Source organism: Prionailurus viverrinus, chromosome C1, assembly GCF_022837055.1.
Source record: "Prionailurus viverrinus isolate Anna chromosome C1, UM_Priviv_1.0, whole genome shotgun sequence".
In the NCBI taxonomy this organism is placed as follows: Eukaryota; Metazoa; Chordata; class Mammalia; order Carnivora; family Felidae; genus Prionailurus; species Prionailurus viverrinus.
Window position 1 is genome coordinate 197,019,192 of NC_062568.1, and position 70,357 is coordinate 197,089,548.

Below are 70,357 nucleotides of genomic sequence, written 5' to 3' on the forward strand. Positions count from 1 at the left end.
ATCCCAGCACAGGGCCTGGCAGCAACGAGTGATCAGAAAATGCTGAATGGCACAAACTGCAGCGAGGCAAATATGGTGACCCTTCCCAATGACAGAGTGACACGGAAACTGCTTACAACTCGACCATACAAGTGTGCGGCAGAGCGGTTAGGGACGTCCAGCTCGAATCCCAGCTCCACCCCTTACTCGCTGGGCACCCTGCCGTGCCTCAGACTCCCTGTCTTTGTTGTAAAACAAACACAAGGACACGGGGAGGATTAGGTGACTGGGTACAGGTAAGGTGCTCAACAATGGTGTCTGGCTTATAGTAAGTGCTCAGTGAATGTGAGATGTTAATGTCAGCGAGGGATGAAATACGAAGGATGATGCTTCCCTATTTAGTGTCAGTAGGGGCGGCATCTAGTGTTCATTGGACACCTAACGATGTTCCAGAACTTTATGTAATCTTCACAGCAAACTCTGAAATCGGTACTGTTATTACCCCCTTTCCGTATGAGGAGGTTGAGGCTCACGTGCCTCTTAGACGTAAACAGCAGGGTCTGTCTAACACCCTCCCACGCCCTCTTCCCCCATGTCACTATTCCAAGCCCTGCTTCTGGATGAGGCTTGCAAACGCAGAGGAGTTTCCTATTTCCGTTACCGTTACCGCTGTTCCCAGGGATGCTGAGGGAACAGTCTCGAGGGGGGGGGGGGGTGGTACCTGGCCAGGTGCCTGGTGGGGTGGTCGGGCTCGGCTGCCCCAGGATGGTTTACTTAGCCCCCTTGATTCCTGGAGAAGGAGGGTGTGGGCAAAGAGGAACCCAACCACCTGGGGCAGTGGTTGGGGAGGGCAGGGGACACGCTGCCTGTCTTCTCCAGCCTCGTCCTCCTTCCTTCCTGTCCCCTGGGCCTGGCCTCAGTGCCCACCTCCCAGGACAACCAGGAGAAGGGGTCAGAGAACCAGACTTACCTGATTTCTGGCTGGGCCAGAGCAGCTGGGGGAGAAGCCACCTCGATCAGCCTCTCCGGGGTCGGATTCCCAGGGCAGGTGACTCCTCAGCTGAGTCGAGAAGGGTGAGTAGGAGTCAACCCAGAAATGTGGGGGACAAGAAACCTGTCAGGCTCCTCATGGCTGTCGCCAAGACATGGCAAGAGACTCTCAGACCCTCTCCCTCCCCGTGACACATGCACATCCATACACTCGGTGACAAGACCCCCCAGCAGCAGGACCCCTTTGCTTCCTCCCCACACCCAGCCTGATCTCTGTCCCAATAACTTGTTTTGCCCCTTTCTCTCCACTTTCCGTCATTCCCTTTCTCCTGGGAGTCTTGCTTCCTGGGTTTAGACTCCAGCTTCATATCTGCTTGCGTGTGACCTTGAGCACATTATTCAGACTCCCTGATATTGTCCCTCAGTTGTACATGAGGGTAATAATCCTTCCTGTCTGTCGGGGTCATTGAGGGGGTTAAGGGTCATCACCCCATAAAGCACCTACCTCAGTGCCTGTCCCTGAATAGTGGCAGCTCAGCTTAGGATCTTGGCTGTCATTATCCACCATCTTGGCCTTTCTCTGGCCCCATCCTCTGCCCTCTGCAGGTGCCTTGCCTCTCTCCCAGCTCCTTGTCCCCCCTGCTACCTGGACCTCCTTTCTTTTCTTCCCCTCCCTCCTTTCTGAACCCGAGACTCAATATCTGACGGGTTTGGGAAGGAGAAAGGGCAGTCATTTCTCCAAAGAGAAACGCTGCCTGGCTTAGGTTCCCTCGTGGAGAGGGGATGGGACTTCCTCTGCCCAGCCTGAGAACCCAGCATCATTCCGGCAGATCCTGGAGTAACTCTGCCAGCGGAAACGCCCGCCCGCACAAAGACGCACCTTGGTAGGTCAGGCCAGGACCTGAAGCTGTTTTCCCATAAGTAAGGCCGCAAGGGAGGGGACTGACCTTGAGGTCTCTGGATGCCCTCAGTCCACCCTGGGGGCAGACAGGATGTGGAGAGCTTCTCATGAACATGGATGGATTTGAATCCTGGGTCCTCTGCTACTCAGTCACTTTCTCCTCTCTAAGCCCTGGTCTCCTCACTGGTAAACTGAGGCCAGACAATAATCCCTGCCTACTAGCCTCTCAGGGCTGGTGGAAGGAAACTGTTGAGAGAATCGCGCCAAGTTGGGGAATGAGCACCTGCCCATCTGGGCCAGCAGATGGCGCCATTGTAGCGCCAGGGTCTCAGCCCCAGGTCTTCCCTACATTGGTTCCACTTTCCAGGCCCACTTCCTGCCTCTTCTTGGATGGGGACATTTGTTGTATGTGGCCAAACTTGGTCCAGAGTGTTCATTAAAAAACAAAATTTGGGGACCAACTGATTCTACTTCTTTAATAAAGGCAATGTCTCTTTGGGTAACTTGCTTAACCTCTCGGAACCTCAGTTTCCCCAAATAGAAAATATGGATGGCATCTCACTTCTGGGGTTGTCAGGAGGATTGATTCAACCTAGGATGCAGGGGGTCAGTGCTCAATAGCCTGGTTATTCGTCCAACTGGCCTGTGAGCAAGGCACATGTCCTTCTGTTCCCTCACAAGTTGCCCAAATTCAGCCACACCATGTTACCCCCCTCCACACCCACCATCCAGTCCTGTTACCAGACCTTCCCTCCTGTCCTCTGCCTTCCCTCTGGGATGTTCGCCCCCTCCCTGTTTCATGACTTTTTGAGACTTTTTTTTTTCTAATTGCATTTTTGAACTTTATTGAGATCTAATTTATGTCATAAAAATTTACTCAGGTTAAGTGTACAGTTGAATGATTTTCAGCAAATTTACGAAGTTGTGCTCAAGACTCGATTTTCAAAATCCTATATCTCAAATGTGCCTCTCTCCCGAGTCCCAGGCCCTTTATCCGATGCCCCTTGGACATTGCCGCAAAGCTATCCCCCACCTCACTCACTCAATACATCCCGGACCAAACTCATCATTGTCTCCTCTCCCTCTCCCTGCCTTTCCCACCTCCCTCCTTGGCTTCCTCGGTTACCAATTTCATTTTTTCCCCTCTATGTTCTCAGCACTTTGCTCAGAACCTGGCACTTAGTAGGTGCTCAGTAAAAGTTTGCTCTGCGCATGAAAAAATAAACAGCATCATCCTGTTACCCAAGTTTGATTGCTCACCCCTCACACCCCACCTCCCAACCACCCTGTTGACTGTATCTTGGAACTGTCTGGAGTCCACTCCTGCCGCCCAGCGCCCTTCTGCTCCAAGTGTCTCCCCCTCTGGAATCCTCCCCCCCCCCCCATCGGTTCCCCCTGTGTGGTCACACAGAGAGACTTCTCCAAAAAGCACATCTGACCTCATCACCTCTTCCCTAAGAACATGCTACCCATTCCGTCACAGCCGAGTCCAGATCCCCTAACCTGTCACGGGCAGCGCGTCAGTGTTTGGTGAGCCCAACTCTCTAGCCTCAGTCTCATCCCTCCCCCTTCTCTGACTCTCCCAGGCTCTAGTCACCGCAAACCACAAGAGCAGTAATGACACTGTGGTGAGAAGGTGGGACTGGAGTCAGCCTGGCTGGAGTTCACAGGCCAGGGGCGATGCCTCTTTGAGCCTCAGTTTTCTCCTCTGTAAAATGGGCGTTGTAATCGCACCGACGTCCTAGGGTTGTTGTGAGGATTAAAGGAGGCGCTGAAGGTAAAGCACTTGGAATAGGGCCTGGCACAGGCCAGGACTCAACATACCTTAGTTTCATTTCTCTGAGGGCTCCGCAAGCACACGGAAACTCCCAGAGTTCAGCGGCCGAGACTCTTTCCCCTTCGTCTCCACCAGGGGGTGCTGCAACCCATTCCACAGCCCCGGAGAGACGGGCTCCCTCTGGGAGGACTGCCCCAAAGCCCCTCAAGTCAGCTTTGGTCAGACCTTCCTCCCTCACAGAGCTTATCACACAAGGACCCCTTCTGAAGCCACCTCCGTTTGGGCGAATGCAACGCCAGGTCTCCAAAGAGCTCCCAAATCTCCCCCCATCTCCGCATCCCCCTGCCAGCCCCTTCCATCGGCCACATTATGCCCACCCTTCTTCCACTCTGCCCCTTCGGCATTCATTCCAGAATGAACAACCGTTCTCACTGCCCCTCCCCTGCAACCGGTCCCTGTTTCCACCGTCCGGCAGACCCAGCGGGCTCTGCCCCTCCCCCAGCCAGTAAGGGACCCCAACCCTTCTGCCCACTGGGTTCCAGCCACATTGCCTTAGGAGCACTCTTCCCCCTCCGCTCCTCGGGCCCTCTGTCCCCACCCCATCACCCCTTATTAAACAGCTTCAGATCTTGCCCGCCTCAGAGACATCATCCCTGACCCTCCCACCACCATTAAATCAAGATCTCCCATGACATGCCTCCATAGCACTCTGCTTCCTCCTCTTAACCCTTACCACAGTTTGTAATTACATATTTGAGTGCCTGTTGGATGAACATCTGCCTCCCCGCTTCCTTTGGAAGCTTCCTGAGAGCAGAGGCTGTCTTGTTCCATCGTGTCCCTAGTGGCCCCATAAGTACCAGGGGGACGGCTGAATGGAGTTTGCCTGTTTCTTTATGCGTCCCCTCTGGTCCTTTGTCAGGTTCCCGAGGGGGAGGTTGGTCATCCAGGTCTGCATTTCCAGGCAGACCCCTCACTCCCCCTTGGCATCACATGGGTGAATGATTACACCTTCTTCTGGTCTTCCTAAGGTTGGTATTTTAACTACGCTTAAAAAGGCTATGATGCGTTGCAATAAAATATTAATAATAATATCTACAGTGCGTATCGGAACTGGCTGTCACTACCCAATTATTCCCCCCCCGGGGGAGCACATTCTCTGTGAGCATCTCCGCAGGCCTTTGTGTCGTGAGCTTTCCCAGCCCTGGTCAACCCTGCGCTTCCGCAGGGCAGCGTCACTCTCTTCTGGCGTTTAGAAGAGAAAGTGGAGGTTTAGGGAGATTAAACGGCGTGCCCAGAGGAGGCTGAGCTGGGGCTCAAACCCAGGCCTCCATGTTCCAGCCCTGTTAATTTCCACTCAGTAACTCCCTAGCCTGTCCCCGCCCCATCTCCGGGAGGGCAGATACACGAGTCCTTGTCCCACCATCCCCGGTGCTAGTGGAGGGGGGAGGGCTCGCAATGGCTTTTGAAAGAATGAATGAATGAATGAGAAACGAATGCTTCCTTAGCCACCGGGGCCAGACCCCAGGACACCCTCCCCACTTCCAGAGGCCACCCAGGGATGCTTCCTCCAGTCGGAGCTCTAGCTCAGAACCCAGGAGGGAAGGGTGAAAAAGGGCCTGGATAAGAGGAAGAGTCACATACAGCAGCACCTCCCGAGTACAGCACTTGCAAAAAGCCCTCACACTCGCGGCCTCTTACTGAGATCTCCAAGGAGCTGTGCAAGTAGCAGGACAAATAAACAAACAAGAAAAAGAGAAAGAAAAGCTCGTTGTTGTTTTTTTCCTTTTTGCAAAGCCAGCGTGTGTTCTCTGTAACTAATTTAGAACTGCACTGCCCAATGCAGTAAGTAACCACTCGGTACATATGGCCATTCAAATCTATATTAAATACGATCAGGTAAAATGTAAAATTCGATTCCTCAGGCTCACTAGCCACATTGATTTTATTTTTTTAATGTTTATTTATTTTTGACACACACACACAGGCAGAGTGGGAGTGGGGGAGGGGGAGAGAACGAGGGAAACACGGAATCCGAACCAGGTCCAGGCTCTGAGCCGTCAGCACAGAGCCCGACGTGGGGCTCCAACTCAGGAACAGTGAGATCAGACCTGAGCCAAAGAAGTCGGACACTGAGCCACCCAGGCGCCCCTCACTAGCCACATTTAAAGTGCTCAATAGGATTATGGGGCTCATGGCTACTATACTGGACAGTATAGATCCAGAGCATTTGCATCACTGCAGAATGTTCTATGGGACAAAACTGATTTATGACATACAAATAAGCAAAAGGAAGGGGGGAAAACACCTGCGATTCCATTTCCCAAAGAAAACTACTGCTAACATTTTGGCGTGGATATTTCCAGTTTTTCCTATGGGCGGGCATTATATATATTGTGTGTTTGTTTTTTTTTTTTTTTCAAAAAGGGGCTAATGTTGTACAAACTGTTTTATGGCCTGTTTTTTATTTTATTTTTACTTATCAAAGTACTACAAACATCTTTTCTATAACACCTTTTTAAACAGTAGCACAGTATTTGTATGACTACTATAATTAATTTGCCCAATTCTCTATTCCCAGGTGCCTGCAGTCTCTCCTTGTCCTTTTTTTTTTTTTTAATCTATCAGAGCAACTATTCTTTTTTTTTTTTTTTAAGTTATTTAAAAAAAATAACTGGGTGGCTCTGTCCAAAGAGTGTGCCACTCTTGACATCAGGATTGTGAGTGCAAGCCCCACGTTGGGGAGAAAGATGACTACAACAACAACGCACTTAAACATTTTGTGTACAAAGAGCTATATTTTATTTTGAAGTCACTTAATTATTTTTGTAAAAGTGGTAGGGGTTCATTATAAGCAATTAAATTAAATACATGATCTACAAAGGAGGGGGAAAAATTCCCCAAATCACTCTACTCAAAAAAACCGCATTGGGGCGCCTGGGTGGCGCAGTCGGTTGAGCGTCCGACTTCAGCCAGGTCACGATCTCGCGGTCCGTGAGTTCGAGCCCCGCGTCGGGCTCTGGGCTGATGGCTCGGAGCCTGGAGCCTGTTTCCGATTCTGTGTCTCCCTCTCTCTCTGCCCCTCCCCCGTTCATGCTCTGTCTCTCTCTGTCCCAAAAATAAATAAACGTTGAAAAAAAAAAATTAAAAATAAATAAATAAATAAATAAACATTAAAATTTAAAAAAAATAAAAAATAAATAAAAAATAAAAACAAAGTCGCGGGGCGCCTGGGTGGCGCAGTCAGTTAAGCGTCCAACTTCAGCCAGGTCACGATCTCGCGGTCCGGGAGTTCGAGCCCCGCGTCAGGCTCTGGGCTGATGGCTCAGAGCCTGGAGCCTGTTTCCGATCCTGTGTCTCCCTCTCTCTCTGCCCCTCCCCCGTTCCTGCTCTGTCTCTCTCTGTCCCAAAAATAAATAAACGTTGAAAAAAAAAAATTTAAAAAAAAAAACCGCATTTTCTTTCAACTTTATATTGTAAGATTTTTTTCAAACCTACAGAAAGGTTGAAAGAGTGGCATAGTAAACACCCAGACGCCCATCACCTCAATTCAGCAATCGAAACCACCACCCCACTTTAAACATGTTGGGGCCCTATTTCCGAACATCTTTCTGGATCTCAACACATCTAAATGTGTCTGTATAAGAATCTCATTACACTTGCCACATTGTTCTGCCATCTGGTTTTTTAAAAAGCTTTTCATTTTTAATAATATATTGCAAATATCTTTTCAAGTTCCACTAAATATTCTTGCACAACATCATGTTTAATGGCCCCTTAGTATCAGTTATGTGGATCTATTATACTTTTCATAACCAATCTCCTCTGGTGGGCCATTGGGGTTTCTAATCTTTCACTATAATGAAAGAAAAAAAAGTTCAGCGAGTATCCCTGTGGCTTTTTGCCTTTGGGTGGTAATCTCCTGGGGGGTAAATTCCTAGTCTGAAGATTCAGGAGCAAAAGGACAAACCTTCCAGAAAGGTTGTGCCAACTTATACCTCCCACTGATAATGCATGAGACTCTCCAGTGACCACATCCTCACCAATACTTTGACCCTTAGGGCAAATGTGTATTTCAGTTATTTGTTTTTCATCTCTGTCTCTCTCCAGAGATGAGCTTTTTTTTTTTTTAATGTTTGTTTATTTTTGAGAGAGACAGAGCGCCTGCTCACAAGTTGGGGGTGGGCAGAGAGAGAGAGAGAGGGAGGGAGACACAGAATCCAAAGCAGACTCTAGGCTCTGAGCTGTCAGCACAGAGCCTGACGTGGGGCTTGAACCCACAAACCATGAGATCATGACCTGAGCCGAAGTCGGAGCTTAACCGACTTAGCCACCCAGGTGCCCCCCCTTCTAAAAAAATTTTTTTAATATTTACTTATTTTTAACAGAGACAGAGACAGAGTGCGAGTGGCAGAGAGAGAGACACACACACACACACACACACAGAAAAATACTTCATAAAATGTTTGTTGAATGAGCAAATGTTGAAAATCCTTTAGGGAAGATGCCACAGTGGACACCAACAGATAACTTCTCAGTTATTCAAACACTTTCATGCATTTAGTGTATATTCACCCAGCACCTACTGTGAACCAGGCCCTGTTCTGGATAACACAACAGAGGATGAAATAAAGTCCCTGCCTTTGTGGAGCTGACATTCTAGTGGGGGAGACATACGATAAACAAATAAACACTATGCTTGGAATGTCCCTTTGGTGGTGATGAAGGCCAGGAAGAAAAGTAAAGCAGGAGAGGGGGCTAGCAAGTGGCAGAGGTGAGGGAGTGAGGATGGGGTGCAATTCTATGTGGGGTGGCCAGGGAGAGTCTCCTTAATGATGAGCAGAAGTGAACCCTGTAGACGGATGCAGAGTAGTCTCCTTTAGGCGGAGAGGACAGCAAGTGCAAAAGCCCTGTGGTATGATTGCCCGTGGCTGCTCCAAGATCAGTAGGGAAGCCAGAGCAGCTGAAGTGAGGCAGGGGGGGAAGGCAAGCGGAGACCAGGTGAGGGCGTGGAAAGGTGTTAAGATGTGCTCCAAGAGACAAGGGAGCCCCTGGAGTGTTTGAAAAGAGGAAGGAGTGATTTGACTCATTTTTTTAAAAAATAATTTTTATTTACTTATTTTTAAAATTTACATCCACATTAGTGAGCATATAGTGCAACAATGATTTCCAGCGATTCATCCCCTCTGTACAACCCCCAGCGCTCATCCCAACAAGTGTCTTCCTTACTGCCCCTTGCCCATTTAGCCCATCCCCCCTCCCACAGCCCCTCCAGCAACGCTCCGTTTGTCCTCTATATTTAAGGTTGATGCATGTTTTTAAAAGATCCTGCTGGCTCCTACGTGGAGAACAGAAGGTAGAGGGAGGAGCCAGGGCAGAAGAAGGGAGTCCTACCAAGAGGTTTCCGTGGAAATCGAGGCAAGAAAACATGGTGCCTCAGCAGTAGTGTGGAGATGGTGGGGGTCAGATTCTGGACACCTTTTGGGGGTGGGGCCGGAGGTATCTGTGCTGGGTCAGGTGTGAGTGTAAGAGAGAGGAGTCAGGGATGACCCCAGTCATAGCCTGAGCCATTTGCGAAGATGGGAAGACCAAGGGAGGATCAGGTTTGGGGATAAACCTGGTGAAGACTTCGGTGGAGTTTCTTGCCGAACAGCTGAGCAGAGATGTATGATTCTAGAGTTGAGAGGGAAGGTCTAGGTTGGAGAAGCAAATCTATAGTCAGCAGCATGTAAGAAGGAGGTAAAGCCTTGGGACCAGAGGGGAGCACCCCGGAGTGAGCTGGGGAGAAAAGGGGTCCCTTGGGTGCCTGGGTGGCTCAGTCAGTTAAGCATCCAACTCTTGATCTCACCTCAGGTCTTGATCTCAGGGTTGTGAGTTCAAGCCCCGCATTGGGCTCCATGCTGGGCGTGGAACCTACTTAAAAAAAAAAAGGGAGGTCCCTGGAGGTGTGAGGGGAACCGAAAGAGTAAAGTCCAGGAAGATTCAGGGAGGATGTATTCAAGTAGGAGGACTCAGTCACCTGATCACACGCTGATGATGAGGACCAGGCATTGACCATTGCAACAGTGGGTCGCGCGGGTTCTTTGTCTGGGATTGTTACAGATAGCTGTGGCTTCCGCTGACCGCCCGATGGAGAGGTTGGCTTGCATTTAAGGCCACCCAGTATAAAACACGCTTGAACGCCAGGATCACACTAGGCATGGTGAAAGCCCGCGCGCTGCTGGGTGTGGGGGAACTGGGATCGATTGGGAGCAGGCCCCATTAGGTCCTGGCCCCATCAAGGTGTGAGTGCTCGCAGGGCGGGATGGGAGCGTAACTCCGTAGCAATGATTTGTGCACATGGCGCTCTCTCTTCTCCTTCTGTGTGTGTGTGTGTGTGTGTGTGTGTGTGCGCGCGCGCGCGTGTGTGTGTGTTTAAATGTAAGTTAAATGCACCACAGGGGCGCCTGGGTGGCTCAGTCCATTAAGTCTCCGACTTTGGCTCAGGGCATGATCTCACGGTTTGTGAGTTCGAGCCCCATGTCCGGCTCTGTGCTGACAGCTCAGGGCCTGGAGCCTGCTTCGGATTCTGTCTCCCTCTCTCTCTCTGCTCTTCGCCTGTTCATACTCTGTCTCTATCTCTGTCTCTCTCTCTCTCTGAAAAATAAATAAACATTTAAAAAAATTAAAAAAAAAAAAACGTTAAATGCACCATAATGAGGACTCCGCTGTAAATGTCACAGCTGGACCCTCAGGCCTCCTGTCTCCAGGCCACTTTTCTGTCTCCCGTGCTAATCTCTCTCTCATCACGAGTCAGTAGGGAACACCAAAATTGCAGGGAAGAGAGTAACCGAGGCTGAAAGGAGGAAGAGAGAGTCTAAACCACAGAATTCTAGGTCGTCTGGCACCACACCCTTATTGTACAAGTTTATTTTACAACACTATTATTTTATTTCATTTATTATTTTTTTATAATTAAAAAACTAAAAACAAAACTTTTAATGTTTATTTTTGAGAAAGAGAGAGAGAGCACGAGTGGGGGAGGGGAGGGGCAGACAGAGAGGGAGACCCAGAATCCGAAGCGGCCTCCAGGCTCCGAGCTGTCAGCGCAGAGCCCGACGCGGGGCTCGAACGCACAAACCCTGAGATCATGACCCGAGCCAAAGTTGGCCGCTTAACCCCCTGAGCCTCCCAGGCGTCCCTTATTTTATTTATTATGATTTTTTAAATATTTCATTTTATTTTTCAGCTCAGGGTAGAGAAGTGCAGTGACTCACCCAAGGTCACGCAGCAGAACCCCCGTCGTCTCCCTCCTATCTTCATCTTCAAAGCAGCTGGCCTGCACTGGCTACTCTGTGCCACCAAGCTGCCTCTCTCTTCACCCTCACAGCCTCTGTGAGGTGGCCCCTCTCATCTCACAGGTGGGCAAACATCACAGAGCAGGTGAGCCTGCAACCGGGGGACCGTCCTCCCACCCCCTCTGTAAAAATCTTGGCCGGAGACCCGATGGGGGCCGCTAACCCCACGATACAAGGCGGAAGGGGGCTCCCCTTGAAACCTGAGAGTAGTAAACTTAAGACCAGTAAAAGGAAGTTTTGCTTTGCACAGAGGGGGTGCTGGCTAAAAATACTAGTGGCTACAAGAAGTATTTAGATGAATTCATAGATAGTTGATCTTCACACAGCAGTTGAGGTGACCTTTTAACAACATAAATCGTATCACAGCACTTTGCTGTTCAAAACCTCCCGCTACACTTCGAGCAAAATCCAGACTCTTCCCCCCACCCCGGGGAGGCTTCCCCACCTTCCTCTCGTGCCCCTCAGCTCCCTGCTTACTTGGCTCCGTTCAAGCTGTTCTCCTTGTGGTCTCTCGGGCAGGCCAAGTGCATCCTGCATCAGGGCGTTTGTTTGCACATGCCCTTCCCTCCCTGGACTACTCTCCTCTAGGCTCTTCGCCTGGGCGGCTCCTTCTCATCCCCCAGGCCTCTAAGTGTCACCTCCTCCAGGGGGCTTTCCCTGCATGACCATCCCACTGAGTCAGTGCCTGCTCACTCTGTCTTGTTACCTGGTGGTTTTCCTCTTTGCCCTCATCATGAGACACATTCTATTATTTCTTTATTTCCTTGTTTTGTGCCCATTTCCTTCAATGGAACGGTGAGTTCCATGAGGGCAATATCCCCATGTCTCCAGAACAAGTCCCTTTCGGGTAGGGTGCTTGGCACGTGCTAGTTATTTATTTGGGATTACCTGTGCTGGACACAGTCCTAAACCTTTTATTTAAGTTCACTCAGTCAGTCCCCACACATCAACCCTGTAGGAGACGTACAGTCAGTATTATCCTTATTTTATAGGTGAAGAAATTAAGGAGCAGATTGGTCAGAAATGTACCCAAGGTCACAGCTAGTGAGTGGCAGAGAAAAGATTCAAATTCAGGCAGAGACTATACAACTCTCTGCTCCCTCTCCAATATTTATTGAGAAGATCGCCAGTAGACATTTCATGAATGAACGAATGAACGAGAGGCAAAGAGATTGGTACACAGGGCCCTGCAATCAGGGAGATGTGGGTGTGGGACCCAGCTCTGTCCTGTGTGAACTTGGGTCACGGATCCTCACTCTATTACGAAACAAAAGCACGGGCGCCCGGCTGGCCCAGTCGGTAGAGCATGCAACTCTTGACCTCAGGGTCGTGAGTTTGAGCCCCACATTAGGCATGGAGATTACTTAAAAAAGAGAGAGAGTGGGGCGCCTGGGTGGCGCAGTCGGTTAAGCGTCCGACTTCAGCCAGGTCACGATCTCGCGGTCCGTGAGTTCGAGCCCCGCGTCGGGCTCTGGGCTGATGGCTCAGAGCCTGGAGCCTGTTTCCGATTCTGTGTCTCCCTCTCTCTCTGCCCCTCCCCCGTTCATGCTCTGTCTCTCTCTGTCCCAAAAATAAATAAACGTTGAAAAAACAAAAAACAGAGAGAGAAAGAGAAACAAAAAACCTCCCTGAGAATGCCTCAAAGTAATAAGAAAGAACTAACAACCTGACAGAAAAAGGGACGAAAGGCTTGAATGAGCAATTTCCCGAAAAAGAAACCAGAATGCAAAATGAACAAAGAAAAAGATGCTTCATCTGATTAGGGAAGTGCAAGTGAAGACTGACGTGAGGAACGACAGAGGAGTCTGATAATACTAAGTACTGGTGAGGATGTGCACCAACTGGAACTTTCCTCACTGCGGCAGAGGAAGGGCAAGTGCTCACAGTGCCTTGGGAGAACAGCTCGCCAGCAGTTGTAAGGCTGCTTCTGTGCATACTTGATGACCCACGGTTTACTTACCTACCTACCTATTTGCTGATTTGAGAGAGCGAGCACGTGAGCAAGGAGAGGGGCAGAGGGACAGAGACTCTCAAGCAGGCTCCGTGCTCAGCGTGGAGCCTGACGTGGGGCTCGATCCCACGACACTGGGGTCATGACCTGAGCTGAACCAGACACTCACCGACTGAGCCACCAGGAGCTCCGATGACCCGTGATTTAAATCTCAGATATGTCGCTTACAGAAACCCGTGCGTGTCTCCACCAAGAGACATGCACAAGAGCAATCATGGCAGCAAAAACGAGAAACAGCCTACATCCCCTTTGACTAGCGAACAGATAAAGTCCCTGAGGTCTACACAGACCACGGAGCACTAGACGGCTGAGAAAAATGAATGCATGCCGGCTACAATGCAGACATATATTTAGAAACATGGTGATCCATGAAAAAAATCAAGCCGAAGAGAAACGCCCATCCATTATACTATTTACATAAAGGTATCAAAGCAAACAAAGCAAATATGTTGTGTAGGGTCCATCCCCATATGGTGACACTATTTTTTTCCCAAAGCAAATGAGTGGTGACCACAAAATTCCATACTGTGTCCACCTCTGGAGGGAGGCAGGGAACAGAATTAGGAGGCCCCCAGGGGGCTTCAGTGGTGCTGGCGAAGTTCTAGTTCCTGAGTTGGGGCAGTGGGTCCACAGATGCTGGTAGTCATAAGCCAGACACTCATCACACGTTCTTTGTAGTCATCAAATATTACATCATTTACAAAATTGAGAACTTCTGTAGTTCCCAGGCTTGTTCTAAGGATCAACTGGGAGTGTGGATAGAGTTGTTCATTCATTCAACAAGCACCCGCCATATGCCAGGGACCCTCTTAGACACGAGGGAAGATGGAAAAAAAGAGAACAGGATGCATTTGGGAGGAGGTGGCTCAAGACAGAGCCGCGAAGGGCACCAGCTCTTTGGAGCCAGAGAGACCCGGGTATGGATCCCAGCTACTAGTTGTGTGGCCTTGGACAAGCTACCCAACCTCTCCCTCGATCTTCTCATCTGTAAATCAGGAATGACACCCTTGGCAATGCTATGAGGCTGGGACACAGCTCTAAAGATCGCTGGGCGGGGCGCCCGGGTGGCTCAGTGGGTTGAGTGTCCGACTTCAGCTCAGGGCATGATCTCGAGGTTGGTGAGTTCGAGCCCCGTGTCATTGGGCTCGTTGCTGTCAGCACAGAGCCCACTTCAGATCCTTTGACCCGCCCTCTCTCTGCCTCTCCCGTACTCATGTGTGCACGCGTGTGCTCTCGCTCTCAAAAATAAATAAACATTCAAAATTTAAAAAATAACAGAGATAGCTAGGTCGCCATCATACTAAGCATTTAGCAAGAGCTCAGTAAATGTCGCCGTTTGTACAAAGCGCTGAGGAGGTGGGGTGGAGAGGAGGGTGTGGCTCTGCCCGGGTGAGTGTTGAATGGGAGAAGTTTGGATTGTGTATCGAGGGCTCTGAGGGGTCACTGAAGGTTTGAAGCAAGGTTTGAAGATCTGAAGACAGGATTCGTGTCTCAGACAGATCCATCTGGCCGAAGTGAGGGGCAAGACCGGAGCCAGGAAGTCTGTTTAAGAGGCTATTTAAATAATCCAGGTGAGAGATTATGGAGTCCTGAACTAGCAGGTCTGGAGTGCACAGGGACAGGGGGAGTGAGTGGACAAGACAGACTCCAGGACAGTTGGGAAGATAAAACTGATTGGACTACAAGACCACTTGTGGGGACAAAGGAGCAGAAACCACCTGGGACAATATCCAGGTGTGATGCCCTGAGACAGGAACCCAGGAGAAGCAGGCTGGGTCGGGGAGCAAGATGAGGCATTCAGAGTTGGTTGAGTTGGTTTGGGGTGCACAGGGGCCACTAAGAGACGCCAGGAAGTGCTGCCTTCACACCTCGGGAGCTCAGGCAGAGCTCAGCTTGGAGATGGTAACCGGGAGGGGGTGAAGTTGTCCGGGAAGGGAGGGAGGGTGTGAGTACAGTGCAAGGTGCCCCTGATCCCAGGGGCAGGAGGGGGAGGAGCTGGGGAGGGAGCTGCACCAGAGCTGATGCCGAGGTGGGAGCACAAGAGGAATGTGGGGTCTCCCTGAAGTTGAGGGAGGTGAGAGCGTGAAGAAGGGTGTGGCACACCCCAGAGTCACAAGTCAGAGAGGCACAGAAGAAGCCGCCACATCTAGCCATGAGGGGTCGTCAGTGCCCCGGGCAGGATCATTTTCCCGGCCTGGTAGGACTCAACTTTGGAGAAGGTCCACAGTGAAGGGCTTTTCTTTCCCAGGGTACCTAGAGTGAATTGTGGCCTTCCGATGTCTCCTCTCTAGCTCCGATTCACCCTGCACCCACCCCCTCGGTCCTACTCATCATGTTGGTTCAGTGTTTATTCCTGGTGGGACTGTAAACTTCAGCAAAAACCACCAGAAATCCTGCTAAGCATATTATTGCATTTGAGCCTGTTTCCGTCCGAGAGGTCTGTATTATTTTCTTTTTTAAAAAGTTTTTTTTTTTTTTTAAGTTTATTTACTTATTTTGAGAGAGAGAGAACGTGTGCATGCACATGATCTGGGGAGGGGCACAGAGCGAGGGAGAGACAGAGAATCCCAAGCAGGCTCTGCAGCGCCTAAGAGGAGCCTGAGGTGGGGCCCCGACTCACCAACCTTGAGGTCATGATCTGGGCCGAAATCAAGAGCCCAGCGCTTAACCAACTGAGCCACCCAGGCAACCCCGTCCATATTATTTTCGTACCCACTCAACAGATGAGCAGAGGCCCCGAGGTCAGGGACTCACTTGGCACGTACTGGGGATAGGATCCATCCCTGACTTGTGGGTGGCAGTCAAGACAGACAAACCCCCATCATGTGAAACTACAACATCTGAACTCTGTGGCTCTCCGACTGTAGCCTACTTACAAATCACCGGAGACTGGTATGAATTCACAGACTCTTGGGTCCTAACCATAGAGATTCTGATTCAGCAGGTGCAAAGCAGCGTCTGGGGACCCGCCTGGTTAACCAGCACCCCAGGTGATTCTCCTGCAGGTGATGGAGAAACATGAACCTCATCGTGCGCTGCACACATGGTGTGATGGCAGGCAGCAGCGTGGTCCTGGACCCTGAAGCTGCCGGTTTCTGGCCATCAGTTAGGGCTCTGGCTGCAGCTGGGAGCTGGGCCGGGGCTGGGGGAGGCAGAGGGTGGTAATAAAGAAACAACAGGAAGCTCAGCTTTTATTAGCGCTGGGTAGTCGCAGCTGCAGGTGAGTAATCTGATTTCTGCGGCGTCCTGTTTTCTCCGCTGCCTGGCGGTTCCTCGACACCCACTCACCTGCCACCAGCCACGGGAGAAAGGGCGGGCGGGAGGATGGGCGTGGGGCGCCACCCGCCCGGGTCCCCTCGCCCGCGCCCACGCGGGCACAGCCGCCGCGCCGCGGCCACCGGGGCGCACCTGGCGCGCTGCGCTGCGGGAAGCGGGGCTCCGCGCGGGGCGGCGCGCGCGCGCGCGCGCGCGCGCGCGCGCGGAGGTGGCGCGCACGCGCACTCGCGGGCCCGGCGCCCCGGGCGCCCCGTGGAGTTTGGCTGCGGGGCCGCGGGCGTGGTGCCCTCTCCCGGCTTGGCCGGGCTGGTGAGACCGGGAAAGAGGTGTGAACGGTATACACTCCAAAGCGCTGGGCCAATACGGGGGGGGGGGGGGGCGCTCAGGAAGACCTAAGAGAGGCAAGGCTCTCAACTGGTCCGTGCCTCAGTTTCCTCCTTTGCAAAATGAGAACGATTAACTCTTCCTCGTGAGCCCGTTAATGCTAGCGAAGTGCCCCGAACGCTCGTGCACAGTAAGGGCAGGCGCTGTCACGGTGGTCATGATGGTTGCTATTAGCCCGGCCCAGAAGCCGTGTTCTCCCTTCTCATCCAGGTACGCCGGCCTTCTGTGCCTGGCAGCCCCCATCTGGGAAATGCGGAGGTTGGGGAGGGCTTGGATCAGAAAAGTCTGAGGGGCTGAGAGAGTCAGGGGCTTTCCCAAGACCGGGGTTTGGTTCCATCCCTACCTGATGCGAGTTTTCCACTTGTGATGTGGGGTTGATAACACCTTCCCTGACAATCCATAGAGATGGATGCAAGGACCAAACGAGGAACCCAGAAACGCTTTGTGAGCTATGCAGTGCTGTCCACGTGCAGAGAACCGAAATTATTCTTTTTTTTTCCAGGTGCCTCTTTGTCCTCAAGGGTCAAAGATTCGTCAAGAACCTAACTAGTTTTAGCCGGTGAGTTTCCGAGCCCCATGAGAAGGACCACTTGGCATTCACCTTCTCTGGAGAAGCCCACCACATCCGGCCTCGTTGGCATAAGGGTGGAGAGATCGATCCTACCCTCAGGGGGGGTTCACCGTCTGGTTAGCCAAGAGGCAACGGTGTGGTGGGAGCGCTGAGGGGTTGGGGAGCGCACTCCCTAGGGGGAGGGTAGGAGGATACAGGGAGGAGGACTTCTTTGAGGAATGGTTGGAGTTCAGGTGGGGAGAAGGGGACGCACATTCCGGGCAGAGACAGTTCTAGCAGAAGAGTCTGGGGACAAGGAAGTATGTAGTGTGTTCAGGGAAAGGGCATGAAAGGTGTCTGAGATGCAGGGTGGGAAGAGAGGGGTGCGGGAGGGAGGAAACAGGGCAGGGCTTTCAGTCCACCATAGGGAGTGTGACTTCTCCTGAGGTGGATGGCGAACCCTGCAGGGTTCGAAGCAGGGGAGCGATGTCATCGGGTGTGGGTTCTAGAGAGATCGCTGTGGCAGTAGGTAGGGAGGACAGATAAAAGGAAGGAAAAAGAGAGGACCGATTGAAGTTGTCGCAGTGAGTTGAAGGTGGTCTAAATGAAGGCAATGGCAAGGGAGCAGGAGAGGGGGACAGATGGGAGAGAGCTTTCTGAAACAGAACAGCAGTACTTACAGCGGAACAGTTTGGGGGAGAGAAGGTAAGGACAACTGAATTTTCTGGCTCTGGAACCTGAGGTAGACAGTGACAGCATTAACTGGGACGGGGGACCCAGGAAAGGAGCAGGGTGAGGTCACCTTCAGGGTACCTGTCAGACATCCATTTCTTCAAGAGCTCTCTGTGCTAGGCCCCCGGATGTGGGAGTAGATAAGACCCAACCTCATCCACAGGAGGCTAGAGGGAGAGAGAAGAGAGAATATTGTATTAGGAAGCTTCGGTTGTAAGCGACAGAAACTCAGTTCAAACCAGGCTAAGGGGGGGGGGGGGGGCGGGGATTGAAAAGGAAAAGGAGAGATCGAGAATTTAGTGGCTCCTCTACCTTGGAGTTTCAAGGGCATGTCAACTTCAGGCGTTGCTGGATCCAGGGTTCCTAATAGGGTGGAGAGGAAGGTTCTACCCTCAGGGGGCTCCTTGTGTTATCTCCCCTCCACCCCATCAGTCAGTTCTGTTTGTTTCCGCCTGTCTTTAAGAATGGGCCTCTTTCTAGCCCACGGCAGACGGGCCCTCTCCAGTCCCAGGAAGGGCTCTGATTGACCCAGTCGGCATCACACGCCCAGCCCCCGCCCAGTCACTGTACCAAGGAGAATGTGGCACTGTGGTTGGCCTCCTTGCCCTTCCCAGCTTATAGGGCCCTGTGATGGACATCCCGCCGGCCCCCATGGACAGGAAATGAGGAGGACTGGGAATACGCCAGATCGGCACGAGGAGCTACATCCCTGCCTCCGTTCAGCCCGAGGCTTGAGGGCAGAACCCTGGGGAACACCGATGTTGAACAGACCTTGGGAAGGAGACTGAGGAGTATGAGAGGGGTTCTGGGTCTTCAAGGCAGGAGAGGAGTTCTGCAAGGAAGGAACAGGCAGAGGCAAATTCTGGAAGGGGCGGCAGGCTCCTACTGTTCTGGGCTCCACCCACCCAAGCGGAAAGGCCCTCCCCCCGCCATTCAGCCAATACAGGTGCTACCCCCTGCCTCCAGCAGAGCCTGTTTCCCTATTTGGGAAATGAGGATTCCAACAGAACACTCCCCCCAGCCGTGGCTGAGGGGCATGAGTGAGCTGGCGCTGAGAAATGCTTACCTGGGTGCCTGGCACCTGGTAAGGGCTCAATAAATGGGAGCCACGGAAGGTGCCGGTGGAAGATACGGCGGTAATAAAGGCACGCAGATTCCTGCTGTCCTGGGAGGGCGGAAAGTACAGCTAATAAATTCAGCATCACTGAGATACCGTTCATTCATTCAGTCAGTCAGTCTTTAATGGAGCACCTGCTGTATACCGGTCCCTATGCGAGACACAGCAGATGGCAAGAAGGCTAGAACGCAAGAGTCTGAGGTAGTGTGGGACAGACACAGCTAATAGTTAGGCTGTAAGGTCATAAGCGCCATAGGGACTGGACTGTGGGAGCCCAGAGAAACTCGGTCCTGTGGAGGCACTAGGGCAGCGCCCCAAGAAGGCAGAATTTGACCTGGGTCTGAAGGACGCAGGTGAAGGACGGAAAGAGCTGACATTTCACGAGTGCTCATAGTGGGTCGGGCACTAAGTGTGCCAAACATCTATTTCCACGCATGAGGTAGGGAGCGTTGTCCCTGTTACGTGGATGGGGGCGGGGGGCCCAGGCTTGCTCAGAGTCCCTTGCTTGGAAGTGGGGGCACCGGGCCTGGCCCAGGGGCCTGACCCCACCGGATGGAGGAGAGAGGAGAGATAGGAGGTCAGGCAGAGGAGAAAAAGACAGTGCGACCCAACCGTCCGGGAGGGAGAGAGGGAGCCAGGATTCCCACACAGGGAACATCACGCCTCTGAGAGTGTGGGGCAGGGACAGTAGAACAAACGTAAGGTGGGAGCCGTGACCTCCAGCAAGTGTGGCGCCTCCTGGAACCTACCTCTCCTTATTTGTAAAGTGGGGATAAGGAAGTCTGTTATCTTCACCCCCATTTTACAGATGAGGAAACTGATTGTTAGATCGAGACCGTCTGGCTGCAGGGCCCACATGCTAAGCCACAACACCGTGGTTCTGTTGGAGCTGATGAGCTGTGAGAGTTCACTGCAAACCCTCCTCTCTGCCTCAAGGGTAGCCATGAAGAGCACCCCAAGGGAAGTGGGGAGCCTCCACAGGAAGAGCCCTCAGAGGACCCCAGAAGACAGTCCTGTGCTCTTATGCAGAAATCCGATCTCTTAAGGCCCTTAGAGACTATTTCATTCATGCACTGGGGGGATGACGCATGTAACTTACAAATAGGGAAACAGCCCAGAAAGAGGGAAGTGACTGGTCCAAGGCCACACAACGAGCTGGTCGCGGAGAGCCATCTAGAACGCAGGTTGCCTGACACCTGGTCCTGTGCTCTTTCTCCATTCCAAAGTCCTCTCGTCACAAATGACCTCTCCTCTGCCTACAGGGCGGCAATCTCTCCCAGTGCTGAACACCTAGTGCGGACCAGGCACTTCATCTGCCTATCTCTGGTCTTCCAGACTACCCTGTGAAGTTTTATCCACGGCAGCCATGAGGCCTAGAAGTACGCACAGATAAGACCTGGTTTACTGATAGCACATTACAAAACGTACCAAGTAATCGTCCATCCAGACTCTCCTGCCCTATAAATCATACGATCCGATTTCACAGAAGAAAGAACTGAGGTTCAGAGATGGGAAAAGTCTGCCTCAGGGGCTCCCAGCTAGGAGGCAACAGGGTGAGGACTAGTGTGCGGGCATTTCTGACTCCAAAGCCAGGGTGTCTTGTCCCCGCCCCAATCTGCTGTCAGGTAAAAGATGGCAGGACTTGCCGAGGGAGCTGAAGGGTGACGGCTGGAGGGGCCGATCCCCAATGATGAGCGAGGTAACAGTTCTCACAGTGGCTAAACAAAGAGCCCTTGCAGTCCGGCTGCCTGGGTTCGAGTCTTGTTCTGTCCCTTCTTAGTTCTGTGCCCTCAGGCAAGCCACTGGTCCTCCCTGAGCCTCAGTTTCCTCGTCTGTAAAATGGGGATGGTAACAATGTTGCCCACCTCGTCGTGTTGTTGGAGGGTTAAATTAGAAGCGTGTGGCACTAAATTAGAAGCGTGTGGCAAGCACAGTGAAAGTCTTGCCTCTTATTTGCTGGCACCTTGTATGACATTTGGTAGAGGCCTCCTGTCTCGTCTACTATTAATACTGCCTTTATAGCACTGCGTGTTCCGGAGCCTGGCCACCTGGGCTCTGCCACTTGCTAGCTGTGTGGTCTAGAGCTTAGAGGGAGACTGAAGGTCAGGCTCATGAAGTTTAAGCCTTGGGTCGCTCCCTTGCGAGGCCTTGTGCATCATTTTGTATTCATAATTTCCTATTATTTTTCTGAACGGGGTTCCCCAGTGTGGTATACGCTCTACTCACATCCTGCAAAATGTGGATCCGCCCCTGTGTGCGCAACACGCTCGGCCTCTCCGGTGCCTCGGTTTTCTCATCTGTTAAGTGGAAAGAGTGTTACGGTGCTGATGAAGTGAATGAATCCGTTTAGGACGCTTGAAAAGTGCCTGGCACGTTGTTAATTCCCCGATAGCTGTCGGCTTCTCAAGTAAATCTCCAGCTAGTGAATATGCTAAGTGCTAGTAAATGTGCTTCGTGGTTTACATTGGCCATGTTATTTAATTATGCTTAATTGTCACAACAACCCCTCCCATTTTACAGGTGAGAAAACAGAGGCTCGGAGAGGTGAGGTCACAGAGCTTGGAAGCCCCATGGGTCTGATGCCAGGGCCATGCCCCTTAACTATTGCCCTGATACCTCCCTGTTTATGAGGGGCGCCTGGCAGCTGAACCTGAAGGACTCGGGTCACACCGCAGCCAGGCACTGCCTGCCAGGCCACTTGCAGGGAATCCATGAGGCCCCTGCCGGGGAAGAGCTCCCCGTCCCCCCCAAGTCCAGCTGGGCCCCCCTGGCTCTGCCACACCTAGTGCCCTCGTCCCTCCTGCCCCCTAGAGCTTCCTCTTGAGCCCCTGTCACCAGAGGCCCTGGCCCAGGTGGGGCGGGGGCCAACGGGTGACAATGACCGATTTAGAAAGTAAAGTTGCTTCTCAAACAAATAAGAAAGAAGAGGAAAGAAAGAAATGGCCTGCCCGCTTCCTGCCCCACTCTCTCTCCCAGCACCTGGGGCCCAGCTGTGAGCTTTTCACTGCTTGTTTGTTCATCCTGCTCGAGGAGCCTCTTCTTAAAGCTCCAGGCCCCCTCCACGGGGGCGGCGGGATGACTGTGGAGCCAATGGAAATAAGCACCCTCCATGATTGTTGTATTGTCGCCGTCTAGAGTATTGTTTTGGACAACAATACCAATCATCATAACAATCTGGGTTTCCTGCAGTTGGCGGAGGGGGGGTTATCGGCTTCGACTTGGGTGTGGCCATCCTGGCTGCGATTTCTGAGGTGTGAAGGCCTGTGCAGGTCATTAGCTCTCTCTGGGCCTCCGTTTCCTTGCCTGCAAAGTGGGAATGGGGGCATGGTGAGCGCCGGAGGAGGCAAGCAAGAGCGCGTACCACACAGGGCACGGCCGCTGCTCAGTCGGTTACCAAAGCCAGGGTCACCCAAGAGCACGACTTTAAGAGCCTCCCCAGACGTGGTGGGAAAACTCGGTGGACTAGGAGGGGGTGATAACGCCTGTTGTGTTCTAGCCTCTGTTGTAAGGGCTTTATGTACAATAACTCACTTCATCCTCACCACGCCGCGTGCGTGCATACTGTCAGATGAAGACACCCAAGAGTGATTTGCCCAAGGTCAGTGCATCCGGCAGGTGCAGAGCCAGGACGAACCCAGCCTGTCCCGCTCCAAAACAGCGCTCTTCTTAGGGGCATACGCTGCCCTGGGGGCAGGTCTGGCTGCATAGGGTCTGCTTTGCTGCGTCACCGTGGACAAGCCCTTTCCTTCTCAACCTCAGTTCTTGATCTGCAAGCTGAACAGCCCACGGTACCTGCCTCCAGACAGCATACAGCCTGCAGGGAAAAGTCATGGTCAGATTTAGTGACAGTGTAGAGAAAGACAATGGATGAACATATCAGGGGCTCTGGAAGCCACGGCTGCCGCTGCCATAATTATTATTAGTTTTAGAGTCACAGGCGAGAGTCAGCCTAGAGGATGCTGAGGGCGCTGCCCAGCTCTGCAAATCTAAATCCTGTGGTTGCAGCTGGGGAGTGACTCTAGGAGGCACCTGGTGAGAGGTGGCTCTACCGGTTGGGGCTAAAATAATCCCTGAGGCTGCCACCATGCAATCTGTCACTCGCCTGCCCTAATTAATGGCAAACTCACCAACCCTGCCTCTCTGCCTCACTCCCATCCCCCAGGAGCTGTGTGGCCCTGGAGAAATCACTCGACCTCTCTGAGACAGGAAAAGGACATGACCCTGCAGAATTTTGATGGATTAGAAATAATGCAGACAGAGTACTCAGCACAGTGCCTGATGTGTGGTTGAGAAGAGGTGATGAGAACCTGAGTTTGGGGGCCGACCCGTGTTCCATTCCCGGCTACACCATTTCCTACTGTGTACCCTCGGGCAAGTTCCTTGCACTCTCTGAGCCTGGGAAATGGGTTAGCACAGCACCCGGCATACAGTAGTTGTTTACCTAACGATTGTGGTTGGTGGTGACCGTGTCTGGCCCTCTATAAAGATGTCCAGAGGCCTTCAAAGATCCCAGGGGTATAATGTTCTCCACAGTGCTGGGTTTCTCTGTTTGCCCCTCTAGAACTCCCCTCTGCCCTTCTCCATCCTGTTCTGTGCCCTGGCAGGTGAACTCTGGGGTGCCATCCATGGCCTCTTTTGCCCTCTGGTTCTGGTTGGGTGGGGCAGGAAGGCAGAGGGCAGGTGGAGAATGGGGCATAGTGATTCCCCCAGCCCCTTGCTACAGGGTTGCACGGGTTGGCTGTGTCCCTGGCCCAAAGGCTCTGGCTCCTGGTAGGCGACCCTGTGCATCCATCTCTGGCCCTGAGTCCGGGTCGCTTCTCCCTCTTCACCCTTCAGGCCGTGGGTGGTAACGGCTCCCCACTGTGGCCAGCCCTGGAATGCTGCACCATCCCTCCAGGTCTCCCTGAATCCTGCCTGCGTCTTTGGTAATAGTCTCTTGATTAAACCCTCTTCAAACTTCTCAACTTGAGTGTACCGTCTGTTTCCTGCCAAGGCCCTGCTCATGGTTTTAGTGTGACATGTATCCTGTTGTATTCGTCAAGGACTCCAGGTAGAATACAAAACTTCACCCTGCTTTCACACGTACATACGTATCCACTTGAGTAACTTTGGCTGAGTATCTGCTGTGCGCCAGGCCCTGTACAGGCAGCTGGGAGCAGAGATAACCGAGCTAGAGCTCCTGACCCCAAGGAGTTCATGGACTAGGTGGGGAGACAGACGCCTAAACAGACAACCACAATATTTGCTAAGAAGCCGTCATAGAAGCGTATACAAACCCTGAGGCAAGAGAAACCCTCAAACTCTGAGGGAGGCTGGGAAGGCTGCATAGCAGAGGGACCTCCTCAAAGGTAAAAAAAAATTCTTAATAACATATTTTATCTAACCCAATATTTCAAGGTATTATCAATGTACAATATCACTTAAAAGTGATACAAAAATCCTTAAGAATTTTAACATTTTTTCCCCTAAGTCTTAAACAGCCCAGTGCGTCTTTTACATGCACGGCACATCTCCGCTTGGCCGGTCCCCATTTCAGGGGCTCAGGAGCCACAGGGGGCTGTTTCCCCCCACTTTACAGATGAGGAAGCAGAGACTCAGGGGTTAAGTCACTTGTCCGAGGTCCCACTCCCCGATGGCGGCATGATGTGAACCCACGTCTCTGTAGCTCCAAAGCCTGTCTCTTCCCGCTGCCCTGTTCTGTCTCTGGGCCAACCCCTGCTCCCCAGAGTGAAGACTTGGCCGAGGGCTAAAAAGTTAAAACTTCACCTGAGGTGAACTTCACCTCTGACCCCAAATCCTGTAATGTTTCTACGTCGGTTGAGTCCATGGGACAGAGTGGGGGAGGGTAACCCACCAAACTGGGTTCTGACCCCTGTTCGGTCTAGGGTCCCTGGGAGGGCGTGAAGATAGGCTGGCAGGAGAGAACTGGGGACCACTGGTGAGTTGTAAGAGTCTCTTGCCGGGGGAGCTGTTAATGGCTGGAAGGCACGGCCTGTGTTGGACGGGAGGTCTGCAGAGGTAACAGACTAGGCACCCTGGACGGTGCCAGCAGGTCAACTTGGCATCTTCGCCTCCACCACCCTCAGCGGTTCCTCCCTAGGCAAAACACCGTATCATCCAGAAACACCCACTCCTGAGTATGTAGGGTCACAGTGAATAAGTCACTGTCATTTTCACACCGATGCGGGGGAAATTTCGATGGGATGAAAAGGTAAGGCCTTCTTCTTCTTTTTTTTTAAATATTTATTTATTTTTGAGAGACAGAGACAGAGCGTGAGTCGGGGAGAGGCAGAGAGAGAGGGAGACACAGAATCCGAAGCAGGATCCAGGCTCCGAGCTGTCAGCACAGGGCCCGACGCGGGACTCGAACCCACGAACTGTGAGATCATGACCTGAGCCCAAGTCGGATGCTTATCCGACTGAGCCACCCAGGCAGCCCGGTAAGGCCTTGTGATGGGCAGTTTATCCAGGCTCTCGTGTGGAGAGAGTCCTGGGAGGATTCTTAGACCCACGTCCGTGCTTTGGAGGGGAAACCAGAGCCATGGAACGTTGGCTGCAAGTAGGGGAGGTCCCTGGCAAGCCCGGGGGGTGTGTCTGGTGACCCCGGGGATGTGTGTGACGCTAAAAACCATGATCAGTAGCTGAGTATTCAACACCCACCAATTCACTTTCACCAGCTGTCCACCTGCCGGTAGAATCATCATCCAACCATCCATCCGTCCACTGTCCACTCCTCCAGCGCCCATCTCCCAATTCCCTCATTCCCCCCCCCTCCCCATTCACTCACTTCTCCCCAGTCCTGTCGCTGCCCCCCCCCCCCCCCATCCCTCGCCACTGACTCTGCACCTGGTCCGGTGCTGGATGCTCAGCGTGCAACAAGTAAGACTGCGATCTTCCTTCAAACCCAGTGAGGCAGGCAGACGCTTCGTCTACGCGAGGGAGGTGAATGTGGTGGTGGAGGGTTCTAGGAGGTCTGAGGTTTCAGACCTGGAAGACCTAGACAGGCATCAGAGCTAGTCCCGCGATGCTGAGTCTGGGAAACCGAGGTCTAGAGAGGAGATGAGACATGCCAGGTCAGAGAGTCGTGGGGGGGCGGGGGTGAGCTCAGGTCTCACTCCCATTTCCCTGCTCTTTCCGCCAGACTCTAGGCCCCACTTCCCCATCCATACTCGGCAACACTGGAGGCCAAACACTCTCACCCCCTTAGTGCCTGGCACGGCCCTGGGCCTGGGGAAGGGGACCTTCCCTGTTGCCACGGCACGCCTGCGCTGTCCCCACGGACAATCAGATTGCTAGAGCTTTCTCATGCTCTTCCCATCGTCCCACGGAAAACCCACCACAGTTCGGGAGGACTGGCATCACCACCCCTTTTTACAGAAAACGGGGCTCAGAGGGGGGAAGGGGCCTGCCTAGAGTCACACAGCTCGAGTGCAGCGGAGCCAGCGTCCTGAGTCACCATTCTGAACCTGATTTGAGACACCAGGCGGCACCTCACATAGCCTTGAATGTTCTGGCCCCAGGCCGATGTTGCGCCATTGAAGTCAGGGGCTGCCGACAGGTAGGTTCGGCAGGGACGGGAACGTTGGGGGAAGGACCCTGAAAAGGAAACCCCGGAGATTGTTTTCACCTGGAAGGGCTCCGCCCCGCCCAGCAATGGAAAAAGTGTGTCAGAGGAAGCCGCTGGCTGGGGATGGGGTAGGTGTGCGTGGGTGAGCATTTGGAGGGGCACAACGGGGGAGGGGCAGGATGTGCTGGGGTTGGTGGGCAAGGTCGGGGTGCCGGAGCGGGGCGCGGGCTCTGCCCTCTGCCCACTGCCTTTTTCTCTCTGGTTCTCGCTTTCTTTCTTATGCTCTCAGAACTAACAATACAACTTTCACTTCCAGACAGATGGGCCGACTGTCCCATGAAAGCTGTCCCCACGCCCTACCTCCCAGATCCCCTTGGCCAATTCGCTCTGCTCGGTAGTTACCGCAGCAAGCATTTATTGAGCACCTGCTGCATGCTCAGATGCAGGGGTGCAGGATGGCCTCTTCCCTGCCCAGAGAAGTGCACAACCTGGTGAAGACAGAAATATGACGAGACAGGTACAATACGTGGGTGACACAATCCCCTGGGGTGGGGGGTGGGGGGGGCGGTGGGCAGAGAGGCCTTCTGGGAGACAGCACACCAAGCATAAGGGAGGAAATATAACTGCTCCTCCGTATGCCAGATCAAAAGACTAAACCCTTTCAAGGCTTTTATGGCTTTCCATTCTCTGAAATAGGAACGGCTAGTATTCCCGTTTTACACGTGAGAAAGTTGAGGCGTTGAGACAAAAAGTTGCCCAAGGTGCCACTGCCGGACGCTGGGCAATGGGGGAGCCGGGATTCAAAACCAGGCACTCTGCTCTTAACCACTCTACCGAGGACAGGGAAGGGGGAACAGGTGGTGGTGGAGGCGGGGGGGGGGGGGGGGGGGTAATAAGAGGAAGGGCCCGAGGAAATGGTGTATCGTGCTGATAGCGGAGGGCAAAGGGCAGAGATGAGAGGCTGGGAGCATGTGGGGCCCAGGCAAGGAGTCCCTCCAAGCGTTGCCCGGGCACTGGGGAGCTGTGGACACGTTTTGAACAAAGGAGTGGCATGGGCGTGTCTGTTCTAGAAAGGCCCCGCCTTTCAAGTGGTGATCAGTGGGGGCAGTGGCCGAAGTTAAATGTGATTGATTTCAGTGTGTTATTCGTTTCCTAGGGCCATTGTGACAAGGTACCGCAAAGCCGGGGTTACGATAACGCGGACTTATTCACTCTCTGTTCTGGAGGTTCGAGGATTGAAATCGAGGTACCATCAGGGTGACCTTGTCTAAGACTCTGGGTAGAAACCTTCCTTGCCTCCACCTAGCTTCTGGTGGCCATCAGTCGGTGGCATTCCGTGGTGGTCAGCTCTATCACCCCCATCTCTGCCTCTGTCAACAACAGTGTTCCCCTTGTGTGGTTCTCTCCTCTTCTTAGGAGGACACCAGTCAGATTGGACTAAGGGCCAACCCCGCTCCAATACGACCTCATCTTAAGTAATTCCTCTGCAGCAACCTTCTTCCGAAATAAGATCACATTCTGGGGTGCTGAGAGTTGAGGCTTCAACATAACTTTTGGGGGGACGTAACCCAACCTATAACAGATGTCCTTAAAGTGCTTGTCATATAGTTAAATATCAAATCTGGGGGGAAAAAATCCTATGCACGTCTCACGTCACAGTTTGAGATTTAGGAAATTTGGCCTCAGCGTGTCTGTCCCCCACACTAATACTTTGCCCTAGTGAGTACTAAATAAATGTTTGGGAAATACTTGACTTGTGGTCCCCTAAGGCTCCCAGGTCTTTCCTTAACAAGTTAGAGAAATTGAATAAAAGTCCCCAGAGAACAAAGTCAAGCTGCCCTCTGTCCTGGATTCCTGGCAGGCAGCAGCCCCACTGACCTGGGCACCCCCTTCCCTGCCTGCCTGGGCACCAGCTTGGGGAAATAGCCAGTCATGAGAAGGATGGAAAGGAGACGCCTCAGCTCCCTTCCTCTCCGGATTAAGCAGACTCACTGTGCTCAGTCCTCTCCCTTGCCTCCCTATCCAAACAGGCTCAGACTACTCCATTGAGACAAGTATCCCTGCATTACTCTCGCTTCCCTGGCCCGGTTCAGGCCTTTCCCTTCACCACTGGGACTATTGTCCCTGGTCTTCGAACTGATTTCTCTGCTGCCAGCACCAATTGGGTCATCCTAAATATGAATCTGATGACTTCTCTCACTGCTCTGAAACCTTCAGTGGCTCCCTATTGCTCTCAGAACAAAGTCCGGATGATTCCCTAGCTTACCATTTCAGACTTTGGACATGTTGGTCCCCAGGTAGCTATCCAGGCTCGTTCTTCACTACCTCCCTACATGTGCACTATCCTACGGGCAGGGGAGGTTCCAGAATTTCCATCTAAAAGAGACCGGGGGGGGGGGGGGTCGCATTCTGGTTGGCAGGGGACACCATGGAGGCTTGTCTTTATAAGCAGGAATGCCTGAGCATGACGGTGCTTTCCTGTTTTCGGCATCTGCTCCTTGGGGTACACTGTCCCCTCTACAGGGAATCATCTCCCTACATCCCAGTTTTTCAACATGTGACTCAAAGGACCTCTTCACCCTGATCACATAACCAAAAGGACTTCTCCCCGATCTGCATACAGGGTATTTTGGTAGAACTTCATTATGAAATTTATTCCAGTGCACCTTGTCCTGGCCACAGGTTGCTCCTCCCTTCCCTTAGAGCTAGGTTCTAGCCCCAGGCCTGGGCTGAACAGAAGGAAGGGCAGGTGAGAAAAATGCCAGGGTAGAGACCTGGCTGCTGAAACACTTTGTCAGTGTTTGGCTGCATGACTGTAGGCCAGTCACTTCCCTTCCCTGGGTCCTTCTCAGGTCCTTCTCTGTAGGGTGGGGGCTGGGGGGAGGCATTCAAGGAGGGTGAAAGCATGAGCTAAGTTTCTCCCTCCACCCCAGGTCTGACCAGACCTCGGTTCTATGAACAGAAGCTTTTGGGGGTCCTTTATTTTGTATTAATTTACATATATTTGCCTACGTGCTATAAGAGGCACTGACTACATTTCATTCATAGAAAGAACTGATGTCATCTAATTGATGTCCAGGGACGGAAAAAAAAAAACCCACTGGCTCATGGTTCTATCCAAATCTTACCAGTCAGAGGTCTTTAGTGATTAACCCTCCCACACCCTCCAGAGGAGTAACTGAGGCTCAGAAAGGGAAAGTGACGAGGCAAATGACACACCGTGAGTGTCAGGCTTCCTCCAGGCTTCCCAGAGTCCTCTGCCAGGGGATTGCCCCAGGCACCGGGTTCCTCTCTCCATGCAGGGTGCACGGTCGAGGGGTGTGAGGGGAGGCTGGGTTTTCTCTGTAGGCCCTTCTCTGCACCCCAGAATAACAAAGCCTGCTAGCTTAACAGCCTCCGCAACCACCACAGGAAACCAAATTGTAGTAGAAAGTCAGATGGGAGTGGAAAATCTTCTCAGAGATGTGAGATCGTTGCTTTCACCTGTTCTAAAAATAACTCGGTTTATTAGAGATTGATAGATGACAAGATAACCCCCAAGTTATTCCGCTGAGGCGGGGGAGAGGAGAGAGTTCCACCTGTTTGAACAAAAGGGGAGTTTGGGGGGTGCTGTGGGGGATTGGCGAGGTGGCGGGACCCTTCGAACTCAGTGTTCAGTGAAAGTTAGTTAGGGGGGTGGGCAGGTGCCCCTCGGAACACCAGGGCCAGGACGGAGGACACTGCCTTCAAGGATCCTAGTCCAAGGAGCAGGGAGACAGATAACAAAAGTTGACAAATAAAATAATTGCAAACCGGGAAAAGTGCTCCAAGAGAAACAAACAGTAGGGAGATGAAGAGGAACGGGCCAGACTGAAATGGTCAGGGAGACCTCCTGAAGGAGGGGGCCCTGAAGCTGGGACTGGACAGTGAGAAGGAATGAGCACAGCAAAGAATGGGGGGAAGGGCATCTCCAGGAGAGAGACCAGCATGTACAAAGGCCCAGAGGTAGAGAGGAGCTTGGCGGATCTGGAAGCTGGAAGACCAGTGCTGGGCAGAGAGGGAAGGGGTGTGGACTTGTAGGAGGGGCTGGGAAGAGGGCAGGGCCAGGCCTGTGCTGGCTTGGGGGGCTTCTTAGGTTCATGGATTTGATTCCAGGTCAGTGGGAAGCTACTAAAGCGAAGTTTTCAGCAGTGGCATCAGGAGATGTGGTTTGCCTTTTAAGAAGCTTGTACTTGGGGCACCTGGTTGGCTCAGTCGGTAGAGCACGCAACTCTTGATCTTGGGGCTGTGAGTTCGAGCCCCACATTGGGCGCAGAGATTACTCGAGAAAAGAAGGAAGCTTGCCCTGTTGTGGGGAATAATGAGGGGAGGCTCAAGCAGCAAGGAGACCGGCCACGCAGTGGAAATGGCATCCCGTGGGAGGCCCGGTGGCCTGGACTAAGATGGGGAGAGAACTCAAGGGACTCAAAGTGGGTTTTGGAAATACATTTCACGGGAGCTACAGATGGCTTGGGCTGGAGGTGGGGTAGAGGGTAGAGAGAAAGAAGGCACTAGGAGGGCCACGCAGGCATCTGGCCTGAGCACCTGGTGGGTGGTAGTGTCATTTCCTGGGGGTGGGGAAACGCGCAGGCGGGAAGGGCAGGTGTGGGACTCCGGTTTGGGGGGTGTGAGGTTTGAAAAGCCTGGCGATCACCAAGAGAATCTGCCAGAAGGCAACTCCAGAGGCCCTAGAGGCCTTGGGTCCTTCCACTGTTAATGAAGTCTTATCAGTGAGCTCCAGGGGACCAGGGGCCACCTCTGCTTGGTTTTATAGCATCAGCACCTAGGAAGGTGCCTTGCGCATAGTAGGTGCTCCACAAAAAGTTGGTGGATGCGGGATCATCAGCTAAAAGCAGCCTCCCAGGCATGGTGGGTGCTTCGTAAATATTGAAGGGATTCTCGGACCCCTCTTTTCTCACCCCTGCAGCCAGCCAGTCGGTGATTCCTGCGGCTTTGCCTTTCTCAGTGTTTCTCAAGCCAATCCCCCACTCCATTCCTACCACCGCTGCCCTAGTCCAGACCCTCAGCGTTTAGCTACATTTACTGCGAGCTGTGAGCACCTACTATGTGCCGGGCGCTGTGCTAGGCCCTTTAGGAGTATTTTTCTTACTTAACACCCCCAAGGCGCAGGAAACCTTTCCTCCCTCTTACTACCCACAGCACCACTGCAACAGCCTCCTGTGTGATCTCCCCGTCTTCAGGCTCCACCCTTCCAATCCATCTGCCGTCCCTCAACCAGGGCGGTTTGCAAAACTCAACATCTGCTCTGTCCCTCCGCTGCTTACAACCCTCTGCTTGTCTACAGCATCGGGACCCGACCGCTTAACGTGGCTGACAGGACCCGAGTTCCATCCCTGCCTCATCTGCCACTGTGCCTCCGGCTGAATCTTCCCTTGCCTTGCAGGTCCCTGGAGCATCCAGCACCGACCCCCCCCCCAACCCCCCCGTCCTTGCTCACGATGTGTCCTCTCCCGGCGGGGGTGGGAGGAGGTTCCTATTGCTACTTTGTTCACACCCATCATTTAAGGCTCAGCTCTTCTTCCCGTCTTCCTCAGCTCCTCTGCTGGCTAGGCTGCAGGTCCCTCAGGCCACCTTCTCCCCACTCTGTGTTGACTTCAGCAGCACCACTAATAAGAACTCTTTTTAATTTGATAATTTGTCTCTTTAAAAAAAATTTTTCATGTTTATTTATTTTCGACAGAGAGAGAGACAGAGCATGAGCAGGGGTGGGGCAGAGAGAGAGGGAGACACAGAATCCGAAGCAGGCTCCAGGCTCCGAGCTGTCAGCAGAGAGCCGGATGCGGGGCTCGAACTCAAAGCCCGCGAGATCATGACCTGAGCCCAAGTCCAATGCTCAGCCGACTGAGGCCACCCAGACAGCCCGATAGTTTGTCATTTAATTAACGTATGGGATTATTTCTCACTCGTTAGGTCTGGTGGTTCCTGAGTCACAACTGAACAACATCCCTGGGCAGCATTTCCCCATAGGGCAAGAACAGTGGTCAGTGAGTCTACTCTTCTCCTGAGTTGGCTGTGATCTGAAATGAGTCGCTATCTCCAGAGACTATATAGGTGTCAGTAGAACAGGGCTGAGGAGTCTTCGTCCCTTGCAAACCCTGGACTGTACCGAGGGGAAGAAGGCTCCAGGAGTTTATTCTCACGCAATGCCTTCTGATCCCGGTCCTCCCTCTGTCTTGGGGCTCAACGGGTTCTTCGAGTTTTCTTGTTCCCACCCAGGCAGAGGGGGAGCTGATGTCCAGTTGAGGGTTCTCCCTTTGCTAGGCAGGGGTCTACACCCGTGTGGCCAGCGCGTGACCGGCCCAGCCAGCCCCTCCGACAGCGTGGTGCAGACCACACTAGGCAGTGGCCTAGCCCCTGGGAGCGAGAGCTCACCGCTGCCACGTTTCCAGATGTCGCTGCCTGGTGGGGCCGCATGGCTGCCGCTCTCCGTGTGACGCTCCTGACCCTGTGGTTCAGGAGCTGCTTCAGCTTTATGCACGTGGCAGCTTTGGCTGGACCGATGGTGTGTGGTCCCACACTGCTGCAGGACAGACAGACACAGCCAGCCAAGGAGAACCACGCCCACTCAGCATCAGCTCCTTCAGCCTCAGCGACCAGCGTTCCAGCTCCGGGACCAGACTCCTGTCGTTCTGGGTGAAATGCAGATCCTATAATAATAATAATAATAATAATAATAATAACTTTTATTTATTGAGGCATATCATATAACATATACTATACTGAATGCTTTACAAATATCAAATAATTTGGGGCACCTGGGTGGCTCGGTCGGTTAAGCGTCCGACTTCAGCTCCGGTTATGATCTCGCGGTTCGTGAGTTCGAGCCCCGCGTCGGGCTCTGTGCTGACAGTTCAGAGCCTGGAGCCTGCTTCGGATTCTGTGTCTCCCTCTCTCTCTGCCCCTCGCTTGTTTGCGCTCTGTCCCCCTCCCCTCAAAAATAAATAAACATTAAAAAATTAATAAAAAAAAAACAAGCATCAAATAATTTAATCCTGACCACAGTCTTATGAGGCGGGTAATTACTGGCCCCCATTTTGCACATTTAGGAAATTGGGGCACAGAGAGGTTAAGTGACTTGCCTACAGCTGCACACAGCGGGTAAATGACAGCACTGGGACATAGACCCAAGCAGGCTGGCATGCTCAACAGCTTTAACCGGTCACGTGACATGTGTCTGTTTGCTCGCCCGTCTCCCTTGAGAACAAGAACTGAGTCTTGCTCTTCAACACTGGCACAGTGGCTGGCACACAGTAGGTGCTCTGTCAAGCCCTCCCCCCCCCCCCCCCCCTTAACGGGAGCCGGTTTGCTACAGGAGCCCTACGTAGGGTAAGAGAGCCTGGGGCGGGGCGGGTGGAGGGGTAGAAAATGTGTTTCATTTTAATGGCTTTTTGCAACCATCTATTCTACAAGATCACGTTCATTTTCACAACACTGCTGGGCATGGATTATTAGACCCACCCGTCAGATGAGGAAACTGAGGCCCGAAGAGGCTGAGAAATTTGTCTGAGTCAGCTAGCTGAGAGTTGGTGGAGGTGGAAACCCAGGCCTCCTGACTCCAAGTCCAGTGCTCATTCTGCGTATCAGAATTGGGTGGGGAAGATGTTGCTGAACCTGAACGCTGTCCAAGGGGCATGGAGGCCCTGCGGAGTCCGGGGTCATTAATCACTCCCTCTCCCAGCAAGAGGGAGCCTTTGGGGACCGAGGCTTTTTTCCCTTCCTCTCAGCCCTCAGGGTCTAACACCTCTTCAGGGCAGGAAACTCTTCCTTGTCACAAAGCTCTGGCCCTCCCTCCCCCAAGTTCCCTCTAGTCCCAGGCCACTCCCCTCCCTGTCCCCCTCGAGGGTCCTGGTAAAAGCATCCGCTTGTCAGTGTAAATCTGCAGGGTTCAGACCAGCAGCTGGAGACGGATGGGCAGGAAGCAGGAACAATGGACGAAAGAGCCTCTGTGCCCAGGTGGGTGGGGGAGGGAGAGGCAGGAAGCAGCAGCCTCTCTCCTCTGGAGGCCTGGAGCCTGGCTGGCCGGAGGCCTGGGCTGCCAGAACCTGCGGGGTTTATTTGGATTCCCCAAGGATCCAAGCCGGGAGCCCTTCGCAAACATCAGACCAGCTCATCTCCGTGGGGTGCCCGGTCCAGGATGTGTGTGACAAGAATGTCCCTTTCATGCGTCTCTGTTTGTCCCTGGGGACTAGCACAGGGCTGGCTGCACAGTAGGGCAGGGGCTTGTCTGTTGCATGAAGAAATTAATCTGGCATTAACAATAAAGAATTGCAGGGTTTTCTTCTTTTAAAGTAACCTCGTGTCCCACGTGGTGCTCAAACTTACAACCCTGCGATCAAGAGTCCGACTGAGCCAGCCCCTGATTTTCTTTTTTAAAAATATTTTTAAAACATCCACAATTTCCTCTTTCCCCTTCAAAATTTTTGCACAGACTGTTCTTTCTGCCTGGCGTGCTCTTCCCTCCGCTTTTTGCAAGGTCAGCACCTTTTTAGCCTCCAGGTGCAGCTCAGATAAAGCTCTCCCATGAAGCTTTGAGGGCCCACTTTGACCCACACCCCTTGCTAAGGTAACCCGCATTCCCTGGCCCCGCTAACTCAGCACCCTGTTGATTTCCTAGGTGGCACTTATCTTAATACGGCATCTTCTCACTATGTATCCTCTTTTTTTTTTTTTTTTTAATTATTCCCTGTCTCTCCCACAGAACTCATTCATTGTTGCATCCCCAAGGGGCAGGCACTTAGCGATGCTCCATAAATCGTTGTTAAATAGATCAAGAGATGACCAACCGAGTCCTGTAACGATGTCATTCACACCCCGTGCTCTGCAATCTGCTTCCTTGACAGAACAAAAGGAGTCTCCAGCAGCAGAGGATTGTAAACCTCCAGCCCTGAGTGAGTGGCTAGTTCCCGGGTCAATAATTGTGATGATCACAGATCACGTTAGGACTTCGCTTCCCCCGCAGTGATTTTTTGAGTTTCGTCAAAATCTGGGTGTGCACAGAGGGGAGGGAGTTGGGGGGGGGGAGGCTGTATGTGGGAATGTCCGCTGTTTGTCCAGCACACCGCAGTGGACGCTGGGGTGGACAGGGCTGGTTCCATCAAACCTATCCATTTCAAAGATGGGAAAACAGAAGCTCAGAAATGCCGCGGTCACCCACACACATCAATCCAGAGTTTTACCAGCGGAGTTCAATAGACCTGCAGATTCATGGAGCCCGAAGACTTAGTCATTCAAATATGTATTGAGCACCTATTATGTGTCTGACACTGTGCTAGAAGCTGGGGCATCACAACAACTAAAGGCTCAGAGACTCGGGGCGCCTGGGTGGCTCAGTGGTTAAGCGTCTGACTTCGGCTCAGGTCATGATCTCATGGTCTGTGAGTTCAAGCCCTGTGTCAGGCTCTGTGCTGTCAGGGCAGAGCCTGCTTCAAATCCTCTGTCCCGTCTCTCTGCCTCTCTCCCTTCTCTCGCTCTCTCTCTCTCTCTCTCTCTCTGTCTCAAAAATAAATAAGCTTGGGGCGCCTGGGTGGCTCAGTCGGTTGAGCGTCCGACTTCAGCTCAGGTCATGATCTCGCAGCTTGTGAGTTCGAGCCCCGCGTCGGGCTGTGTGCTGACAGCTCAGAGCCTGGAGCCTGTTTCAGATTCGTCTCCCCCTCTCTCTGTCCCAACCCACTCGCATTCTGTCTCTGTGTCTCTCAAAAATAAATAAACATTAAAAACAAAATTAAAAATAAATAAATAAGCTTAGAAAAAAAATAAAGGCTCAGAGACTCAAAGCAGTTATGTAAAAGGCCCAGCCTACCTGACACAGAGCCGCTTCAGTGACCTCGAAAGCAAGTCCCCGCTTGGCCAGGTGTGAGAGCAGCGGGGCATGGGGTGGGGAGAGGAGCTCCGAAGTCCTGGGAGGCTGAGGGAGGGAGAGCTGACCTGGGGCTGGACAAAGAGACTCTGAAACGGAGGACAGTATTGACTCTAAGAGGCCAGCTTAGCTGGGGGGAGTGACCCTGCTCGTGTGCCTGCTGTGTGCCTGCTGTTGGCAGCTGGTGTTGGATTGGTGCCCGGACATTCAGTGCCTTCACGTGGAGTGGTTTATGCCATCTCCACAGTGTCGGACCCAGTCAACAGAGAAGACCAAAGACCACTCCTTTGCCCAGGAAGCTCCCATTAAGCACCTCCCACAGTCTGTGCCGAGCCCTGGAGTCCCTAAAGTGAGGGAGACGCAGTCCCGTTTCTAAGAGTCCTCAGTACGTACTGGTGGGGGCACACAGATGTGCAGACAGGCCATTAGGGTCCTGAGATTCAGGCTACCTCAAGGCAGCACAGACCAGCAAAGAAATCCACCAGCAGTGCCCTCCCAACTCCCTCTTCTGGGACCACCGAGAACATCGGGAGGCCAAACAGACCTGTATTTGGTCTCAGCTCCACCTCTAGGTCAACACGACCGTGAGCAAGTGACTTAATAATACGTCTGAACCTCAGTTTCCTTATCTGTAAAATGGGGATAGTAATAGTGCAGCCCTTGCTTATGGAGCACCGTGAGAATGTGATGACATAAGCCACAAAAGCTCTGGGCGTACAGGTGCTGAAGGGACAGTGAGCGCCCGGCTGCTGTGGCCTACCGTTACCACCATTCAGCCTCACGAGTTCCTGCCTTGGATGGAGTCAGTCAGTCATGCAACAAACGTGGACGGGGCACTGGCTCTGTGCCGGGCCCAGTGCCTGACGAGGGGGAGCAAAAATGAGCGTTGCTCACCACCCAGGGAGGAGCAGATATGGCAATACACTTGCCACAGAATGTGACCGATGTTCTTATCGATATCGTATAAGGCCCAGTTCTCCGAGGCCGGCCTCGTTCATTTATACTTCACCGCGGTCCTTTATAAGGTACACGTCACTATCCTTATTTCACTGATGAGCAAACCGAGGCTCCGAGAGGCAAATCCACCTGCCCAGGGTCACATAAACTCTGCCTGTCTTTCTGTCTCGGAACCTGTGCTCTGTCCTCACAAAAGCAAATCTCATTCCTCCAAAGTCTTGTACAAATGCGGGCTCATTCCGTCGGCGAACGCTTACTACATCCCTGCTACATGCCGGGGCTGGACGGAGGTACCCCAGGAGAGGAGCTGAATGGGCCGTGCCCCCCGCCCCAGCCCCCACCTCCAGCCAGGAGAGAGGTAGATCTGGGGCATGTTGGGGCGCTGTCCCCGTGTCTTCTTGGTAACACTGATGAGGGACCTTTTGGCACTGACCTGGCCTTCCCTCCCCCATTAAAGTGCCCAGAGGGCTGCTGGGAAAGGCCAAGGGAGGGAAGCTGTGACAGCTTTAGGCCCCCAGGGCCAGCCTGGCTCTGACTCACCACCCACACCTGGCGTTGGCCTCAGGCAGCCGCGCTGCTGGAAATAGACCCGGGGTGGAGAGGAGCAGGAGCAGGGGAGGGGAGGGAGGGGGGGCCGGGCAGGGAGGTGGCACCTGCATGCGTGGCTGCCATTCCCACCGTCCCCACCAGGAAGCAGAGAAATGTCATCCAACAGAGCCCACGCGAAATAAGCCAGGCCTGGGAACGAACGCTCCCTGGGGGCTGAAGACCCCAGCCTACCTGGGAGGCTGCCCCCAAGCCTGAGGGTTGCAATAAAAATAATGGCGGTGCCTCGGTGCCTCGCTTCCCACAACGGCTCGGTGGTTCTCGAGCACTTGCTGTGTGCCAGGCTGGCCTAAGTAAATGCTTTGCATGTGTTGGTGATCTCACTGAACTCCCACAGCTGCCCAGGAGGTCGTACTGTGACCTTGCCTCTTACAGATGAGGAACTTGAGACTCAGAGAACCAAAGTAAGTGCCTGAGACAACACTGCGCCTTGCATTAGGCAACGGGAAATCGCCTCAAGCTCCCCACTCCCCGCTCAAGTTCAAATGGCTCATTCTAGGTCACGCGTGCCAGCTCTGTCCCCATCTGCCCTGCCTGCATCACCTTCCCTCTTTACCAAGGCAAAGCCTCCCTCCTTAGCACTCTGGGAAGCAGAAATCAAACCGTAATCCTTCTCCTTTCCTCCCTACCTAGCTTAACCCTGCTCAGCTTTCAGCCCATGTCGGATCATGTTGTCTCCCTGTCTCAAACCTGCAGTGGCTCCCCATTGCCCTCAAGATAAAATGTATTCAAGGACCTTTGTACACTGGGCCCTTCCCACTTCTCCAGCCTCGTTGCTCCCTAATCTTTGCTTGGGCAAGTCAGGACACTTCCCAAAGCTCGCTCTCCTGGTGGGCATGGTAACCCTTCTGCATAGTAATGAGGATGAAGGGGCCAATCCATGATGCATGTGAGGTACCTGCCAGGGCCCTTGGTGCATACTTGGTGTTTGGTAGACCTTCCCGCTCTGCTACCGGGTCTGAGCCAGAGGCAGAGTTGTGGTGCGGAACCGGTCTCTGCTTTCAGCCAGGCTGGGGTCAAAGGGCTCTCTAGCGGTCTAGCCCGAGGACTGGTCAGTGCTACTAGAATTCAATCATGCTGAGAAAATTTGAAAGACTTCAGGGCCGCAGTAGTTGGAACTAGGGGGGGGGGGAAGGGCAAAGGAACCGTCGGTAGAAATGTAAAGTGGTAGGCCACTGTGTCGGCAGCTCCTCAAAAAAATTAAAAATCCAACTACCACGTGACCCGGTGATTCCCTTTCTGGGTGTACGCCCGAAGGAACTGCAAGCAGGGTCCCAAAGAAATGTTTTCACACCAGTGTTTATAGCAGCATTAGCCACAACAGCTAAAATGTGGAAGCAACCCAAATGTCCCGCTTCCCAGATGAGGACACTGAGGACCTGTGTCTTACCCAGCGACACGGCAACCCACTGACGAATGAATGGATAAGCAAAATGCGATATACGCATCCAATGAAATATCATGCAGCCTTTAAAAGGAGGGAAATCCTGACGCGTGCTTCTCCGTGGATGAGCCTTGAGGACATGATGCTGAGTGAAACGAGCCAGTCACAGAAAGGCAAATACCACGTGATTCCACTTCTAGAGTAGTGGGATTCGGAGAGCTCTAGTGGTCAACCGTGGCATCCAGAGAAGCCTGGACTTCCTCCTTCCTCCCTTCCCCCCATTTCCCAGGTGAGGAAACTGAGGACCTGTGTCTTACCCAGGCCTCCATAATGCAGTGGGCAAGTGCAGGAGAGGGCTGAGGCAAGAAAGAAGGGGGACCCAGGCTGGGCAGCCACTGCCACCTCTCCCTGTCCCCAGACTCCCCCAGGACCACCCTCCCACCCCCACCTCCAGGCTTGGCCTGGTCTCCTGATTTACAGGTGGGAGTGACTCAGGCCGGGGGCCTTCTCTAGTGGCCCCAGTCCCTGGACCACAACGGAGCTCTGGGCCTCTCAGCTGTGATGTCAGTGGGCCCTTCCTTCCTCCCACATCTGCTTGAAAGGTCACCTATTTTAAACTCTATCTCACCCCACCCTGTCTCCCCCCCCCCCCCCCCAAAAGAGGATGACTTTTTCTAACCTGTTTCAACCACTCAGTTCAATATCCAAACAGCTTCCTCCTCTGGTGCCCATCACTGGGGCCTCCACTGCGAGAAACCCCCAGCAGATTCCCCTGGTGATAGAAGCCCACCCTACCTGCTTTTCATTTAATAAACAATCTCCTGTGAATCTACTGCATGCCAAGCACAGTCCTGGGTCCCCAGGGAAAGATCCTTGCCCCCCACCCCACCTCCGGAGCCTTGCATTCTAAGACAGGCAAACACACAACAAATAAAGAAGTCAATAAATACAGTAACGGGATAATTTCTAAGCATGACCAGTGCTGTACAGAAAACAAAACAGGCAAGATGTTAGTGACCTAGGGGCTAGAGTACGTGAGTGGTCAAGGAAAGCTTCTCCGAGGAGGTGACAAAGATCCAAGGGAGAGCATCCCCAAGGAGAGGAAAATAGCAGGTGCAAAGGCCTTTGGGTGAGAATGGGAAGGTATGTTAGAGAGCAGTTTTCAAAGTGGGGTCCCCCCAACCAGCAACATCACCTGAGAACTAGTTAAAAATGGAAATTCTGGGGACTCCTGCCTGACTCAGTCGGAAGAGCATGAAACCCTTGATCTCGGGGTTTTGAGTTCGAGCCCCACATTGGTTGGGTGATCACTTAAACATGAGTAACTAAATCGCTAACTAAAGAAATAAAGTGTAAATTCTTGGGACCCCCCCTCAGATCTACTAAACCCTTTTAGGGGTGATTGGGGATTCTGATGAACCTTCAGTTTTGAGGGTCTCTGCGGTAGAGCTCAGGGGGAAAGCCATGTGTGGCTCTAGCGTGCTGATGGGGAGAGGGGTAGCCCTGACCCGTAGCCTCACTCCTGCCCATCCCATTTACTGCCTGGCTTCCCCTCCTGGACCCCTGTAGGCAAGGCTGAAGGCCCTTCCAAGGCTCCTCATTGCCCTCTGGGAGGAAATTACACCTCTCAGCTGGGTTTTTGATGCCCCTCAAGATCTGCTCTTACCCACTTCTCCAGCCTCACCCCTCACCTTTCTCCCTCTCCGATCTTACGCTCCTCTGTTCTTCCCCTCCTCCCTACTGTTCCCTTTTTTAGTATATTCGTTTCTTCATTTGGCTAATTTTCACCCTCCTTCAAACCATAACTCCGGACTCACTTCCTTCAGGAAGCCCTCCCTGGTTGCCTAATCGGGATGAGGGACTCCTCTCTGCTTCCACCAGCCAGTCTCCATGCTTCCCCATCATTGTATTCATCACATAGATTTGATATTATCTGGAGGTAATTGATATTTGATATCAATTTGATAGGTTTATTGAGGTGTAATTGGCACACATATAAGATCGTATTCGTTTCAGGTGTACAACATAATGATTTGATATATGTATATATTGTGAAATAATCGCCACAATAAGTCTAGTTAGCACCCACCACCTCACATAGTTACAAGTTTCTTTCCTTTTTTTTTAAATTTTTTTTTCAACGTTTATTTATTTTTGGGACAGAGAGAGACAGAGCATGAACGGGGGAGGGGCAGAGAGAGAGGGAGACACAGAATCGGAAACAGGCTCCAGGCTCTGAGCCATCAGCCCAGAGCCCGACGTGGGGCTCGAACTCACGGACCGCGAGATCGTGACCTGGCTGAAGTCGGACGCTTAACCGACTGCGCCACCCAGGCGCCCCAACAAGTTTCTTTCCTTAATGAGAACTTTTAAGTTCTAGTCTCTTAGCAGCTTTCAAATATACAATAGACTCTGATAAACTAGAGTCACCCTGCTGTCTGTACATTATGTCTTCAGAGCTTATAGCTGGAACTTTGTACCTTTTGACCCCCTTCACTCAAGTTCCCCCACCCCCCCCCACCCCCAGGTTGGTTTTGAAATGAATTCCTTTCTATTTAATTATTTAGACAATACGTGAATATGTGCTTATTTTAAATTTTTGGACATACAGGCAACAGTACAAGACCTCCTTCTCACTGATGCTAGTTTGGTGTCTATTCTATTTTTCTGTGCCCTGCACACATTCGTATAGACGTATAGAAGTTTAAGGTTCACTTTGTGTTTATTTTTTCCACATGTCAATGGAATCTTATGGCTAAATATTGTTCCAAAACGTGTTTTCTTTACTTAGCAACATCTCGGAGGCCACCTATGTCAGAACATGGAGACCTACCTGTTTAACTCCTGTATAGTATCCCAAAGTATGACTGTGCTGCGTTTTTAGTCCTGCTTCCCTGTTACCTGTATTTCGTGAGGCTCGGATACCGCCCCCCCCCCCGGCCCCGCCACCGAGGATCTTCCCAATCTTGGAGAAACTGAGGCTCGGATACCCCCCCCCTCCCCCCCGGCCCCGCCACCGAGGATCTTCCCAATCTTGGAGAAACTGCCCCTCCTAAGGCTAGCTAATTCCTAGAGATAGCAGACAATTTGCCTGAGAACAGTCCTTTCATATAGAAACAAACCGACCTGGAGCCCACACCCCCAACCACCTTATCTAACTCTCACACACCAAGTCAGTATTTCCCCTGCCCTAACTCACCCCAGGGCCGGGTACTGGATAACTAGGCACCACCTGATAGCCCAAAGCCTGCCGACACCATTCAAGCTCGAACTTGCCTACCCTAGCTCGCCCATTCCTTACCAAGGAAACCACAGCCGAGGTTCATTCCTTCTGCCTCCCCACGGACCCTGGTGCTACCGCGTGTGGCCTCGTGTGGTGTGGTGCACCCCTCCTCTTTGGAATTATAAGTAATAAAACGTCTTTCAATGGCTGTGGCCTCACTGTGTTGGCGCTCAGTCACCTCTATGCAGTAAGCCCCAGGTACCATCAAAACACTGGATGATAGACATTTAGACGTTTTCAGTTTTTCACAGTTAGTGAAAGAGCCACAACGACCATCTTAATAGATACCTCTTTGGAGGAACGGCCAGGTAGTAATTACCTACTTCCTCACTGATCGCCTCGGGCAATGTCCCTCCACACCCAGCCCCCACTCTCCTTGCCCTTGTCCATTTCACAGCTATTGAGTCACAGAATAATGAGACTCAACCCCAGGGGTGGCCCCTGGAATAGTTTGAGCACCAAAGATGCTCCACAATACAAAACATCTCCTTCCTCCCACCAGTCCTCCCTGACCCCTGAACTTCCTGTTTGAAACTGAACATCACCTGGTCCAGAGAGATTTCCCCTGGAAAGTAGAACATATCAGCCAGAAAGTCAGGGAGGGCTCTGTCAGAATCATGCCACATGGACAGAACACGGGGAGCTTCTGGGCTGGTCAACGCCCGGAGATCTGGGGAGAGTGGCCTGGAGAGGACACAGAAGCTCCGTGCTCCTTTTCACATGCCTTGCCCCACACATCTCTTCCATTTGGCTGTTCCCGAATGATATCCTTTTATAATAAAGCAGTAATCTGCTGATAATGTTGACCCTGCCCACTGGAAAACAATGGGCTTCCTGAAGCTTCGTTGCTGGGACTCCTGTGGGGGAGGCCGGCCCTCCTCAGCTGACACGGGGCTGCACCTCAGCCTACACTTGGCTCCCCCAAGCTCTGTGGAGATACTGGCCCATCCAGGTGAGGTTGTGCTTTGCATCTCTTTGGCTTTTCAGATATTTAAATATCTCCCTATCTCCCATCCCACTCCAAAGACTCCATTAGAACATGGAGAAAGAAGGAGGGAAGGGTGGGAGGGAGGAAGAAAGGAAAGGAGGGGGTGAGGAAGGAGGGAGGGAGGGAAAGAAGGAAAGAGGGAGAGAAGGAAGGAAGGCAGGAAGGAGGGAAGGGAGGAGGAAGGAAAGGGAGGAGGGAGAGAAAGAGGACAGAGGGAGGGAGGGAAGGAAGGAAGGGAAGGGAATGAAGGAAGGGAAGGAGGGAGGGAAAGAGGGAGGGAAGGAAGGAAGAAAGGAAGGAGGAAGGAAGGAAGGAAGGAAGGAAGGAAGGAGGGAGGGAGGGAAGGAAAGACCGTGTTTTGGATCACAAGACCTGGACAAGTCACCTCCCGTCTCTGAGTTTTGATTTCCTCACTTCTCAGAGCAACTGCCAGAATATATGGAGCACACATAATAGTGAAATAACGTGTGTAAGGTCCCTCAAGCATAGATGTGCTAAAGACAAAAGCAAAACAAAAGCAGGGCATGCTGTGTGTTCTCCACGTGCCTGCCCAGGAAAGAGCCTGGGCTTCTCTGTTCTCTGGCCTCCACTTGGATTTGGCCAATGAAGTACCGGCAAAAGACTGGTGTCAAAAGGAAGAGGGAGGTTGGGTATTTATTGCCCCGTCTCCTCCCTCCCCACTGGCTGGGTTGACTGCGCAGAGTTCTTCTACCTAAGACCACACTTCCTTTCCCGCAGCTGCCCCTCGCCCCTCCAGGCTACGGAGGCCAGGGCTCCCTGCTGTGGTCCTGGGTGCCCCTCCATCCGTACCAACCCCCTTAGGGATTAAGGCCCTCCATCAAACCCTCTCTCCAATGGCCCCTTCGGCCTGCTGGAACCTTGGCTGATGCAATGAGCCAGTTTCCCTATTTTTATCGAGGTGCTCTCTTGTCTGTCCCCCACCCCAGCTGCAGAAAGAAGGTTCCTGTATCCTGAAGGATAGACCAGTCTTAGGGGAGTCTCCAGAGGGGTGGAGTGAGACCACCCTTGGGCAGAGGAGCCTGGGAGAGGATTGTTGGCAGAGCTGCTTGCCCGGCTGGGCCCCACAGGTAGCAGCCATCGGAGATGCCTCGGTGCCCCAATTCTCTTCCTGAATTTTGCAAGAGCAAGGTCTTGTCCGCCCAGCCCCTTCTTACCAGCCCAGGTGTCCAGGCTCTGGGAGCCTGACTCACACTAGTAAAATGAACCAGGGCCAATGGCTACATCAGCTTATTCAGTGATCCTGAGAAGGATATGGGCTGAGCAGGAGGATTCTGAGGTCAGCTGGTGAGTAGGCTCTCCTTCAGGAATTAGTGGTAATAAAAACAGTCACCAGATACTGAGCACCTACCAAATGTCTAGGCGCTGTGCTGGGACTTTCATTCCTCCAGCAAATAGTAATTGAAGTCAGGTACCATTCCAAGCCCTGGAGATAGAGCAATGAACACATTCACAGGGACGCTGCCCTCTTGGCGATGGGCATCTGTCATCGTAGCTAGTCCCTGACTGAGGACATTGAGGTCCAGAAACTTGCTAAAGGCACTCACTGGTAAATGGTTGAGCCAGGATTTGAACCCAGGCCTCCCCCCAGGAACTGTCGTCTTTGGAAAGTCCAGGAGGATCAGGGGGTATCGTGGGAAGCACAAAACCCAACTCAGGGAGAGAGGACCTGGGAGAAGGAGGCGCTGATCTCGGGGGGAGGGGACACGGGGCTCGCATCTGTATTCCAGCTGCCTGCAGTGACTAAAACATAGGGTCAGGGGCCCACGGTGACACAACCAGGGGAGGATGCTCTGTGAAACGGTGCTCCTGGCTTTTGCTCGTTTGTAATTTCCTTCTTGACGTAAAATTTGTGAGTCATGGTCTCAGAACTTGTCTAGTTTCACAATCCACAGAGATGATTGCAGACACTGTCGTGACTCCTGCCGGCACATTCATTTTTCCCTCCCGGTTTGGGACATCGGGGATTTATTTTGGAAGGTCGGTGGAAGCCAGGCAGGGAAAGGTAAGCATAAGACCTCGTGTGCCACTCAAGGGGAGTGTCGTGCCAAGGCTCCGGGAATGCTGAACAGCTGGCCAGAGCTCCATCTCCCCGAACGCGAGCAGACATTCGCCTAGTTGAACACCTACTGTGGGCAGACGGTGGATTAGGCAAAGGTGGGCAACGGTTAAAACCATAGACCAGGCTCTGAGCTGACAATGGGGAGCCTGCCTGGGATCCTCTCTCTCCCTCTCTCTCTCTGCCCCTCCCCCGCCCAAATAAATAAATAAACTTAAAAAAAAAAAAAACCCGAAAAACCATAGACCCTGGATTCACTGGATGCAAGTTCTAGCTCCACCACTTTCTGGCTGTGTGACTTCAGGCAAGTCTGTTCACCTCTCTGAGGCTCAGGTTCCTCCTTGGTCAAAGAGTGGGAATAATGATGCCTTCCTGACAGGGCTGCTCTGAGGATTAATGAAGCAACACATCAAAATGCCTACAAGGGGACACAGCGCGTTGCAAGCGTTACACACAGTGTGAAGGGTCAGTCCCATCAGGGAACACACGAGTCGAGTCGGGAGACAGACACGTGAATATGCGCACACCGTATTTGTATGCGTGTAGTAATAAGCGAATTGTAACACAGATGGGGGCTCAGGTGACCGGTTTTGCCCCTCCCCGCTGCTGTCTGGCATTCACACAGCACACCTGGCCACCACAGAGAATCCCTTAGGATCAATCCCCTAGGTCCTCACCTCTTTGAGGTCTCTGTTCAAATACCACCTCTTTTTCCTTTCAATTTTTCTAAATGTTCATTTATTTTTTGAGAGAGAGAGAAAGAGACGGAGCGTGAGTGGGGGAGGGGCAGAGAGAGGGGGAGACACAGGATCCGAAGCAGGCTCCAGCTCTGGGCTGTCAGCACAGAACCCGACGTGGGGCTCGAACTCACAAACCCCCGAGATCATGACCTGAGCTGAAGTCACTTAACTGACTGAGCTACCCAGGCGCCCCAAAATATTGCCTCTTTAGAGGATGCTCTCTAATTGCCCAATTGCATTAGAAACATGTTCTTTCTCTACCTCATCACTCCTCTTATTTCCATCATAGAACTTACGTGGACATTTTCCCATTGACTTATTTGCTTGTCTAGGATCAGCCTCTCCCATACAAAAGTAAGTTTCCAGATGAGCTGGAGCCTGACATCCCTGTCCCTCCTCAATTCCCAAAGCCAAGTACAATGCCCAGCACATAGTGGATGCTTAAAAAATACTAGTTGAGGGGCGCCTGGGTGGCTCAGTCTGTTGGGCGACCGACTTCGGCTCAGGTCATGATCTCGCGGTCCGTGAGTTCAAGCCCCGCGTCGGGCTCTGTGCTGACAGCTCAGAGCCTGGAGCCTGCTTCGGATTCTGTGTCTCCCCCGTCTCTCTAACCCTCCCCTGCTCACTCATGCTCTGTGTCTGTCTCTCAGTAATAAATAAACATTAAAAAAAATTTTTTTTAAATACTAGTTGAAAGAACAACTAATAAATTCCATCTTCCCAGGAGTTGTCTTCTGGCCCCTGTACCTGCTTTCCCGAAGGAGGGTCATGGAGGCTCTGGAGGCAAGAGGTTTACATGTTGAGCCCCAAGCGTGCCTGTGTGGGTCACCGAGCTGGCCCCACTGTGCACCTGAGCCGTGCCCCCAAGAGTGAAGGGATGAGGTGGTGATTGATTGTCAGATGCGGCAGTCAGAGCTCTCTGCCCCCACCCCCTCCTGGTACCACACGGCGTAGAGACAGCATTTGTCTGTGGCAGGAGGCCTGGTTCCCAATTCTATCCCTGATTCGTGGGGAGACCGTGAAGGGGCTGCTGCGCCTCACTTGGCCGCAGTCTCCCATCTAGAAAACAAAAGGGCTAGAAGAGATTGGACGGTTTGCTTTTTGGTTTCTTTTTAATACTTTTTTTTTTTTTTTTTTTTTGAGAGAGAGAGGGAGAGCACAGGGGGTGGGGAGAGAGAGAGAGAGAGAGAGAGAGAGAGAGAGAGAGAATCCCAAGCAGGCTCCATGCTCAGCAAGAAGTCCAAGACAGGGCTTGATCCCAAGACCCTTGACCATGACCCCAGCCGAAATCGAGAGTTGGACGCTTAACCAACTGAGCCACCCAGGCGTGCCCCCCACCTTTTTTAATCTCTCTCTCTCTCTTTTTTTTTTTTAGCTTTTTGGTTTCCTTTAAACTGAGATATAGTTCACGTGCCATAAAGAATCAAAAGTTTTTTAACTTTCTTTTGTCACAGAATATTTTTTTCAGAAATTACATTGTATATGAAGGTCCAATGCATAAACAAGGTAAGAGCGGGGCTATTCTGTGGGGGGCGGGGGGGGGGCGGGGGGGGGGCGGGGAGGGAGGCGTGGCTTGAGAACCAGGTCTGCTTAGTGTACCCCTTGCTTCCACCACCCTGCCCCCTCCCTTCCCTCAGTGGTCCCTGAGGCACTTCCGTGGGATCCCAGGGCTTCGAGGAACCCGGTTTGAAAACCACTGGACAAGAGGCACTGTTTAGGGGCCCTCCAAGGTGCAGGAGCCCTGGGGGGTGGCGAGGGGCCCCTGCTCTCCCCATTTGCAGATGAGAGTTATTCCTTGAGCCGCAGTCCAGCTGCCTCCCAAGGGTCATGAGAAAGAAGGCAAGGGCAAGCTCGGGGCGCCGGAAGCGGAGCCGGCCAGCTGGGAGGCAGTGACAGGCACTGGTACCGTGGCCTCCTGGATGGGCTGGTGACATCACAACCCCAGGAAGCAGCTGCCCGAGAGGCCCTCGCTGTCCCTCAGTCCCCCTCTGGGAAAATCAACCGCCAGCTGTTGTAGTCCTTTCTCACTGGCTTGCTGTTCTGGATTGTCCCCTCCTGAATCGTCATCTTCAGCCCCAGCAGCAGCCCCTTCCTCCCGTTAAACGATCTCCTACGAACCAGGACCGCACTGCCCTTACAGCACAGCTCGAGATCACATGAACGCTCTTATATCATTTAATCCAATCATCACCTCCGTGTTATGAAGTAGGGACCAGCACCAGCCCCGTTTTACAGATGCTGAAACCGAGGCTCGGAGGGGCAGGCCAGATCGCACCAGGCGAATACCTGAGTCAGGATTTGAACCCGGTTCTGTCCAACTCCGCCTATGCTCTTTTCATGAATTCTCACATTGTCAGTGTCGAAGCAAAACAATGCCGGGTGGAGAATTCTTTACACAGGGCAAGGCGAGGTTATAAATTTCAAACCCAGTGTCTTCTATTAAGGATTATACCTGGCCTATTACCCAGGCCTTCTTAGGAAACCTGGCAAGGGCTTACCCCACTGCCTGGCATTCTACAGATGTTAGCTATATATTAAAGAGTACACGTAAGCATGATAAAGAAATAACATAACATAACATAAAATAAAATAAAATAAAATAAATAAAAATAAAATAAAATAAAATAAAAATAAAATAAAATAAAATAGAAAAAAAAGATGTTAGCTATAATTATGACTCTCTCCATTTTGCACAGAAAGAAATGGAGGCTCAGAAGAGTGAAGTCATCCATCTAGCCCATAGAATAGATATGTGCCAAAGCCAGGTTGGTGAGACCCCAAAGTGGAGGCTGTTTCCCTTAAGCCTTGAATTTCTCAGCCAGGATTATCCACCTGCTCAAACCCTGTGTTCGTCTTCTAGGGCTGCTGTAACCAAACAACCACAAAGTTGGGGGCTTCAAACAACAGATGTGGATTCTCTCACAGTTGTGGAGGTGGGGAGTCCAAAAGCAAGGTATCAGCATGGTTTGTTTCCTCCAGAGCCTCTGGGAAAGAATCCTCGCCTCTATGCCTCACTTCTAGCTGCAGTGGCTGCCAGTAAAGGTCAGCATTCCTCGTCCTCGGGCCCTGTGACTCCAATCTTTTCCTCAGTCTTCACTTGGCCTTCTTCTCTCTGTGTCTCTGTGTCTCAGATCTCTCTTTCCTGTCTCATAGAAGGACGTCAGTCCTTGGACTGAGGGTCCACCCTAAATATAGGATGATCTCATTTTGAGATCCTTAATTACATCTGCAAATACCCTATTTCTAAACATGGTCACATTCGCCGGTACCAGGGTTAGAACTTGAGCACATCTTTTTGGGGGACATAATGCAACATGCCACATCACCACCACCACCCTGGTTCAGCAAATCTTCATTGAGCACACCGTGCCAGCCCTGGGCACAGCAGGTATATTGCATTCATGGTGCCCGTGGTCTTGTGGGACAGGCAGACAGGCACAGATCATAGTGGGATGGTTTTTTAACCAAGCATAGAGGGGCGCCTGGGTGGCTCAGTCCGTTAAGCATCCAACTTCGGCACAGGTCATGATCTCATGGTTTGTGAGTTCAAGCCCCTGTCGGGCTCTGCGCTGACAGCTCAGAGCCTGGAGCCTGCTTCGGATTCTGTGTGTGTGTCTCTCTCTCAAAAATAAATAAACATCACTGCACTGTATGCTAACCAACTTGGATGTAAATTAAAATAAATAAATAAACTTTAGAACAATAAATAAATAAACCAAGCACAGAAATAAAGACTATGAACCACAAAAGATGGCAAGTAATAATGTCCAGGATGGAGAAAGAAGGGAGATTGATAAATCTCTAATTTATTGATAAATCAAAATCTTGATTGATAAATCAATAAATATCTATTGATTAATAAATATCAATAGATATTTATTAAACACCACATACAAGATATTTAGGGAAAAATATATATATTTGAAGAAAAGCAGCACAGAACTGAAGAATGAGCCCGAACTTCAGCTTTGGAGGCAGAAAGAACACAAATGCAGGCTTTAACCTGTCTGTGCCTCAGTTTCCTCATTTGTAAAATGGGAATACTAAGAGCGTTTGCCTCACCGTCGTTATTATATTTAAGTGAAATCTCTCAGGCATCCAGCCAGCAAATATTTACTGAACCCTTTCTATGTGCCATGAGGGACTAACAAGACGCCTGGCACCAAAAGCACTTACTGTCCGTTCTTATCCTCTTTCTCCCAATTCACAAGTTAGGTGAAAGTTCAGGACAGAAATACAAGAGAGGTCACAAGGCAGGACAGGCTCAGGGCCAAGAAGAAAGCACGGGATCCGTGTGTTTAGGAATAGTGGGGACATGGCCAGGAGGTCTGCAAACGCTTTTCCTGGGGAAATGGGCTTGGAATCAGACCCTGGAGGACAGATAAGAGGGGGAGGAGGGAAGATTCTGTGGAGCAGCGGTGGTGGGGATGTAAGATTGGGGGGTGAGGAAATCAGCTGGTAAGAAAAGTAGGTTTGGGCTCGATCCCTTCTGCGGCATTCTGGGCTTTTGGGTGGGGGTCAACTGGCGCACCACTGAGAGAAATTTTCTAAATCCAAAAGAAGCAATCAAGGGTAAGCACAGATAAGAATGTTTTCAACCATATCACCAGTGTTTGTGTTTCTTTAAATTGTGCTCCAAAGTGAGTATCACTTTTTCTGCAGGGCATTTCCTGTATGGAATGGTTCCGTAGGTTCCCGCTAAATTTCACTCGGGTGCCTTTCCTACTCGACAAGGCTTTCTGGAGGCAGGGGCTGTATCTTAGCCAGTGCCACCCTGGTGCCTCGCTCAGTAAGCACTCAATAAGCATTTCATTGAGTGAATAAATACTTCTATAATTCTATTTTACACGAGAGCATGAAACTTTGAGCAGCGTGCTAAAATGAATGCTTCCTGGCCTGGGGCAAGTATAATACTGATACGCACAACCCCCAAGCCAGGCAGGACTGTTCAGTTGTAGACAGCTGCTAGAATGACCAGCCTGGAATCTAGCAGGACAGAGCCACACAGAGGCCTTGCTAAACTAAACTTACAAACTCACATAAGTTGAGGCGGTGTTGCTTTAAACTCAGCCAACCAAAGGTGGATGCAAACGACTTTCTTTAAACAAGCCAGCGGCTTGAGACTTGAAATAGAACAGAAAGGGAATTCACAGGACTCAACCTTGTCTTCTGGCTGGAGCCCTTGAGATCTGGGGATGCTGGCCAGGCTAATTGTGTGTTGAGATAAGAAACGGCAGCCTTCTTTAAGGTTTATTTTGTTTTTGGAGCCACCAGATCCAGTGGGCGGATCATGCCTTGAAATAGAAGCATCTCGAAAAGCCTGTGAATCATTTCTTAGTGCCGGCCTGCAAGGTTTCATATCCTGTTCTCAGTGTTACCTTGGGTGCTGTGAGCGTGTGTGTGCGTGTGTGTATTGTTTTCGGGGTTGTTTGCTTAGGATTTGGTTTTGAAACTTTTACTTTCTTTTAATAGCCTTTTTTTTTTTTTAAGCTGGAAGAATTTTTCAAATGGTTTTTGCGAGAAAGTTCAAACCCTGGAATGACTAAGTCTCTGGAAGAATTTGGACTTTGTGAGGGGAATTTGTTGGTATTTGGTATGAATCACCCAGTCACTGATTTCTGCAGCGAGAAGATCCTTTGGAAAGCTTTTAGGTCAGCCCCTTCAGTGTACACATGGGGAAACTGAGGCTCGGGGAGGGAGAGGGGTTCAGCCAAGGCCACACTGCGTGTCAATGGAAGAGATGGGACTAGAATGTCGATCGGACTCCTGGAACCAGCTTCGGGTTTGCAAACAAGCTGTCATGCACACAGTCTACGTTGAGGTGGGCACAGCTTCAAGATCGGGAAAGGAACAGAAAGAGAAAGAGAGTTCTGAAGAGTCATAATTCAAAGCGTACAGGTTAAAAAAAACAACGAAGAGTATAGATTTAGAAGGGGCAGAGAAGCGAGTATGTGAAGGTACTCTACGTGCATTACCCCTGTTTAATCCTCGCCAGATCCCATGAGAGCAATGGTTCTCAACTTGGGTTGATTTCGCCCCCCAGGGAACTTTTGGCAAGGTCTGAAGACACTTTTGTTTGTCACAATTTAGGAAGGGGATTTGCTATTTCATCTCTCAGGTAGAGGCCAGGGATGCTGCTAAAACTCACAATGCACAGGGCAGCCCTCACAGCAAGTGTCCATAGTCCCAGGGCTGGGAAGTGCCCTGGGGAGGACACTCACATCTCTATCTCCGTTTAATGGCTGAGACAGCCTGAGGCTCATGTGGTCTTGGGCAAATTCCTTAACCTCCCTCTGCCTCATTTTCCACATTTATAGCATGGAGACAGCAGCACTAATGTCAAGGATTATGGTGATTAAACGAATTAATGTTTGTAAATCACTTAGAACAGTGCCTAGTACATATCAAGTATTATATGAGTTTTTGCTAAAAAAGAAAAAAAGAAAAAGAAAAAGAAAAGAAATAAATTGGCCCAGCACACACAGAAAATAAGTGGAAGAATTGTAATAAAAGCCTAGGGAACATTTAAGGGCATGGGGGCTGGAAGATGGGAGACCTTCCCGGGGTGCGGGGTTTTGTGAGCAGGTGAGGCACGTGCATGGCCGTCCAGGTGACATCCTACATCCTCGTGACCGTGACGTTTTCCTTCTCAAAACTGCCACCTTAAATGCAACTTCACCTTTTCATGTTAAAATGACATGCACTGTTAAACAGGAATATCTGAGGCAAGTCTGGCCTAGCGAGCCACTGCGAGCCATCAGCAGCTGCCCATGATAAACTGGCTGATGGGTTCCTTCTCGGCAAGCTGGGCTGCAGCTCCCCCCAGCAGTCCTGAACCACCAGTCATGCCCCAAACCCACCGGCACCACCTGAATCAGGCCTGCCTTCTGGACCAACCCCGCTCCCTACCCCAGCTTACACCCCACGCGAGACCTGTGCCTGATCCTCCCACCTTCGGCTCTGATGGCCCTTTTACCCGACCTAGGGCCCAGTCCCCGCTTTTCCACTTTGACCCTCTAATCCTGTCCTCAATCAAGGGACAGATTCCTCCACTGGCTCCTGATACCCGCCAGCTCTCTGCGCGGTGACCATGTGCGGGCCCCAAGGACTACCCTCTCAGCCCAACTCTCTCAGCGAGGGCTGGACTCTGGGACAGCCACTAGGCATCCATGTCTCCCCCCTGTCCGGGATCTACCCTACGGGCCCATTCCTTACATCAACCATTTACCGAGCATTTTGAGATAAGTGCCTTATGTCCGTGCAATAGTCCTCTCCAGCTGTGCCCCACTCTCCCATCTGCAAATCTCACCAGCCCAAAATCAAAGTGTTGGCAGGTGAGCGTTTCCTTCTGGGGGCTCTAGAAAAGGATATATTTATTTCCTCGCCTTTTCCACTTTCTAGAAACTGCTGACATTCCTTGGTTCATGGTCCCTTCCTCCATTTTCAGCGCCAGCAACGTGACACTTCTCTGGCCCTATTTCCATTGTCATCTCTTTCTCTGCCTCCCTCTTCCACTTTTAAGGACACTTGTGATTACACTGGACCCAACAAAATAATCCAGGATACCCTTCCTATTTTAAGATCAGCTGATTAGAGGGGGCGCCTGGGTGGCTCAGTCGTTTAAGCATCCGACTTCGGGTCAGGTCATGATCTCGCGGTTTGTGGGCGCGAGCCCGCGTCGGGCTCTGTGCTGACAGCTCGGAGCCTGGAGCCTGTTTCAGATTCTGTGTCTCCCTCTCCCTCTGCCCCTCCCCCACTCGTGCTGTCTCTCTCTCTCTCTCTCTCTCTCTCTCTCAAAAATAAATAAACATTAAAAAAAAGATCAGCTGATTGGCGACCTTCTGTAACCTTGACTCCCACGTGTCATGTAATATAACATGCTCAGATTCCAGGACACAGACATCTTTGGAGAGGCCATTAGTCTGCCAGCCACATTAACCAGCAGGCAGTGGTAGATAGCACAACAATCCACACCGCAGATACTCCTTACGCAGACAGCTGCCGCTCAGCCCTGGCTGATCTCATCACGCGTGAATACGGGTTCAGTATGGCTACATCTACCCATATTTCAAATGAAGCTGGAAAACTAGAGTCTCAGGTGAAATTTTCCAATCTTGAAACCATTTGGCAAGGCCAAAAAGAAAAACAAAATTTTTTTTTTCCTTTTATGGGCCAGATTTGGCCTGAGGCCACCCAGGTGTGACCTCTGGATCCACTTTCACCCTATCAGCCGTGGGGAGACGATGAGCTGTTCTCTGGCATTTACAGGCTCTGCAGGCTCTGGGGTATGAGGAACAAGCTGGGCCTGGAAGTGGGAGGGAATGTGGTCAGGAGCCTAGCGGGTGCTGGTGGGGATTCCTCAGGGGAAAGTTTGGAGGGAGAAGGGACAAACCATTTCCCTAAGGGACCAACCATCACCTGCAGGAAGCAGCCGTGCATCAAAGGGCACAGGAAATCAGGCAGAGACTGACCTGAAGAAATCAGCCAGAGTGAGGTAGGCTTTATGCCTCATGACTTCAGAACAAATTAAGCACACACTTTCTAATTTCAAAAGGTATCAGTTCTTCCCTTCCCCTTGAAAAAAAAAAAAAAAAAGAAAAAGAAAAAAAAGAAAAAAAAGAAGAAAAAAAAAGAAAAAAAGAGAAAAAAAAGAAAAAAAAGAAAAAAACTAGCAATACTGGCTGGCTGGGAGGAGACTGGCAGGCTGGGGGGATGGCAGGAAGCGGGGTGAGAAGGAGGCTTTCACCTTATGCCTTTTCATGCTTTTTGAATTTTGAGGCAGGTGTGTTACCTATTTAAAGCATTAAATTGAAATCCTTTTATAAATTTTAAAATGGTTTGACATATGGTAGTTTATGTTAAAGGTAAAAACATAAATGCAGTTGTCATGGCAACTCTACTGTACTTCCCTGAAGATGGTATATGTGACCTCAGGGCAGAAAGATTTAGAAATGGTGAAATGTTGGGGCGCCTGGGTGGCTCAGTCGGTTGAGCGTCCGACTTCAGCTCAGGTCACGACCTCACGGTTCGTGAGTTCGAGCCCCGCGTCGGGCTCTGGGCTGATGGCTCAGAGCCTGGAGCCTGCTTCCGATTCTGTGTCTCCCTCTCTCTCTGCCCCTCCCCCATTCATGCTCTGTCTCTCTCTGTCTCAAAAATAAATAAACATTAAAAAAAATTAAAAAAAAGAAAAGAAATGGTGAAATGTTAATAAATTTGGCCAGTTACTTTGGACCTGTCATTGTAACTGACTGATGCTTCTCCTGGTCCTCACATACCAGGACTTCGATAAACCAGACTGGAATCAGTCTTTCTGTCTTTCTTTCTTGAAGTTGTCTTTTTAAGTAATTTCTACACCCAACGTGGGGCTCGAACTCACAACCCTGAGATCAAGAGTTGCATGCTCCACCAACTGAGCCAGCCAGGTGCCCCCAGACTGGGGTCTTCTTTAGGTCTATTCTATTCCATTCTAAATGGCAAAAGGCAGGGCACCTGGGTGGCTTAGTCAGTAAAGCATGCAACTTTTGATCGCGGGTTGTGAGTTCACAGCCCATGTTGAGCCTAGAGTTCACTTTAAAAAAAAAAAAAAGCCAAGAAGCTAAGGCTTTGAAGTCAGTTGGCTTGCCCTTTCCACACTGGGTGACCTTGAGCAACATGCCAAACTTATCTGAGCCTCGGTTTCTGCATCTGCAAAGTGGGCGTAGTAATAATACCAGCTTCAAGGGTTGTGATGAACATTAGTGAGTTAATGTATGCAGAGCACCTGAAACAGAACAAAATCAGCATCCATAAATGCTGACTCAAATTATTTAACTACTTTTACTACCCTCTTTTAACCTTGTTTCTTTTGAGTGGGGAATTGTTAAAACCGTAACAACTTAGGCAATAACAATGTAGGCAGTCTAAAATGAAGTGAATATGCGCCTGGGTGGCACAGTCGGTTAAGCGTCCGACTTCAGCCAGGTCACGATCTCGCGGTCCGTGAGTTCGAGCCCCGCGTCAGGCTCTGGGCTGATGGCTCAGAGCCTGGAGCCTGTTTCCGATTCTGTGTCTCCCTCTCTCTCTGCCCCTCGCCCGTTCATGCTCTGTCTCTCTCTGTCCCAAAAATAAATAAACGTTGAAAAAAATTTTAAAAAAAATAAATAAAAATAAAATGAAGTGAATTTAACCCCAAAGGATTGGTTCCCCAAATCCTTACAACCACCCAAGGGAGTATCATTGTCTCTATTTCACAGGTGAGAGAACTGAGTGTTGGAGGAGGTGAGCAAGTTGCCCAAGGACACTGAATGTGGAGATGGAGAAGATAGAGAGGCCTGAACCAGGTTTTCAAGATTCCAGATCCCATGACTTTCCATTCAAGTCTGTTCTATGGTGTGATTATAAAATAACAGGGTTTGTTAGTTTGGTTTGGGGACAGTCCCTCCCCCACCATGGCCCCAGATCCAGTAAAGTCCAAGGTGGGGGTCAGGTCAGGCCTCTGGCTCACATTCTGGCCTCAGCTTTGGAGCCAAGTTCCTTTCTCCCCTGGGAGGGAGACAGGGTTGGGGAGGGGGTGTCAGAGCATGGGGGCTACCACACATGACCTTGGGCCAGCTGCTGCCGGAGCTTTCTCACGGAGGAGGTTCTCCCAGCATCCCGAATCTGCAGCCTCCCCCTGACCCTTGCCATCTAAGAAGTCGTTGTTGCAGCTCGAAAACATGTCTGGCACCAAACTGGGGAGTTAAATGTCCCCAGAAAGATGGAGGGCACAGCCCAAGCAGCCTTTATCAAGTGTGAGAGCCCAGAGGTCAGCGGCTAAGCTCGCACGTTTCAAGCCTGGCTCCTTCACTTCCTAGCTGAGGCCTCTGCTTCACCTTTCTGAGATTTCCCCAGCTGTAAAATGAGGTAACGGTAGGATCTATCATAAACATTGTTGGGATACTTTTCTTTTTTAAAGGAGCTTTATTGAGGTATAATGCACATACCATAAAACTCACCCACTTTAAGTATAAGTCAATGGTATTTCGCACATTTACAGAGTTGCAAAACCATCACCACATCCATTTTAGAATATTTTCAATCAACTCCCTTTCCTCCCCCCCCCCCCCCAAAAAAAACCCCTGTCCCATTAGAAGTCACTCTCCTTTTGGGGCACCTGGGTGGCTCAGTCGGTTAAGCGTCCGACTTCAGCTCAGGTCACGATCTCACGGTTTGTGAGTTTGAGCCCCGCGTCGGGCTCTGCGCTGACAGCTCAGAGAAGAGCCTGTTTCAGATTCTGTGTCTCCCTCTCTCTGCCCCTCCCCTGCTCGAGCTCTGTCTCTCTCCTTCTCTCAACAATAAATAAACATTAAAAAAAAAAAAGAAAGAAAGAAGTCACCCCCCTTCTTCCTCCCAGCCTTATGCAAACACTAGTCTACTTTCTATCTTTATAAATTTACCTTTTCTGGAAACTGCACATAAGTAAAATCACACTGTGCTCCTCTGTGTCTTGTTCCTTTCACTTAGCATAATATTTTTGAAATCTACCTATGTGTTGCATATATCATTACTATATTCCTTTATTTATTGCTGAATAAAATTCCATTCTATGGAGGTATATCTGTTTATCCATTCATCAGTTGATGGACATTTGGGTTGTTTCCACTTCTTGGCTACAAGGAACAACGTGGCTATGAGTATCTCTATACAAGCCTTTGGGTAGACATATGTTTTAATTTCTCGCCTACAAGAATTGCTGGGTTGGGGCACCTGGGTGGCTCAGTCGTCTAAGCATCTGACTTTTGGGTTTCGGCTCAGGTCATGATCTCATGGTTTCGTGAGTTCAAGCCCTATGTTGGGCTCTGTGCTGGCAGCATGGAGCTTGCTTGGGGTTCTCTCTGCCCCTCCCCCACTCATGCTATCTCTCTCTCTCTCAAAATAAATAAACTTAAAAAAAAAGTCACTGGGTCATATGGTCAATTTATGTTTAACTTTTTAAGAAACTGCCAGTTTTCTAAAGTTTTCCCTTCAGCAATGTCTGAGCGTTTGTTGAGAGAATTAAATGAGGTAATTAACATAACACACTTAGCATAGTGCCTGGTCATAGTGAATCTTCAATAAATGGTAGCTGGTGCTAATCGAGGTCTTCATATGGTCAACTAAATTACATTACCCACGGTACTGCTGCCTTCTTCCCTGAAAAGAAGGTAGATCTCAAAGAGACAGTCATTCTAAAGTAATAATACCCACATTCTTGATGCTCTAAGCCTGGCACTCAAGCCTCTGCACACACCCTGCCTCCATCTACTTATCCAATCTTGGCCAGCATCCACCCACCGGTCAGCACTTTTGCTCACACCATTCTCTGCTCGCTCCCTCCTGTCTTCCTTCTGTCTGTCCTTCATGTATTAAAATCCCTCCTGGAGGTGCCTGGGTGGCTCAGTCGGTTAAGCGTCTGACTTCAGCTCAGGTCACGATCTCACGGTCCATGAGTTCGAGCCCCGCGTCGGTCTTTGGGCTGATGGCTCAGAGCCTGGAGCCTGCTTCCAATTCTGTGTCCCCCTCTCTCTCTGGCCCTCTCCGTTCATGCTCTGTCTCTGTCTCAAAAATAAATAAAAACGTTAAAAAAAAATTTTAAATCCCTCCTGGCCTTCGAGACTCAGATCCAGTATTCTTTCCCCTCTGAGGTCTATCTCAACTTTCTAACTAATTAGATCAGTACTGTCCAATCAGTAACCACTAGCCATATGTGGCTACTGAGCGCTTGAAATGCAGCTAGTCTGGACTGAGATGTGCTGGATTTTAAAACGCACACCAGATTTTGATGTGCATGAAATCACATGTGTATAATTTTGATGGATGTGGATTTTCACCAGTGTGAAAAATAATGCAAAATGAATAGTTCTTTGTATTCATTGTATGTTCAAATGATAATATTCAGGGTTAGGTAAAACACATTATTGAAATTAATTTCACCTGTTCTTACTTTAAAATGTGACTGCTAGAAACTTAAAAAAAAAATTTAATGTCGATTTTTGAGAAAGCAAGACAGAGTGTGAGTGGGGGAGGGACAAAGAGAGAGATGGAGACACAGAATCTGAAACAGGATCCAGGCTCTGAGCTGTCAGCACAGAGCCCGACATGGGGCTTGAACTCAGGATTGGGGAGATCATGACCTAGGCCGAGGTCAGATGCCCAATGGACTGAGCCACCCAGGTGCCCCAAGAAAATTTTTATTTTTTATTGTTATGTTTTTAAATTTTTTAAATGTTCATTTACATTTGAAAGAGAGAGAAAAAGACAGAGCACCAACGGGGGAGGGGCAGAGACAGGGAGACACAGAATCTGAAAAGGGCTCCAGGCCCTGAGATGTCAGCACAGAACCCGACACGGGGCTCGAACTCACAGACCGTGAGATGATGACCTGAGCCGAAGTCGGACGCTTAACTGACTGAGCCACCTAGGCACTCCCCAAGAAAATTTAAAATTAAATACATGGCTCACTTTTGTGGCTGTGTCATAGTTTTTTTGGACAGCATTGGTGTAGAGCACCAACCTCCTAACGGTTGCTATTTATTGAGCACCTATTTCTTAATTTTTCTATGTGTTATCTGATGTAATGCTCAGCACGATCCTGTGGGGTAGATATTATGAATATCTCCTTTTTACAGATAAGGAAGCAGAGGGAGGGTGTGACCTCCCCAAGGTCACACAGCTGGACATAGCAGATTCAGTATTCAAACCCAAGCTGTCTGACTCCAAAGCGGATAGTCTTCCACGGGATTTTGCTGCACAGACTACTAAAGCACCAAGGGCTTTGGGGGTGTCCCTGGGGTGTCTTCGGCTGGAATTAGAACAGCTCTGCATGGTAATGAATCATGCTAATCAGAAACTCTGAATGCTTGTCTTTCATAAATACAAATTGAGACAGCAGATTAATTAATATAAGCAATGCATTTGGAATAAATTGGATCTGGGGATCTGTGGGCAGAATGAAAGGCTGAGGGCCACTGATCTAAACAAATATCTCATTTTGCAGGTGGGTAGACTGATGCCCAAGGACGAGAAAGGATCTGCTCAGGGTTGTCAATTAGTGGCAGAGCCAAGTGCAAAAGCTGGGTTTCCAAGATTCTAGGCTGAGCTTCCCTGGATCTACGTCCCCATCTTCGCAAGGACGGTCTCTGCCCCCAGCTACTTGGAAGCCCTTTGTCTTGAATCAGTCTCCTCCTCCTTCCCCTAGGCCCATCCCAAGGACTATAGTGGAGGGGGCCAGGAGACCCAACCCATTTCCCACCAGGGTCCCAAGGCCACCATCCGGTCCTGGGCCAGGAATTCCTTTCAGGGACTGAACTAAACGGGGCGGAAAATAATGCTGAACCCCTGGAGGCCTCCAAGAGCCCCTGTTTCTACTGAACCCTGGCCTAGCAGGCCAGGCCTCCCCAAGTCTCCTCTCTGCCGGCTCTCCGGGCTCCCCCAGGCTTCCCCTTGTCAGCTCCCGTCTGCACACTCATATGTGTGCAGGGAGAGGAATGTTTAAACAAACTGCCCACATCCCGGGTTCCCTCTTCCCAGCCCTCTCCAAACAGGCAGGAGACTGTGCTAAACCCAGCACCGTCGTCCCTCTGAGCCAACCCAGGAGAGCCATGGTCAGAGGCACAGACAAGAAGCCACCAAGAAATAGAGACACGGACACAAAGAGACACAGAAAGTGTGTCCGGCGACAAAGAGAGGAGATACAGGATGAATGTTTAAATCAAGATAAAAAAAGACATGGAGTAAGAGGCGAAGAGAATAGAAATGAGAAGAAAGACGTGGAGGAGAAAAGGGGATTCGCGAAAAGGAAAATTAGAAGAAAGGAAAACGGGGAAAAGACCGAGAAATTAGAACTTGAGGAAAGTGACTGAGGGATCCATCTAATGGGCAGAAACGCGAAGGGAGAGAAAAGCCCAGACACAGAGGGCGAGGGCTCGTCGCGCTGGGGCGCGGGGGATGCGAGGGTCCCTGGGGGGCGCTGGCGGTGCGGGGCGTGGGGGACGCGAGGGTCGCGGGGGTCCGGGGTGGGGGGACAGCCCCTTCTCCGGGAGCCTCGCCCCGCTGCGCCGGTCCCAGCAGCCACATTCCTCCGGGTTTCCCACACGCTCGCCATCAAAGAGTCCCCAAAGCCCAGCTTTTCCCGCGCCCCTCCCCCGCCAGGGCTGGAGAAGCTATTTTTCACCCCCTCCTGGTCTTTAATCTGTTGTGGGGAAAGAAAGCGGCTTTTGTTGGGCGAGGGGCTGCGCGGGGGGTGGGGAGGGGGCGCCGGCGATTGTGTGTCCCGCAGCTGCGCGCCTGGGGCCGCCGGGGGTGGGGGCGCGGGGCGCGGGCGGGGAGGGCCGGGGTGGGAGCCGCAGGGCCCCGGGGAGCAGGCGGGGAGGGCCGGGGTGGGGGCCACAGGGGCGCGGGCAGGGAGGGCCCGGAGGGTCAGGCGGGGCCGAGGTGGGGCACCCGGGCGCTGGCGAGGAGGGCCAAGGTCGGGACAGGGCCAGAATGGGGGCAGCCAGGGCTCGGGGTGAAGGCGGAGGGGGGGGGGGGTCACAGTGGGTGAGGGAGTGGAGGAAAAGGCCACCCGGGCGTGCAGGCTCATTGTCCTCTTGGCCCTGTTTGCACCTGGCCCCAAGATTGAGGGAGGATGGACACATCCTGAGCAGGCACATTAGGGAGAAGGCCGCGCGCCCAGAGAAGCTCATATACTAGGCAGGGGACCACGGGCACTTGGGGAGACACCCCCACCCTCACTTGCAACCCTCAAGGAGGGTCCCAAAACCCTGAGAAGGGCCAACGACACACACTCAAGGGAGGAACACACACGTTCAGAGAAGCACCCACTTACTCAGAGACGTACACACATGTAAGCTGCCTGACATCATGAAGGTCTGTTGAGCAAAATGGATTTCAAATGTGAATTTCCTTCCCTTTCCATCCTCAATTCCTCCTTAAGGTAGTCCCCGTTCTCCAGCATTTGCTTCCTTTCTCCCTCCAGTTGATAAGCCTGGCGCATGCTTCAGAGCACAAGCTCTGGACTCAGGCTGCCCTGCTCTGCCTCCCAACAGCTGTGTGACCTTGGGCAAGTCACATCACCTCTCTGAGCTTCAAACGATAGGATTGAGAGAGAGAAACTACATGTAAGATGCCTGGCTCATTGTTGGCACTCATCAAAAGCTGTCCTTTAAAAGGCTGCTGGTTGGGGCGCCTGGGTGGCTCAGTTGGTTGGGCAACCAAGTTCAGCTCAGGTCATGATCTCATGGTTTGTGGGTTCAAGCCCCATGTCGGGCTCTGTGCTGACAGCTCAGAGCCTGGAGCCTGCTTCCGATTTTGTGTCTCCCCCTCTCTCTACCCCTCCCCTGCTCACACTTTGCGTCTCTCTGTCTCTCAATAATAAATAAATGTTAAAAAATTAAAAAAAAATAATAAAAAATAAAAATAAAAGGCTGCTGGTGCTTGGTCCCCTGTGATGATTACACTCATGAGTAGCTCCTACCTGTGCTTTCGGACACCCCTGCATTTCCAGCTCACTGCAGAGCTCTGGCCTGGTTGGGGGTAGGGGACCCCCTTCCTCTCTGGCAGGGTCACCTTTATTCCTTTATTCACCTTTATTCCCCTGCCCTTGAAACCTCAGTACCTGTCCTCGAAACCTTTGAACTGTGGCTGGGACCTAGGCCAACCCTAGACAATATCTGGGCTGGGTGAACATTGCTTTTCAAGGCCTTTCTTTTTTTCTTTTTTTCTTTTTTTTTCTTTTTTTGCCATATTTTTTTCTTCCTTTGGACTTCATCTTTCTAAAGCCTTTTCTGACCCCTTGTTAGTGGGAACCCAAATACAACAGTCAGCATCTGTCTGCAGCAAAGACCTGAGAGTCACAGAATCAGAGTCATCCAGTATAACTTGCATCTAAGTTTTAAATCCCCCTCCCCCCACCCCCCAGATGGTCTCCCCAGAGTGATGACTGAGGTGGAACTTAATTCAGTACATGTTTACTAAGTGCCCACTCTATGCCAGGCACTCTGAGGTCTACTGAAAACAGAGAGACAGATTCCACTGGCTACAAAGCAGGTGAGCTATCTGCCTCCTATGGTGGTTGGGAGTGTTCAATGAAATCCTGAATGAAAGTGCTTTGGAACTAGTAAAACCTCGGCAATATGTTCATTTCCTTTTGTTGTTATTTAAGTCACAGTGGAACTTCCACATAACCTACTGATGCTTTCCAAATTCTAAAAGTTCCAAACTGTCCCTGCTTGATAGGTGATTGCTGGCCATACTCATTAGTCTAGAAATGCTAGGGCGAGGGAGCCAGTCCTTTGTGTCTGCGCACTGTGTGAAGTTTGAATGTGTGTCTCCATCCTTGTGTGTATCAATTTTTGAACCACAGGACCGGATTCAAATCTCGATTGGTGGAGTTCTATTTCCTACCAGCTGTGTGACAAATCTCTTTGAACTTCAGTATCTTTGTCATAATAGTACCTATCCCCCAAAGCCTCTAGAAGAGATTGTGTAAGATAGAGTTTATAAAGCACCCAACAAAGGATAGGTACTCAGAAAATAAACTCCGTACCTGCTTCGCTGTGGGTGTCCACCCCTCCACCCCAGATGCCAAGCCAGATCCTGGACATCTCATGGCCACTGCCTACCTGTTGAAACAAGGGGTTAGTTAACTTCTGGGTGGCATGGCTGTACCAAGCCAGGCTGGATTTGGGTTGGAAGAAGGAGAAAGGGAGGAAATTCAATTCCAAATCTGACTCTTTAATTTTTTTTAATGTTTATTTTTATTTTTGAGAGAGAGAGAGACAGAGGCAGAGACAGAGTGCTATTGGGGGAGGAGCAGAGAGAGAGGGAGACACAGAATCTGAAGCAGGCTCCAGGCTCTGGGCTGTCAGCACAGAGTCCGACATGGGGCTCGAATCCACGAACCTCGAGATCATGACCTGAGCGAAAGTCGGATGCTTAACCGACTAAGCCACCTAGGCGCCCCCAAAGCTGATTCTTAAAAACAGGAGTAGTGGGGTGCCTGTGTGCCTGTGCTGACAGCCCAGAGCCTGGAGCCTGCTTCGGATTCTATGTCTTCCTCTCTCTCTGCCCTTCCCCCACTCACTCTCTCTCTCTCTCTCTCTCTCTCTCTCTCAAAAATAAAAATAAACATTAAAAAAAAAAAACAGGAGTAGTCATTCTGCACTTTAAGAATAGATGTCTGTTGGGGTGCCTGGGTGACTCAGTCAGCCAAGTGTCTGGTTCTTGATTTCGGTTCAGGTCATGATCTTACGATTTGTGAAACTGAGCCCCACGTTAGGCTCTGCGCTGGCAGTATGGAGCCTGCTTGGAATTCTCTCCCTCTCTGCCCCTCCCCCCAGCTCAAAATTAATAAACATGAAAAAAGATTTTTAAAAAAGTATAAACATCCCTTAAAGTATGGACAGGAAAGAGTTTTTTTGGGGGGGGGGGGAAGAAAGCTCCAAATTTCCAAGAAATTTCCAATGCTGAGTCTTTCTGTTAGAAAACACAGGTTTTCTCTTGGGGCGCCTGGGTGGCTCAGTCAGTCAAGCATCTGACTTCAGCTCAGGTCATAATCTAATGGTTCATGAGTTTGAGCCCTGCATTGGGTTGGCTGCTGTCGGTGCCGAGCCTGCTTTGGATACCCCTCTCTCTGCCCCTCTCCCATGCTTGCTCTCCCTCTCAAAAAATAAACATGGGAAAAAAAAGTATTTTTTTAAAAAAGAAAACAAAGGCTTTCCCTTAATGTTCCCAATACCTTAGTGTCTGTCTTCCTATCAAATGCACCACTGTCAGGTCCAGCTATGTTCCGAAAAGGTCCCTTGAAGGGACAGAAGGAAAAGCATAGGCACAGAAGGACAGAAGCTTTGACACAGGCAGACATGGGTGCAAATCTTGGGTCTGCCACTTACTGGCTATGTGACCTTGGGCAAGTATGTTAACCTCTCTGGGCCTCAGTTTCCTTGGCCATAAAATGTGTCTATGAGCTAAGGTATGAGTAGGCACACGGTTAAGATTCAGTGAAGGATGATGATGATGATAGCACCAATTACTTCTGAACTATCGAGTAGCCTGTCTTGGAGGCCCCTGGAATCCTCACCCCTGTAAGGACTCATGCCTTAGATCCCCAGGCTTCCCACATTCCCCTTCTCAGTATTACCCACATTCCTGAGAACAGTCTCAGCGGGAGCCATTAAACTCACCTGGCACCACCCATTCCACACACCAGGGGCTATCGTGGCACAGAAAAATAACTAATTGGTTCCCACAGCACTTTCCATCCCTCCTCCCCTTTCATCCTCCCAGCTGTGAGGTAGGTGGGTATTATTTTCCTTCCCATTGTGTGGAGGTGACAACTGAGGCAGAGTGAGGGGAGGCAGTCCATACAGGAATTTGAGCCTGGTCTTGATTCTGAATTCCCTGTGCTTTCCTTGTATCATAGGAGTTTGTATCAAGCAGCACTTTGAGGTCTAGCCTTGCTAATGGGAGAAGGAGCGTGTTTTTTGTTTTTGTTTTTGTTTTTTTTGGAACATGTTCTATGTGTATGGCTGGAAAGTCCTGAGCACACAGTTACAGGCACTTTAGGAGCAAACAAGTACCTATTAGGAAATGCAGCATCTGGGGATGTTCTGAGACCACAGCAGGCCACCCTAATGCTAATGAGAAGGGAGAGAGTGGACAGGGAGTCCAGTGAGGGGGAGGCCAGGGTCCTGGCCCCAGGTTCACAGCTGACATCCCCAGTAACCTTGGGCAAGCTTCTGAGGTTCCCTTGATTCCCACTTTAGAACACAACTGGAAAAAATAGATAGGTAGATAAATAGATAGAAACTCAGTTTAGGCAAAAAGACATCTGCGGTTCTCATCATCATTACTTTGGCTTTGAAAGCAACAGCTCAGAGACCCCCCACCATTTTTTAAAATTTTAGAGACAAAACAGTATAACTTAATAGTTCTGCCAACTCTTCAAAAAACAGAGAACACAACACTGAATTTTTTTTTCTTTTCTCCTTCTTCTTCTTCTTCTTTTTTTTTTTTTTTTTCTTTCTTTCAATTTTGGCAAAGGAAGATTCAGTTCCTGGAAATGCTTACAAAATGATTCCTGACACTGGGAGGAGATAGTTTAAAAAGGAAGAAGGAGACGACAAAGAAAAACTATATACTTATATAGATCAAGGAAGAATGTGGAAAGAAAGGATAAACAAAAGGAAGAAAAGAAAGGACTAAAGGAGGGAGGGAAAAAAAGACTTTAAAGGGCCCCAATTCAAGGAACGTTATCAAGTTCCCAGCATCTGCAATTGACAAGCCGCTCGCCTGTCCGGGCGGCGCAGACCCCGCCCCTTTCTCGGGTGTCGGGCGCTCATTGGTGGGGGCGGCAGTCGCCGACCGGTGACTGCCCGAGGAAAGGTTGCCTGGGACACGCATCCCTGTGTGAACGCATGACGTCCCACCCTGGCGCCAGGCTGTCTGGGGCTGAGTCTTAGATCAACACAGCTGTGGGACCGGGACCCACAGCTGGGCAAAGGAGCGGATTCCTCAACAAAAAATAGGATTGTGAGAAAAGTTCTGAAACAAAAACAGCGCAGACAAAAGCCTTAATGACATCCTTTCATAAAAATAAAAAATGCAAGAGGGGGGAAAAAGCTGGTAAAAGGAGCAGAACTGGGAACAGAAAGTTCAGAGGCATTTGGAATAAGAGGCTGAGGCCCCGCCACCACTAAACTAGTTGCAGAAGGCCTGAGCTAGCCCTCCAGTTCGCTGTTGGAAAAAGAAGTCTCTAGGGTTCAAACTTTATTCAGGATTCCCAACGGTACCCTGCTTCTTTCCGAATTAGAATCTTAGATTGGAGAAGACCCTCAGAGGTCGTTTGCTCTCCACCCCGCCCCCCCCCCCCCCCCCGTCATTTTGCAGAAAATTCGGCTCAGAAAGGAAGGAAATTCGTCCAAGGCATTGCAAGGTGTTGGCATGGCCAAGCCACAATTCTGCTTGCTAATCCCACTGCATCCTTCTCCTGCCTTGTGTCACACAGCCCATGGGTATTTCAGCCTGAAAGCATCTGGGGAAATAATAAACGTGAAGGTGCTTTGCAAACAGCTACACAAGCCTGAGGCATCAGTGGTAGTAACAGAGGAGGGGAAAGGAGTGAAGAGAACCTGTGTGGACCTGTGGACCGAGCACCTACCACACACCTGGCCCCATGCCGTGTCCCCAGGCACCAAGGAGAGTAACAGATCTGGTGGAGGGAGCATGTCAGGTGCCTTGCAGAGCAGAGGCATGCAATAAGTACTTGTTGAATAAATGAGGTAGGTCTGATTAGCTTCATTTTATAAATTGGGGGATCGAGACACAGAGAGTTGACTTAGGACAACATCATTAGTAAAAGAGAAGAGATTTGAACCTAAATCTGCCTGGCCCCAAAGGCCATAATTTTTCCAGAACCCCCCCCCCCCCCACACACACACACCCCGGGTTTGACCATTTTGCACAAACCACGGAAGTCTGCATGATAGAAAAGGAAAAGGTTTTCTATTTGGTCGTTCAGGAGTCGGCATAGCCACCATTTTCCCTTCCCATGACCAAACAGCTGGAATTCTCTTCTTTTGATGTCTGTAGTTATAGACTGACTTGTGTACTCCCAAGTTGTTTTCTTCCTCCTTCTTGTGCTAGAGTATGAGAAACTTAAAACCGTTAATATTCTAGAAGAAATCTTTAGAAGACCCCTTTCTTGGAACAGAGCCCTGTGGTATGATGGCAAGCAATGGTACTTCAGGGTTAGCTCTGCCATTAGCTATGGCGTGACATTGGACATGTTTTATAGCCCCTCTCTGGGCCTTTTACCATCCCACACCTGCTTGTCCAAATTTCATAAAGCCTTAGATTCCTGGTATTGGGAAGGATTTAAAATAATCATTGACACCACCTCCCCATATTATTCCCAAGACAACCAAGGCCAGGGTACCTAGGCTTGTTCAGGAGTGTGTGGCAAATTATTGGCAAGGCTGGGATGTTGATTCCAGTGTCCTTTATACTATGACTATTTTGAGACTCTCTTAGCTCTGGGCTCCCATTGTCCTGTTAATCAGTGCCACATACTATAGAACTCTTAATTGTTTCCTGTGTTAATCTTGTCTCCCCAAATTGTGAGATTCTTGAGAGCAGGAGTCACTGTTTTATGTGAGGTGACTCCATAAATATTTACCAACTGATTGATTTAGGAAACAACCATTGGGGGATCCCACCTGGTCAGTTCCAAGATGAAAACCAGCACTTTGAGGCTGCAAATTCCCTAAAGTTCTGGGAAGTTACAAGAAAACAAGCAGAGAATACTTGAGTGCAATGTCCTGTTGCAATACAGAGCTTAGCTCTTTCCTGGGCTCTCAGATAGAGCTGGAGCTATTTCAGCAAGGCTAAGAATAATCAAGTCCAGGTGGCCTACCCTTCCATTGCAGAAAGGGACAGACAATAGAGTGATGACATTACCAAACTATTGTGTTCTGCATAGAGGTGTGTGGAAAGGGCAAAGCAAGAATTAAGAGATTCGCTGACCCAATGTGGGACTCCTAAAAAGACTAATGAAGAAACTATCCTGTCTGTAGGCCCATATTTAAAATCCAGTCCAAAAGTCTAATCAAACTCACTTCCAAAACACAATTGGGCATATATTTGGCTCCTTATGGAGTGCATAGGGCCAGAGGGTGGGACCTCCTTTCTTTCTCCATGCAAAAATCACGGATTCAGCCTGCTTTCTCCTTTTTTTTTTCTTTTCCCCTGTTGCTCAAATAAATAGTGTTCTTTGCTCAAACCCCCTTCCCCTCCTCCTTCTGCAATCTCAGCGCCTAGCCCAAATCTGTTTTCTTCATTGTAACCTCAGCTTCACCGCAATTAATTTTTTTCCCCTCTGGTCACAAGATAATTCCTGACGCCAGTGAGTCTGGAGGTCAGACGAACAGCAAATTGGGGAACAAGGCGGCACTAATTCCTTACAAGTTTCCCTTGAAAAATCCTTTGCTTTAAAAAAAAAAAAAAAAAAAAAAAAAAAAAAAAGCTTCTTTGCTGTTCAGGGATTTATGACCTCAGAGGAGCTGTGGGTTCGAACCAGTGTTGGGCTGTGGGTGGACTGGCAGGGGGCAGGGAACTCAAAGATCTGGGGCGCTGCCAGGAAAAGGCAAATTCTTAAAGTTAATAGTTTTAAGTGATTTTTAAAATCCTTGCTGGCAAAGAGGCCTGCCTCTCCCCAGTATCAGCGCTTCCTCATTCTTTAAATCCGCGGCTCCGCGGTATTCGGCGTCAGACCAGCCTGAGGAAGCCTGTTTGCAATTTAACCGGGTTGTGAACGCCCAGGGCTGGCGGAGGCGGGGCCGAGGGTCACGTTTTGCATAAGGGGGCGTGCCTTCGAGGCGGGCTCTATAAGTACGGGCCGCTGAGAGCGTGCGCGCGTTGCCAGCTGCCTTAGGGGTCCGTTGGCTCTCTGGGTCCTTTCGGCACCTCCGGTCTCATTCCTCAATATGAAGGCGCTGAGCCCGGTGCGCGGCTGCTACGAGGCGGTGTGCTGCCTGTCTGAACGCAGCCTGGCCATCGCGCGGGGCCGCGGCAAGGGTCCGGCAGCCGAGGAGCCGCTGAGCCTGTTGGACGACATGAATCACTGCTACTCGCGCCTGCGAGAACTAGTACCCGGAGTACCGCGAGGCACTCAGCTTAGCCAGGTGGAAATCCTGCAGCGCGTCATCGACTACATTCTGGACCTGCAGGTGGTTCTGGCCGAGCCCGCCCCGGGACCCCCAGACGGCCCGCATCTTCCCATCCAGGTGTGTGGGGGCGTGCGCGGGAGCCGGGGCGG

At 51.1% G+C, this 70,357-nt stretch overlaps 1 protein-coding gene and 1 long non-coding RNA gene across 4 annotated transcripts in view; both read left to right on the top strand.

Moving 5' to 3' along the window:
- Window positions 1–14,430: 14,430 nt before the first annotated feature.
- LOC125173494 (uncharacterized) lies at window positions 14,431–36,085 on the top strand. Of its 3 annotated transcripts, none has more exons than XR_007155054.1 (7): window positions 14,431–14,563; window positions 17,155–17,211; window positions 20,314–26,746; window positions 26,935–27,135; window positions 27,775–27,864; window positions 35,356–35,545; window positions 35,773–36,085. It is a non-coding gene; the product is annotated as an uncharacterized LOC125173494 (long non-coding RNA). The 3 variants fall into 3 exon arrangements; XR_007155052.1 differs by lacking the exon at window positions 14,431–14,563 and adding an exon at window positions 16,465–16,603; XR_007155053.1 differs by lacking the exon at window positions 14,431–14,563 and adding an exon at window positions 16,479–16,594.
- A 33,854-nt stretch (window positions 36,086–69,939) lies between these two features.
- The window catches only part of ID3 (inhibitor of DNA binding 3), a 1,642-nt gene continuing 1,224 nt past the window's right edge, over window positions 69,940–70,357 (top strand). Inside the window, exon 1 of the mRNA XM_047868777.1 lies at window positions 69,940–70,325. Coding sequence (XP_047724733.1) covers window positions 70,026–70,325 — 300 coding nt within the window. The 5' untranslated portion in view covers window positions 69,940–70,025. The remainder of the gene's footprint in view (window positions 70,326–70,357) is intronic.